General features: G+C 42.6%; 3 protein-coding genes and 1 long non-coding RNA gene across 6 annotated transcripts in view; 1 reads left to right on the top strand and 3 right to left on the bottom strand.

Moving 5' to 3' along the window:
* LOC310781407 (transforming protein RhoA) overlaps nucleotides 1-1,668 on the bottom strand; it is a 14,086-nt gene extending 12,418 nt beyond the window's left edge. Inside the window, exon 1 of the mRNA XM_083642029.1 lies at nucleotides 1,583-1,668. The gene's annotated coding sequence lies outside the window, so the exon portion shown is untranslated. The remainder of the gene's footprint in view (nucleotides 1-1,582) is intronic.
* Nucleotides 1,669-8,317: 6,649 nt separating this feature from the next.
* LOC310781392 (transmembrane protein 115-like) lies at nucleotides 8,318-14,704 on the bottom strand. The gene is made up of 3 exons (XM_083642013.1): nucleotides 13,708-14,704; nucleotides 10,277-10,641; nucleotides 8,318-8,913 (listed from the first exon to the last, which is right to left on the bottom strand). Exons 1-3 carry the CDS (start codon nucleotides 14,197-14,199, stop codon nucleotides 8,634-8,636), a joined length of 1,137 nt encoding a protein of 378 aa, XP_083498139.1. The 5' UTR covers nucleotides 14,200-14,704; the 3' UTR covers nucleotides 8,318-8,633.
* A 4,939-nt stretch (nucleotides 14,705-19,643) lies between these two features.
* LOC310781383 (acetyl-coenzyme A synthetase, cytoplasmic-like) lies at nucleotides 19,644-48,854 on the top strand (the record flags this gene model as incomplete). 3 transcript variants are annotated; one of them, XM_083642001.1, is made up of 19 exons in its annotated part: nucleotides 19,644-19,770; nucleotides 22,506-22,701; nucleotides 24,941-25,032; nucleotides 26,321-26,424; nucleotides 27,313-27,385; nucleotides 30,113-30,188; nucleotides 30,896-31,007; nucleotides 33,056-33,103; nucleotides 36,143-36,280; nucleotides 37,184-37,354; nucleotides 38,564-38,697; nucleotides 40,724-40,856; nucleotides 41,817-41,873; nucleotides 44,023-44,103; nucleotides 44,662-44,770; nucleotides 45,019-45,087; nucleotides 45,510-45,686; nucleotides 46,405-46,479; nucleotides 46,769-48,854. In XM_083642001.1, the coding sequence occupies 19 exons, from the start codon at nucleotides 19,644-19,646 to the stop codon at nucleotides 46,894-46,896; spliced, it is 2,100 nt and encodes a 699-aa protein (XP_083498127.1). In that variant the 3' UTR covers nucleotides 46,897-48,854. The 3 variants fall into 3 exon arrangements, with proteins under 3 accessions (XP_083498127.1, XP_083498128.1, XP_083498129.1); XM_083642002.1 differs by having other exon boundaries at nucleotides 33,059-33,103; XM_083642003.1 differs by lacking the exon at nucleotides 33,056-33,103.
* An 11,177-nt stretch (nucleotides 48,855-60,031) lies between these two features.
* Nucleotides 60,032-61,434, bottom strand: LOC310781418. Its single transcript, XR_014552970.1, has 3 exons — nucleotides 61,338-61,434; nucleotides 60,391-60,525; nucleotides 60,032-60,145 (listed from the first exon to the last, which is right to left on the bottom strand). It is a non-coding gene; the product is annotated as an uncharacterized lncRNA (long non-coding RNA).
* Nucleotides 61,435-72,089: the final 10,655 nt, after the last annotated feature.

Consider the following 72,089-nt stretch of genomic DNA (forward strand, 5'->3'; position numbering starts at 1 on the left):
ATTTATTTAATTTGATCTATCTATTTATTTGAGGGACAATGCACAGTCATGAACATCTATCTTCTATATATATACTGTGTATATATACTGTTTAAATATACATAAATAAATAAAAGGGAGCAAGTGGGCAATGTTTGTCTGTCTGTTTCAATTTTTGTCCCACTGATAATGTCACAATGTCTATGACATCATCAGTGATGTAATCAGTGACATAATTATTGACGAAAATCACCTTATGACATCATAGACACTGATGATGTCATAGCCATTCTGACATCAGTGATGTCACCAGTGACATTATTATTGACCAAAATCATCTTATGACATCACTGATAGGCATTGTGACATCATCAGTGACAGTGATGTCATTGTTTATACGAAGTTGAGCAAATGTGCGCTGAGCAGGCGATAGGTGCGCTGCGCATGCCAATAGGGCAGGCGAGGGCACGCAGAGGGTGCGGCGAGCCCGCGCAGTGGGTGAGCCTAGGGTTTCGGCCCCCGAGTTACTGTAAATCCACCAGTGTTAGCAAGATGGCAAAATTTCACCTGCTGTCACTTGGGACTCCTAGTTAGAAGTACATCACACACACTGACACACCTCAACTCGTATTTGGATGTAATATTATATAGATGGAGGTGGCTGGTTAAATTCAGGGCTAAAAAAAGTTGAGTGTCCTGTCTGTCTGTGAGAGCTCCAGTGTTTGGTGTTTTTAACCAGCTGGCCACTGGGTGGGTCAGCAGAAACATGGCGTCATCACAGAGGCAACAGATGGCCAGTGTGTCCGCAGTGGAAGAATGGCTGGGTGGCCAGGCTCCAAAATAAACAGCAAGCTAGACTACACATAATGTACAGCACTCACACAGGCAGGAAGGCTTAAGTTAACGCCTAATAATATTAACGCTACAGACAATTAGCTACAATTTCAAATCCACCAGCATCTGAGACGTGTGTAGCCTACTGCCTGGTTATCTGTTCTCGCCCTGACATATAACATTACTCTAGTCTAGCCCAACAGATGGACTAAAATGCACTTTTGCAGTTGAAAAGCATTCAGTCCAGCGTTTGTTTTAACATGTGAAGTATCCGCTTTTGTTTGTTAGCCAGCTTTGTCAATGTAACGTCTATCATTAGTGGCCAACTGGCGATCCAGCTGCCTTCATAAAGTAAGGTTGATGTTGGGTTGAAGCTGCTCAGCCGAGGCAAGGGAGGAAAAGAGCCTCATTGTTTGGCTGCTGGCTCGCCAATCTAGGCCAATCTTAGCCGTTTAGTTTAGGAGCATTACTCAACTTATAGTTGTTTAACAATACAAAACACACCCTTTCACACCCGTTTCACTCGGGTTACTATACACAGGAGCCCATACACTCAGAATACAGCCGTTTTCTTACCAGCACAAGTGTGGAAAGTGCGGAAGCGGCACTGAAATTGTTCTCGGAAAGGCTAAGCTAATCTCGCTAGCTTTTTAGCTTTGCTAGGATGCCCATGGACAACTTTAAAAGCAAGCCTCTGTACCCTTAAACTAAGCAAGTGTGTGAAATATGACATTTTCACCACTGTCAAGTGTTTCAGAAAATAGTTTACCTGTAGTTTACGTCGGTTTTCCCCGGAGCTGAGTTGCTTTGCCGATCAGTCAACTCGCTGCTCGCTCGCTCCCGTCTCAAATCCGATACAATGAATGACTTCACGGGCGCGCGCAGGCTGGGTTTGTAGCTGGGGGAGGGGTGACGACGGGATCGAGCCTGAGCCACACCTGCGCGGGCACGTCGTGTACGAGTTGAGTGAATGGGTCTACTGGTTTGTCAACTGTCTGTATGGAAAAGGAAATCTGTACTATTACGTCGAGTCATAAACACCGTCTATTTTTAGACATGGCGTTTTATTGTGTTGCTTCAAGGCGTTGTCAGATTGATAACGCAGGAAGGATTTGAGCGGCCAGGGATGATAATTAATCAAGGGATGATAATTAATCTAGACCTATATCAGTGTTTTTATGGAGGACTGGGATCCGATCTTAGTCGTTGGCCTGTTTCATTAGAATTGCTGCTGGTGTTCATCAGCCTACTCTGGACCCAGGGGAAGTCTAGTGAATTAGGTCCCTGACTTGATGGTTACTGATTGTGAACAGACTGTGTATAACTGTTCAGAACAGTTATACTCCAGTTCACACTGTACAAATATCAAATACATGCTACAGTTGCTATACTTGCTGTTATATATATGTCTCTTTTAGATCAATCTCTCGCTTCACTCTCTCCACACTCTGATCCACTCGCCTTGAGAGTTGCGATCATTCATTTAAAGCTTTGCCAACGGAGCTGAAACGTTATTTTGTCTGTACTTACGGCGCCATCTGGCGGCCAGTTTAGGTGACACCAAATTCAGAGAACTACCAAGGAAAAGCAGTTCTCATCTGTGGACTAATTTCAGATGAACCATTTCAACCTTTATTTCCACCAATTGCAATTGACTCAGGATGGTGTGTTTCAAGGGTCAAAGAGTAGAAGCACTGTCTATTCTCATTGTTCACGCATACTTAAAAAAAAAAGGGAACGATAGATAGGCTACTTGAATTGAAATAACACATTTTGTTTCTTGGAATATCACAGAGGCAAAAATATACATGTAGCTACAAAGACATCAGAGTTAGGGTGCAGGGTCGAACCTGTGACCATTGTGTTACAGGACAGGCTCTTTAACCATCTGTTCACCATGTGGCTCACCCGGTACCACACACGTACCACAGAGGCTTGGTCCTTCGCGCGGCTGACACGGGTTCGAATCCGACCCGAGGTCCTTTGCCGCATGTCATCCCCTCTCTGTCTGCCTACTGTTCTGTCTAATAAAGGCAAAATGCCCCACCGAAAATCTATATGTCTATTTAAGAAACACACCAGTCCACCATCCATGTAATGCAACAGATTGTTCAAATCTTTTACTGGAATGGCTTTTTATAACCTTTGACTTCTATTCGTTTTTCAACCCTGCTGCCTTGCCTGTTATTTTATACCATTTGTTGTGATACCCATTTCTGGAACTGTTTACCTTACCTTTCGCTTGGTTTATTGTAAAAAACAGTCAATCTGTCCTTTGCTCTTTTATACTTTTATCTCTTGTTTGTGAAGAGCACTTTTGTTTTGAAAAGTGCTACATTATTGATGTCAGGGAAAATGTCTTGAAAATTAATTTGGTTGAATATCTGCTCATCATACTTCTTGTCACATTTGTGCAAATGACCCTCTGACGATGGCTTTCTTCCTGACAATGCTCATAACATCCCTTTTATGAATTTCATGAAGTAGGGTTTCAGTAACTGTTTGAGGAACACGGCAGCCATGACACTTACAGCACAACCTCACGAGCATCACTGACAATATCCCAACAGCAACATAGACTCAAAAGACTGTCCGTTTCATACAATCGTCTTTTATTTCATATAGAGATAAAGAAATAGATCTGAAAACTAAAACAGTAGTCTGTGTGCAACAGCAGCCACAGTACAGAGAGAAACAGACTGTCAATTAGTGTGAACACGATTTGTTGGTGCAAACGTAGGGAAAGAGGAGAACAATTTAAGTATGCGAGTGAAAACTATAAAAAAAAAAAACTTGTGAATTGCCACATTTACGAACAGAATAAACAACAACACATTCTCGCTCTGAACTCGTCTCAGGGCCGTGCTTAATCAAGCACCTTGAACAACGTCCTTAACGCTTTGGGAGGTCCTCCAGGACGATTTGGGAAATCTGGTAGCATCACCCAGGGGGATGATAGTACCCTCTCAATAATGACCACATGAGTTGTACACAGCCAAACTGCAGTGAGAGAGCTTGTCTGTTGACTAAAACAGTTAATAGTTTTAGGCCACTGCACCTTTACAATTGACATCATTCACTAATCTCGCCTGCAACTGTTCTTACTTTGTCCACACCTGCTGTACATCAGCATTATTCATGTTTTCAATAGATTTTAAAGAGTGCATTTTTTCCCCGACAACATTCAGAGACAAGATACAGAACCAAAACGTCGGTGAGAAAGGAGAGAGGAGGAAAAACCCCAGATGGAGAGCAGAGGATGTGAGAGGGAGGGAGGGAGAGAGTTTGGCTGAACGAGTGTCTGCTCTGGCTGTAGCCTCAATCTGAAACCACACCCTGCCTACTTACAAGGATCCTACGCATGATGTCCGCCCATCAAATCCCACAACTTCACCATGACACGCAGAATTTCCAAAAACCAGCTCAGTGTTTCCCCCCGAACTCTGACTTAAATGCACAGTGCAAGCAGATTTGGACCAGCAGCAAAGCGTGTTGGGGTCTCAACACATTGAAATGAAAATGCAACGAAACGTCTTTGTTTTGTCCAGAAGAAATGTCAGAAAAATTATCCAAGTGCATGCCAGACCATAGAGCTGCAATAACATCCTTGTTCACTACAGCATTATGTACAGTACAGGTATGAGGTTGATTTTGTCTCTCCATTTCTGTCAATTTTTCAATGGAAGAATGCAGTTTGAGATTTTTAGATGTTCCACCACACCTCAACTCAGCTCTACTCTGTTCAGATATGACAAGAACAACTTTGTACAAAACAGAATAGTGTCAAAACCTCTCTCTTTCATGTACACACTCATCCACCGAAATAAAGAATAGCTCCACTCATCCACACACCACCTCTGCTTGCAGTGAACACAGAGAGAGACGCAGGACAGGACAGACGCAGCAGACAGCGCTTCATCCTTCTAATATATGGCTATCATTTCCCGTCTATGCCTTTCCATAAACAGACCCGAGTAGTCAGGACAGATTTCAGCTCAACGATGATGGAGACTCTGCGGCTCTACGGTCGTTTTTCCGCAGGGGACAACTGCTGTCGGACTAAAGCATGAATTTAGGATGATTTGAAGATAATAATAATAATAATAATAAAGCCATTGAAAATTTTACTCTTGGAAATGTGATCCTTTTGAATCTTACAGGTAATGTGAATGTTTTCCTTGGAGCGTACGCTACTAAAATGGCAAAAATGTAGAAAGCTGGATATTTATATGCAGGGTTCATATATCATATTCCATGACTTGCATACATCACATAGCACACATTCTGTGGCCAGTAAGGCCAGTTCTGACGGGCCATTTCCAATTCTTCCACCGAGTGTTGGACGATGAAATGTGTCAGGCAAGTCCATGAGTGTAACTCCAGACACGGAGACAGAACCTCTCAAAGAGAAAACATGCTGATCAGGGAAAGCAGCATTCTTCTTAGCGTGTTATGATATATTATTACTCTTCGAATTTGAACCGTGACTTTAATTATTTTAGCCAATTACAGGCCACTATCATTGGGTGGCGGCTGTCACCTGACAGCGGGGAGCTTCACCGGTAGGACGTAGCACGTGGGAGGATCACGCTATTCCCACCAAGTTCCCTTCCGCTGCGACCAGGCGCCCCGACCGACCACAGAGACGCTAGTGCAGCGACCAGGACAAATACCCTCAATCCAGCTTCCCACCCGCAGACACAGCCAATCGTGCCTGTATGGACACCCGACCAAGCCGGAGGTAACACGGGGGTGCTAACCTGCGACCCTTATGTTGGCATGGAATCTACCGCTACACTGAAGATTGCCATTCCTACAGGTTCTTGATAGAGGGCAATACAAATCATAAATTGCTTAAAAGGATAATTTTGGTATTTTTCAACCTCGACCCTATTTTCTTAGTTTGTTATGCTCAAGTAACTCATGTGAGCAGACATTTTTGAAATTGCTCCAGTATTGACCAAGATCGCACGCATTCAACCCCTTCAAATTCATAACTATATTTGATTTGGAAGATTTTGGCCGGTTTTGAATGATGTATGCGGACAGTGGCTAGGAAATAAAATGGTCAGCAAGGGGAGTATATCTGTATATATCTCAAGATTATTCTTCACAAGGACATTTAATGTAAAATGACACATGACGACAGATCAGATTCCTCACACGGTGGCTTAAAGCTTTACACGGTGAAACTTTCAGGCAACTAGTTGCAGGTTGCAAATTGAATGAAACCTAATTTTCATGCAACTTGACATTTACACAAAGCAATTAAAAAATAATCAAGTCTCATGCAACATGGTAGCTTGTTTCACTAAAACAAGCTAGATTGGTAATGTTTTATCGGTCATATTGTTTTTCCTTTTGTCTCTCTTGCTACAGTAGATTATACTGTATCAAGTGACTGTGGGGAGTGTCATTAATTAATTGTAGCTTGCATCTTTGTATCTTATTTTGTATCGTTTTCTAGCTGCACATAATATCAATTCAGACGTGTTGTATCAGGTTTTCTTGTGACGCTGGCTGGCTATTGTCTTTCATTATGGCCGTCCCGGAGAATAGACCGTTTTCACGGGGGCGATTTTACTTCCAATCATGGAAGTTGGAAACCGTCATTAGGGGTTTTGCTTGCACCTGTGTTTACCCTGCCTTTTTGACAGAAAATGGCCCCCGTGAAAAGGGTCTATTGGAAGAGAGCAATCAGTGCATGAATAGCCTACTTATCACCGTTTTGATTGATTGTTGCATGAAACTAGTTTCACAAATGTGAGAGTTTTGAAACTGTTGCAGTGCAGTTTCAGTGCGTTGCAGAGGGCTTTAGACCATGCAAATCATTTGGAACTTAGTTTCACCTCAGTTTCAACCATCTAAAGCTGCGTGAAAGTTTCACCGTGTGAAGCCAGCGTAAGATGCTTTCTGAATACAAGGCAGTCTGTCCACATACACAACAATCCACTAGCATCATTATGCTGACTTCCCAGAAAGACTCGCACAGCAGGGAAACTTGACGGGAGGATGAAATGGGATGGCGCCCCCTTCAGACTACAAATGATTCACTTCATGTAAACCACGTACCTCTTTGTTTACTGTATGCAACAAAAGTGCACGGCTCACTTTTCAGAATGTTAACATTACTTAAGAGTGGCTCGCTGAAGTTTGATTAGAAACTTGGGTCGTAATCATGAAAAACACTCACTGCTGTGACAAAATGTGGGAAATAAGAATTCAAGGATTTGAGGGCGATGTCTTCCGTTATGATCGTGAAGCACTCACTTTTTGGTCTGCATAGAACTTAGGGGAAATCAGGTAAAACAATTTCCCGATTCACCATCCTCGTAAAACACCCCATCACCCCCTGCTTAGAACCAGGCTTTTTCAAATGGATCAAAGATCCAAAGGATACCATGAGGCGATATTTCATCCTGGAAATACCTGCACAGAGCGTGTGCAGATCCAACATGGCCAGCCTCTGCCCTTCTCCACAAAGTGTCCACTTGTTCACTCCACCGCCACGCTTGGATTCATCCCAAAGACCTCAGCTGAAGTTTGGGTCTAATGCAACCATGACAGACATTCTCCACTACTCTTCTCAATACATGATCATAATTTAATAACTACTGTTGCTTCTCACATTAGTCCATTTCCTTTTAGGGGGGAAGTGGACAGGAAGTGGACAGGGGTGCAGGATGAGGCTGCAGCAATTAGCCTTTGAATTGATCTAAAAAAAAAAAAAAAAGTTCATCACTCATGAAACGAGAAAAGAAAAATAAACACATCATCATCATCATCATCACCCACAGATCTGTGTGAGTTGGACAGAAGAACATGTCCCCAATAGGAAATGTTAGCACACAGAACACCTATGCTGCTAACAATCAAAACGAAATATAACATCCTGTTCTTAATCTTGACACCTGTGTTCTCCGCTGAACGATAACTCGGGAGAAAAAAAGACACAAATATATCACTGGGGACACGGACCATTCCTCTGCCTCACTGAAGATAAGAGACAAAACAACAGAGTGCAAGCAACTCTGGTCCTCCAGTCCAAAATCTTCTTTCCACCTGGCAACTTCTTCAAACCTTGAAGTCATGTACCTCAGTCTATCGGATGCAGGGAGCAGGACAGACTTGCACCAGCGTCCGTCCTGTGGCCCAGCAGTTTAGTTCTGTAAGGGTGCTTTCATCCTTGGTCCGTCACACACCCGGTCACTTATTCAGAACCGCTGACCCACACATGCTAATCTCGCTGCAACCCCAAACCCGAGCGCTTGGAGACGGCCTTTCGTTCTGTATGTATCTCGCGAATCGAGAAGAACTCTGCACGCGTGTTGTCGTGAAGAGACGTCTTATGGCGTGGCCCGGCGAAAAAGTTTTACAAAAAGAATATTGTACACCCATTTTGCCATTTAATTAAGAGAGCATGAGAGAAACACACACACACGGAGCCGTGTACACAGCTCTGCAAGTCGGTACATTGGGGTTCAGTCCGGAGAAGACTTTGGGTCACACGCGGGGAGGAGAAGAAGACTGACGTGTCTGTGATGTCCAAATACATCAATATATTTGAACTGAAATCATTGGGCCACCTTAGAGATAAACACAGTTCCTATCCCTATGGCCTCCACGATGAAACTGATAGTGTGTTTGTGTGTATGAACTGGTTGTACGTGTGTATGCCAGGAGGTGGTGCTAACGAGTGTGAACCTAATCATTGTCACTGAACATATTAGTGTACTAGCCAATGACACGGATTGCACTAGTACACCTGCCAGCGACACTGAATAGAGTGTGTGTGTGTCTGTATATGTGTGTTTTATGTGTTACGATCTCGACGGCGCGTCCTCGAAGCTGATAATGCTGGACTCTGGGTGCTCCGCCCCTCCGCTCTGCGACGCCGAAGAGGAGGCGGTGGAGGAGAGGAGGAGGGCGCCCCCTGCTGTGGGGGGGGAGGAGGAGCGGTCGCGACCCCCCGGGAGCAGCGGCTGCATGTCGGTTCGGACTTCGTCGTCCTCGTCGTCGTCCTCGTCGTCCATGCTGGGCCAGGCCGACTGGTCCTCCACGCGCTTCAGCCGCTCGTTCAGCGCCTTCAGAGCCAGTTGTCTGGAGAGGGAGGATGGAGAAGGAGAGATGAGATGAGAGAGAGAGGGAGAGAGGGAGGAAGAACAAGAGAGAGGGAGGAGATGAGATTATAGTTAGAGAATTTTAGCAAAATGCTTGGACCATCTGTGAAAAAATTTACTACCAATAGCTTTCTTCACCAATGTGTTCTTATAGGTGTCTAGAATCACCTCTCAATTAGTGCAAACCCAAATCCTTGTGGAAAATCCTGGAGAGCCAATCAAAGTTAAGGTGCCCCGAGGGCTTGGGTGAAAAATATGATAAAAATTAAAAGTCTAAAATGAACTTGTGGGGTGTCTAACTAGGGGTTTTCAGGGGTGCTGAATCCATTCCAAACATTATTTTTGAGTAAAAATGTCTCCCTGACCATATGATATTGGTATATTGGTTATTGTTATGTAAAGCACAGTGTATAATCACAATCATTTTCCACGAGGATTTGGGTTTGCACTAATTGAGAGGTGATTCTAGACACCTATAAGAACACATTGGTGAAGAAAGCTATTGGTAGTAAATTTTTTCACAGATGGTCCAAGCATTTTGCTAAAATTCTCTAACTATTAAGAGACATTCTTCATTAACAGTGGAGATTGCGTTGTGGTGAGGGTAGGAAATGAGCAGCAGCTTCTGAGTGCAGTCTGTGTACTCTGCCAGTCACTTTGGCAGCTTTCCACCTATTGTGTTGAGGTCAGGGTTCCCACACCACTTCCATGGCTTTTCCATCATCTCCCAGGACTGAAAACAAAGCCTTTCCATGACTGGGGGGGGAAAAACGAAACGGTATTCCTTCCTAGTTTCTGAATGTTCCTCAGCTCTGGAAAATGATCAAGGAGTAAACAGCCCACTGCACTGGGCTTTGCGGGCGAGAAAAAGAGCTGAAAATCAGCATCTAATGACGGAACAAATGTTTGAAACAAGTTCTTTAAAGTGAACCATTTGTCAAAGTCCCTTCCCCACAGAATTGATCATAAATTCCGTGATATTCTAGAGATTCAATGAGCAGTGGAAAACCTATGAGGTTCTTTTCTGTTTGATTCACAAAATGACAGCCTGCTAAATTGTGGAAACCATTGACAATTACCAAAACGTAAAAAATAAAATCTGATTTAAAGAAAATCTATGTCGTTTTTTTAAATTGTGGTATGAGTGAAATGTTCTATGGTCTCTCCCGATGCTAAATATAGCTGAACCGTTTGGTTTGACCAAGTAAAACTATTTTTTATAAGCATTTTACGAAATGTCTATGGGAAAATAAATGGCGGATAGAAATCTCTGGTACAGTGCTGAAGCAGGAAGTAGGCGGTCACTTTGCCTCTCTACTCCGGTTTCCCTCCATCCTCCTCACCTCCTCCTCTCGGCGTCCTGTGGGTCGGTCCCTGGCAGGCTGATGGTGATGGAGGATGGGGCTCCCACGTCGTACCTCTTCACCATCTTCCTGCAGACCTTCACCTTCACCAGGCAGGCGTGCAGCAGGCCGGCCAGCAGCCCCACGGCCGGCTGCAGCGCCTCGGGGAAGAAGCTGGCGAAGGCGAAGTGGTCCGACATGTCGCCGCGCCCTCTGCTGTGCCGCTGGTAGAAGCGCAGGTAGACCCAGCCGGACAGGGCGCCGTAGCTGTAGGCCGCCAGGGGGGCGGCGCTCTCCAGCAGCCCGGACAGGCGCAGTACGGCCAGGAGGAGGAGGACCAATGCCGGCGCTGCTTTTAGTCTCACCTAAGATGTGAGGGGGAGAAAGATTTCAGTGGCTGTGATCTAGAGATGAAAGGGTATGAACATTTCATATCACAATTATAGTGACCAAAATGACATGGTTACTAGTATTATTGCAGTATTGTTAACTTGAATGAAATGTGCTGAAAATGTTCAAAAGGTACTGATAAAAATCAGCACAAACAGTGCAGCTGCTCTTTGGTTGGAAGTACACCTGTATATGATTCGTAGGGATGAGCAATATGGCCAAAATATGATATCATGATAATAGTATTTGACACTGTATTTTTTGCTTTTCCAATAGGTGGCTGCGCATGAAAAGTACATACAGGAACAGGACTCTACATTATCATATCATCCAATGAGTTCACACAGGTCAAAATAAATAACGGTGATTGTGAACTAGGATCTGCAGGAAAACAATAACAGAACACCAATCAGAGAAGGCTAGTGTAAAAAAAACCTGTGTAGATTCAAGCCTAATCCAAAAGGGTTCATTGTGTCTATATTTCGACGGTACCACTTCCGTCTTCATCATCACTAGATGGTGTGAGCCCAGAAGATGATGAACCGGGACGAGGGGGCTTTCATGCTTTGCTTTCCAACACCTGGAGCGCCGTTCTCAAACAGCGAACTGACAGCGGGGGGCGTGGTCGTCCTGTCAAATCTGACAGGACGACCACGCCTCAGTAAACACCTCAGCTGTTAAGACACGTCACACACAGTCTAGTGACGCCTCTGATGAAGACGGAAGTGATACCGTCGAAACATGTCAGGTAGGAATGACAAGTCTGTGTCTGATACTGTATATAAGAAAAATCAAATTTCTAAGATTAAAGCCTAGCATAAAATAAGGGGTAATACGTACCTCCAAGCCCAGTTCATTCATTCACCAAAATAAAACTGCAACTTTATGCCTGTGTAGGTTCATTTTCAAAACATCCAGGTGATAGAACGTTTAAAAGAAGGATTTATTTTTCAAAACACTGGACATAAAGTCCAAAGTTAGCAAGATGTTTCTGTGTTCATCCAAACAACCAATCAAGTTGTACTGAGTGCAACAGGAAGTAACTCATTGTGTACACACAAGCAAAGTCACATGAGCACATGGCATGAAGTCACATGTCTTGTTGAGATGTAGCCTACTCCCTAGTGTGTTTGACAGAGAAGATGCGTTCCCAACAGCTTACGGTGGTGCTTGTGAGGTGGAGCAAGTTAGTTTCTCCATAAAGCGCTGAGGAACCGTTTTTAACCTGTTGCACTCATTATTACAACTGATGATGGTGTCTGGATGAACACCGAGACGTCTTGTTTGTACTTTTCTTTAGTCCAGTGATTTTAAAAATAAATCATTTTTTAAACCAACATCTTCTTTAATACATCATAGGTGTCCTGCAGAAACATATCACCAGTTCTGCCTTTTTTTTATTTTATTTTTTGTGACTGAGCAGCAGTCGACATCCTCCCCAGGCAAACGTCAGTTTTTATAAACCTGGGACAAGGTCTTAGTCACCCTATAGACCTTATTCGATTGACGTCACTCACGTACGGGCACGCCCACCGCCGCCATGTTCTGTGTTTATAGGAAGCTAGCCGCCGTTAGCGTTACCTGTATCGTTCCTGTTGTGTTCGGATGGTGACCTGCGTTACACACGGCTGTAGTAATGACAGCAATAAATTCCCTGTGGTTTGTTTCTATCTCTACCGTCCACAGACGTGAAGGGAGCGAGACTGAGGATACGTCAGCAGCACAGGAGATGTGTGGATAGTTAGGAGAGACAGGTGAAACTTTCTGACAGCTCCTCACAGCAAAGTCTGTTCACCTTATTTTTTCTTTTGTTTATTATTACAGGCATTAACGGCAGCATACAAACAACAACTCTGGGTTTTTTATTGCTGTCATCACTATCGCTATTTTGTAATGGAACACAAACGACAATAAGGCCATTACTATAGTTGTCCGCTGCAGGACGGTATGTCAACAATATGGCGCTGTCCGGGGTTAGCGAATAAGGTCTATAGATGAGCACTGTAAAAATGCATACTTTGCATAGGTGTCAAACACCACATTAACCAGCTTTTCCCCATTCCTGTAAAGCTGACAATGAGGCCATGCAAAATGTCTACAGAATGCCGATGGTATGAACACATGATCTGTAGAGTTCCAAGGCTTATAGCATTATATATTATATTACATTTCCCACCAGCACACACTGCACATTTTGAGCCACTTTTGCAAAAACCTCCCCCAAATTGTGGACTATTCAATAACAATAATCTGCTCAACAGCAAACTTCAGACTTCACAAACTCTGCCTCAGGAAATATGTCTGCTGCTAAAAATTTGTTGGTGGAGTTTATTCTATTCAGCAGAAGTGCCTCATTGTAAAGTGCTGGACTGGCACTGGGCACTCACTACATTTCCTTTAGAGGTGTACGCCTTGCTGGTAGGATGCACACGGATACAAACGCTTTCATGAGTACTTTAGAGTGACATGTTTTGTGAATGAAGTGATTGTGATTCTCTTTCTATGGTCCCTTATTTACACCCTGGAAAGTGATGCGTGGCCCACAGTCTGCTAGAGGCTTGCTCACCTACACAACTTGATTTTTGGGATGTGCCTGCCTGCTGCTGTGGCTGGCATACACAAATAGTTACATTTCCTGTGTCTATTTATATTCTTGTTATGGCAGATTCTCACTTGCAGTCCTACAGTCGCCCTGAGGCGCAATTCTATCAGCTTGCTTAACGGCTCACTGCAAAAGCAAAATTGTGGGAATCCCATGTCAGGCATTAATATATATATATATATATATATATATATATATATATATATATATATATATATATATATATATTATATCTGCATTCTGAAGGCTTCCGTAGGGTCAGATGGAACAAACTTAAGTTAACGGTTATTGTTTTAAAAGACACAGTGGCTGTCTTATTTCTTCTTCTACATGCCTTTTAAGCTGTCGCCACAGCCCCCGGCCATAGAAGAAGAAATAAGGAGCTGGAGTGTCCCCGCAGGGTTACTTGAAATGTCTTTCGTCTCTTTCTCAGTCTCACCTGTGGCACTCTGAGCACGGTAGTATCCCCCATGGTCTGCTTCAGCGCCACCAGGACACCTCCGAGGAACCCGGCCGCTCCGTGGACACGCACGGCGAACAGGAAGTCCAGGTCAAAGGTGGCCACATAGGTGAGGAGGTAGGAGAGGCCGGCCAGGACGCCCGCGGACACGTTCACCACTGCAAAGAAGATCAGGAGCTCCAGAGCGCCCCACAGAGGCTCCAGCAGGCGCCCGCAGGCCATCACCGTGCCCACATTCGCTGCCACGCCCCAGACGTGCTCCTCCACCACCCCCTGGGTCACCAGCGTCCACACCCAGAAGTTAGGGGGGAAGAGGTAGCCCGGCGTCACCCCCAGGGCGTACGGGGTGTCAACGGCCCAGGACAACAGGTAGAGGAGAAGCACCACGGCGCTTATGGACTTCACCACCACACTGGTGCTGGCCAGGGCGGCCAGGAAGTGCTGCCGCGCCACAGGCAGGTAGCGGTTCATGGTGGCTCGTCTTTAAGAGGATCTCTGTTGAGCAACAGCGGGTCTGCTGCTTGCGTTGTGGCAGAGGGGACGATGCTGGCGTGTGATGATCAACAGTGCCAAGCAGAGCAGAGGAAAACTGTGACTCCTGACAGTGGCACAATCCACGCTCCTCTGTGGGCCTTCATCCGGGATCTGTCTATCAGGTGGTCAAACACAGCTTGAATGATCAGCTCAGTCTGAGTCTCGCCCTTCTGTTCAAGTCAAGTCAACTACTCACTAGAAATCAATGGCAATTTCACAACTTTCAGGGGTCAATAGCGGTTTGTAAGATCCAAAAATCAAAGACAGTGGAAGAAACAAGCCACTAACCGTTAGCTGGTGACAACGATCCAACTTGACAAGGCAAGAACTAGGCAGCAGCAGATAAGCGTAAAGCAGTGATAACCTTAGCTACAGTATGAGACCTTTTGATCTACGTTAGCTGTCTAACGTTAGCTTTCGACCTTCAGTCAACGTTAACATACCACCAACAGCAGGCAGGTGGTAACAAGCAGATACGCAAATCCCAAAGGAAAGACATGTAACGTTAACGTACAACAACACCAAACTTCAGCGGATCCTCCTGGCTGTGTTAGCTTGTAAACATGAGCTAGCTGACATTAGCTAGCTGTCAAGCTAGGAGCCTCTTCTGACAGTTCCGCTGTTTCATGTCCGCCATTAAAGAGCACAAGAGGCTTGGTTTGATTAATGGACAGACGGGCAATAAAACCCGATCGATAACAAGCAGCCAAAGACACTCCTGACTGATCCTCTGCGCTCTCTCGGCCCGAAGTCCACCAGGCTAGCCCGAGGATTTCACCTAGCTACAGTAGCAACAGGCCTTCAAAACAATGTTACCGATGCTTCAACACGACCGTCCATTCGCGTCCAGTTCACGGTCTCTCTTCATGTTACCAACACACTCCCTCCATGTACTTTATCGCTCTTCCGCCTTTTGATAACAGGTAACCAGAGGGAATTGTGTTATCTTTAGAGCACCCCTCCTCTCTCTGTACCACTCAGCAGCAACTGACCTGCGCTGCCTGCCACCGTCATCAACAACCCGTCAAAAAAAGAGAAAAGAAACGTCAAGTCACGTTACACCACAGTATGATGGGAAACCGAGTTCTACAGCAACTAACGTCAGCAAGAGACTTCAAAAATGACAGAAATCACTACAGGGATCTGGACTTCAGTGTGTCAGTTGAGTTCCCAAAGTGGGGTCCAGGGACCCCCAGGGGTCGTTGAGGGGGTTCCAGCAAAGGGGTCCCTAGCAAAAAGGATATATATATATATATATATATATATATTTTTTTTTTTTATATATATATATTTATATATTATATATATTATATTATAATAATAATAATAATAATAATAATAATAATAATAATATAATATATTTATATATATATATATATATATATATATATATATATATATATATATATATATATATATATATATATATATATATATTTTTTAATATATAAAATCCATACTCTCAAAAATATATCTTGATTGATTGTTTTAGCTTAGGGCCTTCTTGTCCTAAAGGGTCTTGAGAAGTGAGTCAGGTGTAGCATTACTATTGTGGAGCTACATTTACCCCGCTCGCCGGACGCTTCTGGCTCATACTGAGCGCATTAGCGCCCGGCGAATGCAACCCATTTCACATATTAAATTTTGCCATTTTCACGTCTGGGTCTAAAATCCCGGCTCCTACCTGAGTCTTCACGTGAAGTGAAGACGCTATCCGATGTCAAACATCCTCTTCTTTTAATGACACCTAGTTGTTGCATCCAAAATGTTGCATAAAATCCACTTTTCTGTCGCTCAAAAACCGAAAACCATGTATCTGGAGCACCGCCCCTTCTTCTTCTCTGATCTGAAGCAACCCGGAACAATGACTTCCGGGTTGCTCGAGGTGCTCCAAATAAATGCTTTTCGGTTTTTGAGCGACAGAAAAGTGGATTTTATGCAACATTTTGGATGCAACAACTAGGTGTCATTAAAAGAAGAGGATGTTTGACATCGGATAGCGTCTTCACTTCACGTGAAGACTCAGGTAGGAGCCGGGATTTTAGACCCAGACGTGAAAATGGCAAAATTTAATATGTGAAATGGGTTGCATTCGCCGGGCGCTAATGCGCTCAGTATGAGCCAGAAGCGTCCGGCGAGCGGGGTAAGAGCTACATGTGAGCGGCTGTTACGCAATAGGAAGATTCTGATCGCGTTTAATAATCATTTTGCGTTCGACAGGGTAAGTAGCCCTACCACGGCGGGCCAGGCTATCCAAAAATTTTCTGTAAATAAATCTTATTTACTTTGAACTTGTAATAAACACTAACGTAAGGGACGGACGGAGGGATTCACTCAGCTACTATTCTCATGGACGGTGCAACTACCTGGTGCTTTGTTGTGTCTTATTTTATTATTTCGTTAAACACGCATTACTGTTTATACCATTTTAGGACTCTATATTATCATGATATCATGATTTGTTCTCAAATAGGCTATTAAAGTATCACGCGCAGTGCACGATGGGTAATGGGGACTGAACAGACTTGGTGGATGTTGTTTTTTTGCCTCTACATTCTGCAGAGAGATCACATAACCCGTGTTTAACGCAATAATGAAATAAAGACGTAAAAAAGCACCAGTTTAGTTGCACCGGCGTGAATGAGAATATAGCTGGACTCTCTCCGTGGTGTCACCATCCACTCTACAAACAGTTCTTTTCTCTCTGTTCTGCTAGCAGCAGAGATGGAAGGGGTCTGACGTCAGCGCTAAAACACCGCCACCTGCTGTTAAGATCGAAAATGAAGGAACATGTTTTACAATCTACAGTCTACAATGTAGTTAGTTTTACCTGATCCAACTCCAATTGTTCTAATCGTGTTCGTGTAATTTGCTTATCCTTTGCTGTATTTGATCCTTTGGCAACTCTAGTAGGCCTACTTGATGAATGCCACTAAATCTTTCTCTGAATTTGACTGCAGATATTCTCTTCTTTGGTGATGTGCAGATACAGAGCTCAGAAAGTCTATCAAGAAAATTCTGTCAAATTGTCATCAATCAATTTGCCTATCAAGGAAACCATCATGAGGTTATTAGAAAACTAAGTTAAACACACAGTTCATGCATAATGAAAACTCTGGTCCCCAATTCACCATCAGTGTTACTTTCTTTTCACATGAATATAGGGGGAGAGCGCGAACGCAGTCCCCCACTACCACAAATTATGCAGTTGAGATTCCCACATTTGGGGAATTCATTCGGGTCAGCACAGCCGAAAGTGCAATGGCTGAGCCTCGCCAAAGGTGAACCACCTTCTTGATCATGGTGTCTCCCCTGCCAGGTAAGTATGAGTTGTACACGTCAGACACAGAGGCGTCACTCACACACAGGCACATCTGTAAGACGGTGCCCGCAAATTAACTGGACTCAATGAACTGGGCTGGACACACAATATTTACATCAACCTACCAATATCATGAAGGCGTACCGTATACTACAAGATTTAAAATCAAAGTCAGTTTTATTTGGCTCGATAATGTATAATTCTACTTTCCCATCATGCATTGCCATGCTATGCGGGTAGTTTGGAGTGTCACGTGATCTGACCACGTGACTCGTGACGTAAGAGTGAAGATGACAGAAGAGCCGTTTGTATAATTGCGGTGCTGATCCACTTATTCCTCAGTCATAATCATTTTACTTATAGTATAACATATTCCTCCGTCCTCATGAACACAGTATGCCTACTCTTATCGTGATGGCCCACTGACAGATGCAGACATAAATATAATGCTTTTCATGTAATGTCAATGTACACATTCACTGGGGAAAGTAAGAAAACTACTTCCAACTTAGGCCTATGTAAACATGCCATATTTTTTCACTTGCATTTTATTAGAATTTTCAGTTCAACAGAAGACAAACAGCCAAACAAACAGAACATAAAAGAAAAACACACGTTGCCAGCCATAATCACATCATTAAATCTTCAGAGGAGGACACTTGTGTTGGGTTTGCACGTATTGACAGTGAATAAACCCAGTAGATCGATCGATCAGATATCTATCTATCAATCTATCAATCTATCTATCTATCTATCTATCTATCTATCTATCTATCTATCTATCTATCTATCTATCTATCTATCTATCTATCTATCTATCTATCTATCTATCTATCTATCTATCTTTATTAATATCTAAGTGTGATACAAGCTATTGTCCATCGGAGGCAGTGGTGGACAACACTGAAAGAAGCATGCCACAGATTATCTTGAACACGTTGGACTCAGTCGTAAATCTACTTTAAACTGAGGCAAATGGCTGAGGCTCAAAATTCTGATTTTCCTATGAATGAACGCATGTACCTGAGAGCAAGGTTTGCGTTCTACTTTCTGCAGGGTTGAATTTACATCTTTCTGTCGAGTTCACTTATGTATGTATTGTTAACCTGACGGGTCCACACAGTTACTTTCAAATGATTCAAAAGTATTTGACTGTCGACTTCCATAAACACTCGAATTAACCTACGGGTCGTATTTGACCACTTTAGTGGCATATAGATGACGGAATATAATCCATCGTCTCTGGTAGTGGGAATTTACCAGAGGCTTCCCACTGGGAAATAGGAGTTTACTAGGAGCACATGAAGGTAGCATGAGATCTGATTGGCTGCTGGTCAGGGCCAAACAGAGTTCAGCACTACACGCTCGCTCTCCTTGTCAAAAGAAAGGACTGAGAACGCAGCCGACCGTCACAGCTGCCTGCCTGCTTGGGATAAAACAGCTCTGCATGCCCGAGTGGGGTTATTGACTGAAACCAAGTCTTCATTCTGAATGGAAAAGACGCAAAGTCTCTGGTACTGGAGAGAAGGCCCTCGTCTCTGCGCGCAAGTGCATCTCGCTCGTTGGTTTTCCCACTCTATTGAATGACCCAGCTAGCTTAGCCTGCTAGCTGTGCTAAAATATCCACTCACTGCGTGTCCTGTCCTGTCCTGTGCAAGACTTTTCTAAAAGAGATCCACTCGGAGGAGCAACAAAACCCAACTTAACGTCCCTTTCTAAACGCATCTGCATTTGAAGCGTCCAAACACGATTGTTTTTGTGTGCACCGTTTTAAAGAAGAGCTGAAGAACGCGTCTTCCAAACAAGGAAGTCTGAATTAACTTTGCTGCTAGCTTGCCAGCTAGCACGTAGCTAGCCAAATAGCTGCATTCACTGTGTTGTTGCTGCTGCAGCTGAAGGTTTGTGCAGTCTCACCATCTGCATCTGAGCATCTAGTCGATTAGATTGCTATCTAACGACGCACGTCCAATAGTCTTCTTACTTCACGTATCACTCACGCCTCTTACGTTGTGGTACTACAAATACTAAGTCAGTAATAACTCAAGCAAACGTTTCAAAAATGATTCCCGACAAGGTACCGAAGGAAGACGTTTTCCATGGAGCGGGAGACATGAAGAAGGAGGCTCATATCCCAAACTTTGAGAAATACAAAGAGCTCTATGTGAAATCCATAGAGAACCCCGATGGTAAGTCTGTCAAATCAGTCAATTCAAATGACTTAAAAAACTCGAGTGAATCTGGACAAGACCTGCAAGAGTAACGTTAAGCCATCACTGTTATACACCTGTCGCATCTAAACACAAACTACTTTATAGCGTTAGCTGCACAAAATCCACATCCGTGTACCAGCCGGAATATCCGCATTGGAATTGTGTTGCTGCTTGTGAAATGGTTTCCAGGAAGCAAGTGTTATGAAATAGCAATGCCACCCAGTCAGGCCTTTGGGCGCGACATGCCTTAACTAAACGTTCTAGGCTGTGTGTTTCTGGCTGTTTATCATACATATGCTCTGCAGATGTAACAGTTATTTACAAAATAGCCCGATCATTTGTTTGAAAAAGAGCAGATAGTAGTAGATGTGTAATGAATGAGTTATGCAATCAAATAAGTTTCTCTGGCATGAGGAAGCTGCCTGCAGGCAACAGTGTCAGTAGTCCAGTTAGCCCCATAACGTGACGCTGCTACTGTACTCCGAGATATTCTCGTACAGCAGTCAGCGTCACACAGCGTTCAAATCCTCAATTGGTGGAAAACGCTGTTAAGAAAGCTCTCCTACCCGTATCCGACCTCCGATTGCAGATCCGAAGATATGATAGTCCGCCTAGTGAAGCCAGTAATTTAGCCGGCGCTGTTAAAATGATACTGCTTGCGTGAAACAGTCTTTGCACAGCCTGTTGCGTATTGAGGACAGGAGAAGCTTCCCAGTGCCGACAGGAAGCTTGGGAGTTTGAGTATTTCATGACATGTTTTGCTTCCCAGCTGCGCTGGATTTGCGTTGATCACTGACATCCGCCGTCTCCGTGTGACTGCATGGGTTGTTTGCTCGCCGCATGCAAGCGGTGCACCATGATATTGAGATCAAACACACCCTGCTGTAAATTCAGCGCAGGCTGTGCAAAGACTGCTTCTAAACGGTTGTTTCACGCAAGCAGTATCATTTTAACAGTGCCGGCTAAATTACTGGCTTCACTAGGCGGACTATCGTATCTTCGGATCTGCAATCGGAGGTCGGATACGGGTAGGAGAGCTTTTTTAACAGCGTTTTCCACCTATTGTGGATTCGAACGCTGTGTGACGCTGACTGCTGTACGAGAATATCTCGGAGTACAGTAGCAGCGTCACGTTATGGGGCTATAGTCCAGTAGATCTCAGTAGGCAGTGGCTTCTTAGCCAATGGCTTTATCGTCTTTCAATAGAGTAATATTGTGATGAAGTAATGTTAGTCTAAATGACATTAAAAAACAAAGACCAATTCTCTAAAATGAAAATTGAAACAAATTAGGCAATGTAAATATGTACACAAAGAAATGCAAACATAGCAGGAACAGGGAGAAAAGGTATCCACCAAAAGAGAATGGTCATATTAGTTAGACTACAAATGCATGAAAAAATTGCAAAAACAATGTATGTACGTATGTGTTTATTTTGGTTGTGGCTTAAACAGAAGGTAGTTAGCAACTGGCATTTCCTCGGGTCAAGTCAAGTTTATTTGTATAGCCCTAATGTCTAGCTAAATCTAGCTGACTTCTGACCTTGACGAAGATCCAATGTAGGATCGGAACGTTCTCCTTTTTCATGAGACTATGTGGCATGGACTAAGTGTGCAGGCTCTACCTTCTCTTCGTTTATACAGCTTTTGCTGCTAGGCTAGCCTTGCACCTGTGTGATGTGCATATATCATTTCATCCCTTCAACTTGAGAGAGGGGGGGACATGAGGGAGGCCGGAAAGAACTGCGGGAGAGGAAAAAAGCATGTTGAGAGCATTGTATGTTGGATATATAAAGGGCATCTCTGACACTGTTGTAATTGTTCTGTGCCTCTGTTGATAAAGACTCTGTTGTTTGATGCTGATGCATCTCATGAGGTCCCCCCCCCCCACTACATTGCAATGGCAACAACGTACACAGACGGCTATACTGTAGCACCGCAGGAAGCAAGGCTATTTCACACATGCTGCATGTATATTTAGCCTTGGGGTTCAGCAGTATACAAGTTATAGGCCTGTTTGGATGTTGTGTTTTTGTTGTGTTCAGACTTATCTTTCAGTTACTGAGTCAAGCTTGCAAGCGGTGAACTTGGATGCAACCAATTTCTCCAAGCATTGTTTTTGAGACAATTATTGACGTTTTTCAAATAAAAGCTGTAGAGAACTGAGAAGCTGTGAATAGCTGTAATCAACTTCTCGTCCATTCTATGCTTGTTGCCAGGCAGATCAAAATGAAATGTCAGTAGGGGAAGCGAGGAAGCACAGAAGTCTGATTGACTGTTGACAACCGCTGATGGCCCAAAAATCTGCCCTGTCTTTTTTCTTGGGAGGCAGGCTTGTTGAGCTTCCACACATCAGTTCCGTTTCTCTGCTCACTCAGATCTATAGGAAACGAGTGGACTTCAGATCTACTATAGGAAACAAGTGGACTTCACTGACTTGTTTGATCTATAGGAAAAGAGTGGACTTCAGTGACTTGTTTGGTGTATTACTCGCAGATAGTGGGATCACAGGGTCATAGTAGATCCGAACCTAGTCCGTTTACGAGCCCTGCTTTGCAAATGTAAAAATGCAGCAAAAGATCATTTTCGTTGACCACTTTCAGACCTTTTTTTTTGATTGATCAGTTACTAGAAGAAGCCTGGTGTCTGCGAATCTATTCGTTATTTCACAACAAGAAAAAGACGTTTATCGGGTCCCTTCCTCTCTTCCAGAGTTCTGGGGTGACATCGCCAAAGACTTCTTCTGGAAGACCAAGCACACGGGCCAGTTCCTCGACTACAACTTTGACGTGACCAAAGGAGAAATCTTCATCAAGTGCATGGAGGGAGCCTCCACCAACATCTGCTACAACCTCCTGGACCGCAACGTCCATGACCGGAAACTAGGCGACAAAGTGGCCTTCTACTGGTTAGTGTGTGTGTGTTTTGAGGGGCCACTGAGGTAGTCACCCTCCCCCCTCTGTCTCTGGTTGGTCCATTAGCTGTGGCTCGATGCTATGTGGGGGGGGGGGGGTGCCTCAGTGGAACAATAGGGTTGAATCCCAACAGAGGCTTCAGATGGTGTGAATGGAGCTACAGTCATGCTCGCTCCTTTGTCTCTCTGTTCGCTCATCTTTCCTCCTTCTTTCCATCAGCTCAGTTTCCATCTCTCTCCCTCTTTCTATTTCAACAATCCCATTGAAATAAATGTCCTGTGCGTCTTCAAGAAAGGCTTTTGCCGATTTGCAACCCGCTTTGTATCATTACAATGTCGGCAATATATGCAGATGGAAAGTGTTGACCTCTCTTCACTTTTTTCCTGTAGCCAAAGCTCTGCAGTTGATTCCAGGTACTTCCGTCTCAGAGGTGAACACTAGCAGATGTTCTGCTCGAGGTTCATCTGTTCCAACACCAGATAGTTTATTTGTATTTGTCCTGTATACACGCATCCACGGAGAATCGCATCGAGAGCCTTAACGAGCACGACCCGTACCAGCTGCCGGGGGGCGGAGTTTCTGCAAGCAGAGACGAACAGGGATTTCTCAGCGCAGAAAACCTATAGAGAAGGTAAACACTGTCCATCTGCTTATTAGGGCTGTCCCCGATGCGTCGATTAGTCTACGACATAATCGACTAGGTAAATGCGTCGGCTTGCATAACGTTGACGCGTCGGAATTAAGTGAATAAAAGATAATAATTAGTACACTAGATAGCTCTAGATAGCTGGTCCATCTCTTTCCATTTTCCTCCCTGTTTCACTTTCTTTCATAAACGCACTCCCCCCATGCAATTGTGCTCCTGTGTGTCCCGGAGCGCACTCTCTCACACACATCCGTGTCCCATCATCTTCCTTTCTTCTAGTCTTTCACTCCCCCACTTTCCTCTTCTTCTCTCAGCACTCCACTGTGGCTCTGTCTGAGCCAGTGCCTCCCCCCCAGCCTTCACTCCACTGTGGCTCTGTCTGAGCCAGTGCCTCCGCCCCAGCCTTCCTCCACTGTGGCTCTGTCTGAGCCAGTGCCTCCCCCCCAGCCTTCCTTGTCTCTTTAGCTCTCTCTCGTGTCAAACGCCTCGGGGCATCAATGTGTCCTGATGTGAAAAGTGAACCCACAGAGAAGGAAGGCCCGCTTGTCACTCGTGCTTTTCACTTTGTAGACTGTGATGCTGAGACACCGGCTAGACGACGCTCACTTAAGATTGTAGCTGTATTTAATCATAGAGGCATCGCTGTCACAACTCATTTACCTTACTGTCTCTTCTTGAGGCATTGTTATTCGTCCACTAGGCTTACCCATATAATTTGTGTGTGTGTGTGTGTGTGTGTGTGTGTGTGTGTGTGTGTGTGTGTGTGTGTGTGTGTGTGTGTGTGTGTGTGTGTGTGTGTGTGTGTGTGTGTGTGTGTGTGTGTGTGTAGAGAAAATTGTAGAAAGTTCGCACACTGCACGGGCTCCAATTAAGGTTTTCTATTGCAACACCAGTGGGTAACGTTTCGGGCAGCACCCTGCCCTTCTTCAGACAGTTTGACAACAGAGAAACGCCATCTTAAATACCCACCTGACTCAGTCACATGACCTGGTCAGGTGGGACACCTCGATCAAGTGAACATCAAAAAATATATAAAGTTAAAATATGTACAAATAAATCTAAACACAGAGGGCCCCGTAAATGTGTATGGTACAGAGAGAGAGAAAAAAGCAGTTAGGATAACAGTCATGTTGAAATTGATCCTGCACACTAACAACTGTTAGTGTGTGTGTCTTTAAATGTCCAGGCTTATTTTCAGTTGTGAAAAGGGGAAAGTTGAGATAATTTGACTTTCACAACTGGGCTAAAGTTCCACTAAAGGGCGGAGCAGACACAAAGTGGAATAGGATTTGTTTTGTCGTCTGTTGGCCGGTATAACATGAAGCTGCTCTTTTGTGATTGCCTGTGGTTGTGTTGTGTGGTAAAAGTGAAAAAAAGCTTTTGAAGTGAGACTTTGTGCGTGCGGGCGTGCGTGGACATGGTTTCAGGTGGAAGAAAACTAGCCTGGTTTTGCAAGTCCCTTGCAGACATGTTGCTATTGTTGATCTGACAGCTGGTAAGAAGCCAGGAGTGGAGATGAGGCTTATCAAAAGAGAATATGGTTTTGTTAATAAGGGCTCTTGTCTGTTGTTGAATGTTGATTTCAGGGAAGGTAACGAGCCCGGAGATGAGATGACAGTGACCTACAGAGAGCTGCTGCAGAGGGTCTGTCAGTTCGCCAATGTGCTCAAGTCCCAAGGTACGTCTCAAAGCCTACACACATATTTGTACATGAATTAGATTGTGGTTTGTGGTTCTCCCAGCTGCTGTTGCAGGTAACCAACCGTCATTTCATGGCTACAATATGCAGCTTTTTCACCTTGTTGCAGCAAAGTGTTTTGTTTAGTCCTGTCCCGCCCAGATGGTCAATTTCCCAACCAAAAACTTGCCAATCATCTCGATGAGCTGTCATCTAGGGTGGGCGATAATTCAGTATTATTATCGCTTATCATCTTTCAATAGGATCGAGTCTTTTTATTCGCTTTTTGGTGATACAAAAAATAGGTCACTCAGTTTATAAGTGATGCACAATTCTCTTGTCTAAATGAATGATAAAGCAGCTACTAGTTAAAATCCCACAAAATGGGATCTGAAACAAATTATGCAATATTTGAAAATGACCAGTTTCTTTAGGATTATCTTTATTATATTTTGATCCATATTGCCCAGCCCTACTGTCGTCTCTCCAGAGGCTGCATAAAGTCTCCACAGGTGCTGAAGAAGAAGGCGGTGAAAGTAGGCAGTCTGCAATTTAAAAAGAAGAAGAAGAAAAAAGTGTTTAAACATAAACACGTTTATGAATGGACTATGACTTCCTTCTGCTGCTGCTGTTAACCTCACCTCCATAGATACAACCCAGCTCACTGCTGGCCACGCCCATATAACATGCCCACAGGAAGTAGTACTCATTCCCATGTTCATTTACTTCATTCATTCAAACACATAGACTGGGCAGCGCCTCTTCTGGTCAGGCGGGGGCGCCTGTTTGGGGCAGAAGGGAACTGGTGGGAATAGCATGATCCTCCCACGTGCTACGTCCTGTCAATTCAATTCAATTCAATTCAATTCAATTCAATTCAATTCAATTCAATTCAAAACTTTATTCAGGACACAGCTCAGGGGGGTCCATAGTCAGTGGAGCGCCCCGCTGTCAGGGGAATAGAAGCGGTTGGCAACTGCGCAAGTGTCGAAGGAAGCATGGTGCTAGTCTATGGCTCTCTCCAAGATCAGCAGAGGCGGTGCAGCGACTGGGGCAGCAGGGGGTAATTGGCCAATTACAATTAGGGAGAAAATGGGGGGGGGAACTGAAGAAAAAACCCCACACACACATAAACTGGGCATTTTCCATACATTATTATTATTATTATTATTATTATTATTATTATTATTATTATTATTATTATTATATTTAGTGTACTGTATGACAGTGTCAAAACAATGGAAATATCTTTGTCTCTTCCCCTAACCTCAGTAACCTGTGTCTCCAGGAGTGAAGAAAGGCGACCGTCTGTCCATCTACATGCCCATGGTGGTGGAGCTGGTGGTAGCCATGTTGGCCTGTGTCCGCATCGGAGCTGTGCACTCCATAGTGGTGAGTTAGAATTATTTCATAAAATAAAGATTATCATCATCTGGCGTATATTCTATATCCTTATCGGAGAACTGCTCTTGATATGGTAAATGTATTGTATTTATAGAGCACATTTGATATACCGTAAATTTCGGACTATAAGACGCGGCTTTTTCCCCGTTTTTTGGCCCTGCGGCTTATATAACGGTGCGGCTTATCTATGGATTTTTTCGAGAAAAAAAAGAAAAAAAAAATCTCTCTTTTTTAGCACTCTTTCTAACTATAAATCCACTTCTGTTTTAATTTCCTCTCTTGCCCTCTTTTCACCACACCGCGGACACTGTGTGCACTGTAAAAAAAAAAACAGGTGGTGTTGTGTTATGTTGTTTTGTTGAAATGTTAATAAATGGGAGCTTCCTCAAACAGCCATCTCTTTCCCGACAATCCCCTCTGTGCATGAACCCTTACATATGGTACCGTAATTAAACATTAAAACACAAAAAAAAAAAAAAAAAAAACATTAAAACACCTGCGGCTTATAGTCCGGTGCGGCTTATATATGTAACAAACAGGCAATTTTGCTGCTGCGGCTTATACTCCGGTGCGGCTTATAGTGCGGAAATTACGGTAGTCTATTGACTACCCAAAGCGCTTTTACATGAATACCTCACATTCACACTCACGGCGTCTGCAGCCATGCAGGGCGCCAACTGCGCATCGGGACCAGTTTAGGGGTTCAGTGTCTTGCTCAATTACACTTCGACACACTACCGGGAGGAGTCAGCCTCAAACCGGGGACCTTCCGATGCCCAGGCGACCGCTCTACCTCCTGAGCTATATGTATCTTTCTCCCCAACATGTCATCACATGTGACTATATTTCTCTGATTTGATCTGTTGTTGTTTCCAGTTTGCAGGTTTCTCTGCGGAGTCTCTGTGTGAGCGGATCCTGGACTCACAGTGTTCACTGCTCATCACAGCAGGTGAGTCGCAGGGGGGGAAAAACACCTGGAATACCTGGAAGGCCTTTTGGCATTTATGATACATAGCATACATGAGCCATTGTGATATGTATCCATATTTGTATCCAATAATCGCCATGATTTTTTTTTTTTTTTTTTTTCATATTTTAAATTTAGGTCCTTTTAAACAAGACAAAACAGACAAACAGGCTCAGACACAGGGGAAAGAAAGGAAAAACAAAACAAAACAATATAATCAACATTACAAAGTGGTGCCGCCAGCCACCTAAGGTGCTTATGTTCTTGTAAACGATATACCGTACTTGGGATTTCACTCAAGGGGTCTATGAGAAGCCAGCCGGGCGAGTCACCTGTCACCCCTAGCCTCGTTGAGGTAGACCAAAAACGGGTCCCAGATAGTCACAAACTTTCTAAGTGCATTGGTTCTCAGGAACCTAAGTCTCTCCATGCGTATAACAGAGGTCATGTCCGTCAACCACAATTGGAAAGAGGGTGGAGAGGGAGATTTCCATTCCTTCAGAATTTGTTTTTTGGCAACAGTTGTCCCCAGTGTCAGAGATTGTTGCACAGCTGTAGGAAAGTTCAGAGAGGACTCTGAGCAGGCGAAGAGGGCGAGTTCTGCCTCCGGCTGAAGGGCCACCCCATAGGCCTTAGAGTACCAGTCAAATATTCTGGCCCAGAATCCCGTCAGTGAAGGGCAGAACCAGAAGGCATGAGACAGTGTGCCCTCTGACACTTGACAAAAAATCGTCATGATTAACGTGATATTGATTTCAACCATATCACTCAGCCCCTTTTGATATGGACATTGGACAGTGCATATTGATGAATGAACATTTAAAACCACATGTAAATATACCAGATTTAGCCACATTTCAGATTCAGATTCATTTATTAAGGAGAATAAGGACTGCACAACAAAGTCGGCAGAATTTGCTTTCCATCTGTTGTCCCATGGCAGGTTGATGTCACAGTAAAAAAAAAGTCAGTTTAATGAATCTGCATAAAATAATTAGAGTGTAACATCGTAAAAAAGGTTCGATGGGAAGCGAGGAAGGAATAGAAGGTGAAAAAAAATCAACACCAATCATTACCACTCAAATTAGTACTCCATATAGATATATAGAGAGCAACACATAACATACAGACAACAGTGACAGCCAGAGCTTTTTATGATGAATCTTAAATTAGGCTTTTAATGTAAATATATGTAGACGACTGTATTGACCTGAACGGTTCAAACAAGCAGCTAGACGAGCCCATAGCTGAGACGAGGCGCCAAGGTGTGAGCAGTAATAAAAGTCTTTATTAGCTGGATTACAGCGTCTGGGGACATGGCCCGTTAATCTACTGGATTACTGCCCTGAGTGTGGAGACCCTCTGTAGACCCCCTGTAACACACACACACACACACACACACACACACACACACACACACACACACACACACACACAGCTCCTGTAAGCGGATCATAGAGTGTCTATGCGGAGCCTTTTCGGTGTGACTGACTATGTTGTCAGAGTGTTTAGTTGCCATGTAATGAGGGTTACAGGAGGACTGTTTGCTGGGTCTCATTCAGTTTGACTGCATAGAGGACAGGTGTGTAGAGTCTATTCACTGGAGGAGTAGAGGACATTCACTGTTTACGTAGTCATAGAAGAACATATTCTGTGGGTCTTGGAAGATTAGTGAAAATGATCAGAAACGCTGGCGGTGGCTGGCGACTTTCCCTTTGAAACTCTGGCAGGGATTGAGTTAATGTCCTGCCATAATCACCATGTTATACCGAACATAACCTGTTACGCTAATGAGATGATTCATTAAGGTATTGATTTGCAGATATTTCTATGTCAACACGCTTATCTTATCATGTAAGACGTGGGTGGTGTTAATATTAACGTATCTTAAAAGTGAAACAAAAGGATCTGGAGCGCACACGGTCAAAGTTCGGCAATTTTAATAGGTGCAAACACGGAAGACTGACGTTTCGACACACACAGGTGTCTCCTTCAGAGTCAAAACCAGAGACGTATCTTAAAAAGTGTTAAGGAGTTATAGTCAAAATGTTAAATTAATATGCAAATGTATGCAGCAGTTTGCTCCGAAATCTAATCCGATTGGCTAGGGGTGTTACTGTGCTCTGAAGAATATGTCTGTCTACGCACAGAGAGATGCCGACTTCAAAATAAAATGTAAAGAAGGGAAAGAACTTCTGCAGCCATCTTGCTTCCAAGACATTTGATATCCCTCTTAGTGCTTGATTCAGCATTAGTCTGATTCAATGATGTTTGATTCAGGGATGCAAAATGGGGCGGCATACTGTATACAAACTATAGGTGACTCTGAACGGAAATGTACTGTATGCAGTGCTGCTGTGTCCACGGGTCACTGCACTTTCCATTCAGCCACCTAGTGGCACAATAGTGTGTGGCTCCCCTCCCAGTGAAAGTCCATTCAAAAGAGTTGATTGTGAGTTGATGTCGTACTGAATTGAAAAGCCCAATGCAATTTGGCCTTCTGCCTTCAACAGGGATTTATGTCTGTGGAAAAATATCAAGCATTGTATCAAGCATTCTCCCTCTCCTTCCTCCTTTACTTTCTCAATCCTCTTCCATTCTTAATGTTTCTTTTCTTTCCTTTCTCTCTCTCTCTCCCACTCCATCTCTCCGCCTCTCTCATCCTCTCTGTGTCTCTTCTCCATCTCTGCCTTCATGTCGTTCTCTCAGATGGCTTCTATCGAGGAGATAAGCTGATCAACCTGAAGCTGATCGCTGACGAAGCATTGCAGAAATGCAGGGACAAGTAAGCTCTCTCGCCCCACACACACACGCACGCACGCACGCACGCACACATGCACACACACACACACACACACACACTCACTCGCACACAGTCACACACCACACACACACAGTCACACACGCGCGCGTGCACACACGCACGCGCGCACACACACAGTCACACACACACACACACACACACACACACTCCACATACTGTGGAACTGCAGTCAGAATAAAGCTCTCCACGTGCACGAGCCACTTGCATTACCGAAATGTATTAAAAGTAGTAATCCCCACATTTTGATTTAAATTAATATCTGTTCGGACTCCTTATGGCCGTATATCCCTATATCCAGTTCATACGGCTTTTCCACTGTCTGTTCTAGTGTTTGGTAGTTTGTCTGTTCTAGTGTTTGGTAGTTTGTCTGTTCTAGTGTTTGGTAGTTTGTCTGTTCTAGTGTTTGGTACTGTAGCTCTTTCCTGGGAAAATCATCTGATGCACAGGAAGTGATGCGTTTTACAAACAAGGAACACAATTTAAAAATGGTGTTGATAAAATTCTTCACACTACAAACTGTCTTTAAGTTTGATCTGAAAAGAAAATGTCTGTCTAATGTCTAGTGTGTGTGTGTGTGTGTGCATGTGTGTGTGTGTGTGTGTGTGTGTGTGTGTGTGTGTGTGTGTGTGTGTGTGTGCGCACTTGTGCGTGTGTGTGTGCGTGTCTAGGAGTTTCCCAGTGAAGAAGTGTATAATGCTGAAACATTTGTCGAAAGAAGCAGAAGAGACTCCTTTGGGCTCTCAGTCTCCCCCAGCCAAACGATCCTGTCCTGACCTGCAGGTAAACAAACGCTCCTGCCCTGACCTGCAGGTAAACAAACCACAAATACAATCTGGGCCATTCCAGACCAGGCCGGGCCATGCAAATTAAACTCCAATCATTTCCCGTGTTAATTGACAAGTCAAATGTCAAACCATGCCACACCAGGCTAAAGTAGACTGCCTTTGATTTGCCACTTGCTCCCTGTCCTGATTTACAGACAAGATAAAGCCATGCTAGATGATTCTAGGTAGGCCAAACAGTGGTACGCTAAATGAAACTAGCCTAAATGAAACTAGATGGCTAAACTAGGCTAAATGAAACTAGATGGCTAAACTAGGCTAAATGAAACTAGATGGCTAAACTAGGCTAAATGAAACTAGATGGCTAAACTAGGCTAAATGAAACTAGATGGCTAAACTAGGCTAAATGAAACTAGATGTATACATTTGAAAATGTATCTATTTCTCAGTTTTGGCCTTCCATCCACCGATAATGGAGCTTTGCGAAAACGCTCCCAAGTAGATCGGAGGGGGAAACGTGACCTTTCGGAAACACTAGCACACAACGTTTGACACAAAAACACTATTTTCATATTGATCCACATTAGTCAAAGCAGACAAGGATAAACCAGAGCCGTGTAGATAGAAGAGTCCCGACATCTCCATTCACTCCAATGGACCAGTTTTTTACTCTCAAGAGTTCCAGGAAGTAAGCTCCTGGATTAAGCAGCACTGCCGAGTTGCAGCAAAATAGACAGTTTGTGTTGTACTCTGAAAGGGTTTCCCCCCCCCCTTGAATCAAATTGTACATTATCAGCTTTATTTTAGCATGCAAAAGTAGCGCGAGACCCATTCCTGGCTGTTCATTGGCTAATGAGTCTCGCATTTTGGTCCTCCGCTGACGCCACTCTCTCTCTAGAAGACACTAGGATAAACCATTTAGCAGCCAGGTAACCTGCTGTGTTTATACAAAAGCCCATCTAACGTTAGGTCAATGTTCTATGTGACATTAGACTATTGAAATGTTCTATGTCTACTGTATGTCTGGCCCTATTCCAAGAAACATTCAAAATGGGATGTTGGAAGCTCCTCTCCATGGTGACCAGCAGATACAACTTTAGTTGTTCCTGCCCTGTTTGTGATAACATCCCATCATCATGTAACCCTTAAATGTGACCTATTTTAAGTAGGGGTGCACCGATCGATCGGCAAGCAATCTGTATCGGCCGATTTTGACCTCAAATATGAGATCGGCTGATTGCCGATATTTCGGCTGATTGCCGATATTTTTTTATATTATTTTTTATTTTATTTTATTTTTTTAATAAAAAAAAGCCCTATCACTAATCAGGCTTTCCAACGATATAAAATACAATGCCAATTGGTATTATTAAAGGGGAGAAATAATCGACCGGAATAACGGTGATCGGGTTTGGCAGATATTTCCCATAGGCGATCGGCGATCGGTGGCAAAAAACGTGATCGGTGCACCCCTACTTTTAAGTTCAATTTTCTCCCAAAGAACACACAACATTTTGTCTCTCCCCTCAAGCTGCTGTTTGTCGGTTAAAACACGACGGGCTCAGTTGGGATTCCACCACAGTTTCAAAATGATTTGATTTCATATATTCACCAGTCATTTCAATCCTATTGGAGATGGCTAGATTCCTCTATATTGCGGCGAGATGGAGTATTAAGCCACGCTTCAAAAGGCAGGTGGCCCCAAATAGGATTGGCCTTGATTTGTCTAACCCGCCTGACTGTGGTCATCATAGTCATAGTCTACAGTCTCTGCTTTGGAGCGGACTGTCAGGCGAGTACAAGGCTGAGTCCTTTTCTGTGAAACTGGTCCCTCAGCCTCTTAACAGTTCATACATAATCAGTCCCTCTGCCAAGCTCCTAAAAAGCTGTCTCTCCTGTGTCATGCTTTCAGGTGACATTGTGGAACCCGCTCCTTTACCTTTGCATTCTTTACTTTGGGGTTTTTAAAGTCACCATTTCCCCTCATTAACGCCTCCCTCCTCCTCCTCCTCCTCCTCCTCCTCCTCCTCCTCCCATCCCTCCTAGCAGGACAAACAGACAGGGAGAGTAAAGAAAACACGTCCTGTTCCCCAGGTATTTTCCTTCCCTCCTGCCTATGAAAAGCCCCATCATAACATCTTGGTTTTGTTTTGTTCAAAGGAGAAATTCATCCTGAAGCAGAATTTGCATATTGCAGCTGCGGGGTAAAAACTGAATTAAATGTATTGATGATTACATCTAGTTGCAATTGTGTCTTTTTTTCCTGAACTGCGTTGACATTTTCCACGGTCAATCTGGTGCTGAGTTTCATGCCCTGTAGGCCCTTGAAACCTGTTAAAAAAACAGCTGTACAATCTTTAGAAGTCATTGTTTTTACCCAGCAACAGCAACTTGTTATTCCTGCAATCATTGACAGTTCAGTCTAGATTTGTGAATATTGGAAAAAAAACTCTCCCAAATCTAGAGACATTGTAACTGTGGTAATTTTGCGAGGATGTGAACACTGGATCATACCGCCCCTTACCACAAAAATCAAATGCTGTCAAATTTATTCAGCAGTACATAATCCACACCTTTTTACAGCGAATTTGAAATATTAATCATTAAAAAAATTAGAAGTGATACATGTCCAGGGCTTTGAATTGACCTCTAATGACTTATTAGTTATCAATATGAAGATTGAGATTTGACTAATTGACTGATTTACAAGCCTTTTGTGCTGCAACCTGCACAAGAATCAAAACCAGGACCGGATTTTGGACAACCATGGAACTACAGTCTGAGAGTTATTCCTGTTCCAAAATATTGACTGGACTGTCTACGATCACTGGAATAACATGTGAATTCTATTAATGGTGGAATTTTGATTAACACTGATCTCTCTTTTTGTGTGTCTTCTGTTAACACACTCTTTGTGTTGTGGCTGTATACTCTTCTACCGACCACTCCTCAGCGGAGTTGACCGTCTTCTAGGCGTGTTTGTTTTCCACCTGTGCTCGTGCCAGCTGTCAAATGATGCACACGATGTAACACAGACTACTGTCAACTGCTGTCTGTCTGTCTTTCAAGGGCTGTTGTGTGTTTTTCTTACTAACGTATCTGTTCAGCTCTCTCCTTTTACACACACACCACTAGTCGCGAGGAATCGCCGGTTCTGTTATCTTGTCTCGGCTTGCTAGGATTTGACTCCCCGTCTGCATGAATGACCCATTTCTAGGTTGTGTGATTATATCCAATCCTCAAAGCTCAGTTGCTCTTGAGGCATGGCTTCAGTTACTGTTTGTGCTATAGTAAAGCCCCAAACGCACAGAGAGCATCAGACGCTCGCGTTTTGAAGTCCACCCATTGTTTTAAACGGCCGAACATGCACCAAGAGCGTTCTGACGCGCGTCAAACTGCCTTGACGCCCGTACTCCCAACCTGTTTCCATTTTGGAGCGTCAAATGAGGTTCCAGCAGCTGCGACCAAAGCGCTCTGAGCTCCCCACTCCCCCCTCCCTCTCTGCCCATTTTCATCCCCGTCTGTCTCGATATGCTCCTCAAACAAATCTCATGGCAGTTTAAATACAGCAAGCATTAATATGCTACACTATAGCAAGACTACAAAGTGAGAATGATGTTCTAAACACATCGTCTAGCAAAATATAGCCTATCCCTGGATGTCATGATGAGATTAGAATAGATTGGTGAAAGTTTGGACCGAATGATTGCATCATTTTCTCGCGCAGCGCTGCCTTTTTTTCTCCCCCTCTGCACGGCAGACAGGTAGGATGATCCAACAGCCTCTGAATGCCAGGGGCTCAAAACTATGCTGTAACAACTTTTTTTCATCGGTCATTGTGCCTGCCTACATATAAATTAGTGGCCTTTTCCCCAAAATACTGATGGTTCTGTTCTATGGTGTATATTAGGGCTGTGAAACTTCACTGGCCTCACGATTCGATTACGATTCAGAGGGCTACGATTCGATTTGATTCCGATTATCGATGCATCTCGATGCATCTTCAATCGATGCATCACTTTTTTCCCCAATACATGATTTATTTTTTCTCAATTTCTTTTTTCTCACTGTGTGGCTACTTTTAAAATAAAAGTGCATTTGGAATTGCATTGTATTATGATCCAAATACACAACTGCATGTACTTCCATTATATTTTATTCGATTATTTAAAAAAGAAAATATATATATATATATATAGTTTTTTAATAATCGATTTTGACATTTGTGAATCGATGCAGAATCGTGCACGTCCGCATCGCGATGCATCTTATAATCATTTATTTTTGACACCCTTAGTGTATATACCTTTCAGATCTGATGCTTGTGGTGCGCTTATAGGGGCAGAAATTGACGCACGTCAAGTTTCGCTCCCTGTGCATTTTGGGCTTTAGTGTCGTGAGAATTTTACTTTACCCTTAAATAACTTCAATCATCATTATTATCATGATTATTATTATAGGTGCAACATTTTTCATTGTCCACATGTTGATTCTTCATGTAGTAACAGAGCTTGACCCTTTTCCATTGGGCTGAGTGTTGTTTTATTGCTGTAACACGTACAGTTTAACACAGTTTACTCATTAATCCTAATTTCTCTGACCTTTTCTCCATTATTCCTTAATGTATCGATTTGTTTTCTGTTAATCACGTCCGGTTAACTGACCCAGTTCTGATTGACGCACACAGAAACGGTTACAACAACCTTACATGTTTGTAACTTTCCTAACTCTTATTGCTTATTCACTCTCACTCTGATCAACTCTTTTCACCTGTTTGTTTTGTTCTCTTCTAGCTAGTTTGAGAGGCATGTTTTTGTCAAACTAACTGTCACGTTTGCTTTGTGTTTTAGAACGTAGAGCCGTTTGTTGTTTTGACTTTCTGAATGCTTCTTTGCGTACGTTATGATGATGCCTCTTATTGTTTTACTGATTTTATTCCTAACTTGGGTTATTGTGTTTCGTTTTTTGTGTGTGTGTATGAATTTGTGTGTTCACTCATGTCTCTGTTAATTTCTATGTCCGTGTGTGTGTGTGTGCGTGCGTGTCCGTGTCCGTGTGTGTGTGTGTGTGTGTGTGCGTGTGTGTGTGTGCGTGTGTGTGTGTGCGTGTGTGTGTGTGTGTTCTCCATACCAGGTCCCATGGAACCCAGAGGTGGACCTGTGTTGGTTTACTCTGTTGCACGGAGTGTCAGACGAGTGTGAACCAGAGTGGTGTGACTCTGAAGACCCTCTCTTCATCCTGTATACCAGTGGCTCAACTGGCAAACCAAAGGTAGAGAATGCACACACTGACTAGAGCCATTTCTAAACATGTGATTTACTCCAATTTATGTGTATTTATTTACGTCTGTTGCCTTTCCAGCTTTCACGGCACAACAATCGTGGTGTTGTGCGAGCCTATTTCAGCTTAGCCTGGCTTGTAGCTAGTGACAAGCTTTTTACTAAGAGTCTGGACTAGGGATATCCGATATTGGCTTTTTTGCTGATATCCGATATGCCGATATTGTCCAACTCTTTCCGATTCCGATATCAACCGATACCGATATATGCGGGATTTTTTTCACCCAAACTAATTTCAGGTAACAACACCACATATCTCCTGTCGTGGAATTAACACATTATGCCTACTTTTATTGTGATGTCCCACTGGATGCATTCATAAATGCATCAAGGATTTCTAAATGTAAACATTCTCTGTGCAAAATAAGAAAACTACTCCAAACAAACATTCATATCTCAAAAACAAAACATCAACGCTTATATTTTGAGCAGAAGTAGCTCAAGAGTTTGATGTGCATGTCGTGTTAAAGTTGTGTGTCATTATTGGCATAAAAACCGATACCGATATTTTCCGATATTACATTTTTACGCGAATATCGGCCGATAATATTGCTAGTCTGGACCAACTCTGCAGTGGAGAACTGGCCAACATAACACACTCACTTCCTACTACGTCACCCACATGATTACCCACAAGGCCACCTTCTTAAGGGGGCAAGGCTTGATAGAGCTATTCAAGTCATTTGGTGGAAATTTCTGTATTTTTTCATATCGAATATATATTACGGGGGTGTTGGAGGATTGCAATGTAAGTTCTTTCCAATATTTTGCAGCCCTGACACTAACTCTCCCTCTCTCTCCTTCTTCTAACCTTCCACCTGTGTCTCTTCGTCAGGGAGTCCTTCATACAGTCAGTGGCTATATGCTGTACGCTGCCTGCACCTTCAAGCTGGTGTTTGACTACCAGCCTGACGATGTGTACTGGTGCACGGCAGACATCGGCTGGATCACCGGTCACTCCTACATCACCTACGGCCCGCTGGCCAACGGGGCCACCAGCGTCCTGGTGAGTGGAGTCTTACTGCTTGTGCACAATGTGAGCTTGTGCCAGTCTGCTTATTTCTATGAGACATCCAATTAACATAGCTTGCTGCTGACAATCACTAATTAGGTAGCATTAATCTAAGATCAACTGAAAAACATGGATAAAAAAACATTTCGAGCTTTTTTCCTTTCCTTTGTGAAAGACACTCGGCTACCGTTTCCCCCTCTGCATGGAGATGACCAACTTGAGCTGCTGTTCTTGTATATATGACGCTAGCCTAGGTAAACCCAGCCCCCACGTGACCTGCTCTCTCAGTTCCCAGTCACTAGTGACTGTAAGCAGGGTGAGCCTGAGAGCAGGTCACTGGGGGCTGGGTTCACCCAGGCTAATATGATGCTACCTCACGCTACCAGAACAGGAGATCAACTACTGCCCTATCAGCCGTCCACAGCTCATAAACCTCCGCCTTTTTACAGTGTTAATGTCTCACTTTTACTGCTGTGACATCAGCTGTCCCCGGCTCAAGCTGTTGAGTCACCGGCGATTATAGTCTATTTCCTAGACATGCACTAAGATCATGATTTGTTGGCATCAGTTTGAGGTCAAATAATCAGTAAAATAGTAAATTGAGTGAGCCTGGGAACAGCTGAGAGACCAGTTTGTGTTTAGAGACAGCAGTGACTTAAACTTCTAATCCTCTAGCTAAAATAGAAAGGAAAGTCTTACAATTAGGATGATGGCAATAAACATAGTGTTCCGGTTCAACTGTAGATAACAGATGGCAGGAAATTCACTTTTCTTTTTTTGCCCTTTTGAAATATGTTTCCGGGGCATTTTGGATAATTTCCAATTTGATCAAATGTGGGAAATACGTTTGTTTTTCTACTTTGCATGACAGATATATTCAATATCCAATATTCAATGACTCTTACCCTAGCCTATTTTATTTCCAATTTCTAAAAGTTCATAAACAATCACAGTTAAAAAGCCATCATTTCCTATCATCTCAACCACACTGTTGATTGTCTTGCTGACGACAGACTTTCATTCAAATCGAAAATCTGTCTTGAGAAATGAGTTCTTTTCACTAATGCCACGTTGAGTTCTCATGTTTGTTGTGCCACCTACAGTACCCACTTCTTGCTCTGTGTGTGTGTGTGTGTGTGTGTGTGTGTGTGTGTGTGTGTGTGTGTGTGTGTGTGTGCGCGTGCGTGCGTGCATGTGTGTCAGTTTGAGGGCCTGCCTACCTACCCGGATGTGAGCCGTATGTGGGAGATCGTAGATAAATACCACGTGTCCAAGTTCTACACGGCTCCCACCGCCATCAGAATGCTGATGAAGTACGGCAGCGACCCAGTACAGAAGTGAGTCTCTCTCTCTCTCTCTATCTACTAGGGGTGGGGGGAAAAATCGATTCACCTAAGTATCGCGATTTTTAATGTCACGATTTTTTGGATCGATCTTTTATTCCAGAATCGATAATCGCAAATTTAATTTTTTTTTTTTTTTTTTTTTTTTTTTTTTTTTTGGGTGCTTGCAGTCAGGCCACTCACTGAACAGCAGGCCAGGCGCCGCCTACTGGTTTACTAGTGGTTTTATTACTTTATTAGTTAGTCTGAAGTAATAATTACACTTCAGGGTTAAAGTGGGTGCATCTCATTGTAAAATTGGACTTCAAACGGCCCAAATCTGGCTTCAAACGGCCCAAATTTCACGCGCGTTGGCCCATATCGGCCTGGCCTGCTTGGTATCTAATGCCCGGCCTGAATTATGATCCCAGTCCGCCCCTGTTTTTAACTATATCGCCCAGCCCTACTCATGATATATAATATACAGTCTCTAGTGTATGATTCAACTTTTCCCATGTTCTAATCTAGTGTAAAAAAGCAAACAAACTGAAAAAAGAAAAGAAAAAAATAAACAAAAATCGCAATAAATCGTAATATCGAATCGCAATAATCGTAGAATCGCAATACTTAAGAATCGCAATATAAATCGAATCGGCACCCAAGAATCGTGATAGTATCGAATCGGGAGATAAGTGAATCGCCACAGCCCTACTATCTACACTATCTATCCATCTTCTCTCTCTCTTTCATGTTTTTCATGTTTATCTCTGACCACAGCTTATTTTAATTACACACAAATCCTTTCTTTATTCTGTTAATCCCATAGAGATATACTTCAATCATGAGAGGCCAGTTGGTAGGATTTAACGAACTTTATTTAGCAATCGGCATACATGGCAAATACTTTGGCGCATGACTCCATTAGCCAGTGGCGCTGCTCTTGAGGCAAGAGGGCGCATGACTCCATTAGCCAGTGGCGCTGCTCGGCGCATGACTCCATTAGCCAGTGGCGCTGCTCTTGAGGCAAGAGGGCATCTGCATAGGCTAGGAGATCCCCCCCCAGTGGGGGATCAGGAGTCACGACTCGTTGGTGGCGGACTGGGGAGGTGGGTGGGGCAAAACAACGCTTCGGAGGACGGCTCAGGGGAGATGGACTGCCGTGAAGCTGCTGCTGCTATGATCGGCCAGAGAGAGAGAGGTGACGTAGAACCCTTGCTATATATATGAGAATTAACTGACGTCATATCTGACGTCATTACGGACGTCATACTAAGACTTTGACTGACCACGTCATACTAGAACTTGACTGACGTCAGGGGGTGATCGGATTAGATTATGCACGAATGGCCTTCAGCTTGAAATATGGTCTAGAGACCTCACCAGTCTATTCTATTAGAGTGTTGACCCAGAAACAAGCAGGTCAGATCTCTCACTCCTCATTTATAATTTAATCAACTAGAAATCTCAGAAACTCTGAAATATGGGCCGTCTGCCCCAGAGTCTTATTAGACGTCAGACTGAGAGACTCTGGCTGCCCAGACTGGTGTTGACCTTAATGAAGACAACATGCACGCACACAGATCTAAACTAACATCTACACCACCTGTCAGTCACTCCTGTTGTGCTTGTTCAGTGTGAAGACATCTGAGCCCAAATCCATACAGAGCTGGACCAAGACCACTGCTATTTATCTAGGCTCCACATGAAAGCTTTATACTTTCTACCCCCCCCCTCTCTCTCTCTCCTACTCTCTCTCTCTCCCCCCCTGCTCTCTCTCCCCCGCTGCTCTCTCTCCCCCCCCCCTGCTCTCTCTCCCCCTGCTCTCTCTCCCCCCTGCTCTCTCTCCCCCGCTGCTCTCTCTCCCCCCCTGCTCTCTCTCCCCCCCCTGCTCTCTCTCCCCCCCTGCTCTCTCTCCCCCCTGCTCTCTCTCCCCCCCTGCTCTCTCTCCCCCCTGCTCTCTCTCCCCCCCTGCTCTCTCCCCCCCCCTGCTCTCCCCCCCCCCCCCTGCTCTCTCTCCCCCCCCTGCTCTCTCTCCCCCCAGGTATAAGCGAGATTCTCTGAAGGTGTTGGGGACAGTGGGAGAGCCCATCAACCCTGAGGCCTGGCAGTGGTACTACGCCGTGGTGGGAGAGAAGAGATGTCCCATTGTCGACACATTCTGGCAGACAGAAACTGTCAGTTATGTTTACCATCCACCCATCTTTACGCTGACATCTCAATATATATACACTGTGTGTGTGTGTGTGTGTGTGTGTGTGTGTGTGGTTTGTGTGTGTGCAGATCTGCAGGCATGTGTGTGTACTGTAAACGGTTTCAAGGTGTGTGTGTGTGTGTGTGTGTGTGTGTGTGTGTGAGAGAGAGAGAGTGTAGATTACCAATTTCACAAAGTTATTAATGTCAAGTCTAAATGTAGAACAGTCGGAACAAATCAAGAGTCCAGTATCAATTTAATATTCAGTGATGCAAACTAGTCACCTTTAGGTGACAGTCACCCTTTTGATCCCAAAATAGGGCACTTAAGTGTACGATTTTGACTGGTTTTCTGTCAGCCCTGGTATCATTCGCCTTTTTCACTCTCCATATCTTAAAGAAAACTAACTAGGTATTTTCAATCCAATATGGTTTTAATGGGATACAAACTTGTTCGGAGCATCATGAGGGTAATCAGTTTCAACTTGAATAAATGCAATCATTCCATACAAATTGAGAAAACAGAATTTAAATTCAGTCGTTTGCTGGAACAAATCTAATCAAATCTGATGTTCAGGTGTGTGACTCAAGTCCCCAATCCCTCCTCTATAGTTATTATTTTGAAATGCCTTGTTCAGGCAACAGGGCCACCGGCTTTGTCGCCCCCCTGTGGACAAGCAGTTTATAGCCTCAGACAGGCTCAGCGAAGCAGGTTGCTGTGTGTAATATGCGTGCGGAGATCTTGTGTATGTTGAGAACTTAGCGTATGTGTACCCTGTGTTTACTGCAGACTGCGTAATGCGTATGTGTAACCTGTGTTTACTGCAGACTGCGTAATGCGTATGTGTACCCTGTGTTTACTGCAGACTGCCTCCATCTTTGCTGCTTTTCACTTTCTGTTGTACTCACCTACGTTTCCCCACTGCTTGTTGTCTTGTCTTCAGGGTGGACATGTGTTGACTCCTCTGCCCGCCGCCACACCCATGAAACCTGGATCTGCTGTGAGTGTGCTCCTCTAGAAGAATTACGTGTTGATCGAGGAATAAATAACAGAATTTCGCAGAGGATTTTGACTGACAGTGTTGATGCTCCTCCCATTGAGCTAGAATTGAGCTCGCCAGTTTTTCTTTTGCGTCAAAGACTCGCCACCTCAGCTAGTCATGCTAGTTCCAGTTCCAAAGTCTAAAAGTCACTTGGGATTTTGGTATGGGGATTTTGGTTAAATGCATGAAATAAGGTTGGTGGTTAACAAACCTTTATGAAGCAGCGAACTTCATGTTCAGAAAGATAACCTTCACAAATGACGACCACTTTTCTGACCTTTGAAGCGTTTTCTGAAAATTGTGATTAAAAAAAACAACGCATTTACGATTAGAATATCATAAAAGTGGTCCTCAAAGTTCGCTGTTTTATAGACTTGTTAAACACCAACCTTATTTCAAGCATTTAACCAAAATCGGCATGCAAAAATCCCAATTGGCTTTTAGACGAGGAACCGGAAGTGCTAACATTCAGGTCTTCCGCACTCATTCCTGCGGTACTCTGTAGGCAGTGGTTCTCAAACTTGTTCATGTCAAGGACCCCTAAACTGACACAAATTAGACCACACGGACCTCCATTTGATATTTTTTGCTTTTGTGACGACCCTTCCACTCTACTGGCCATGTTTTGCAGGAGGCTGGTGTTGGGGTCGTTGATAGGGTGCATCTGGGCCTGTGCACTCATGGGTTAAAGTGTGAGAGTCGTCACACTTAGATCTTTTATTACAGAATGTGTATGAACAACCCATGACCAAAATAGTCATAGATTCTGTTAGTATGTTACTTATGGTTGGCATTCTAATAAATGATTACCCTTTTTTGCTGGGGTCCCCCTGGAACCCCATCAAGGACCCCCTGCTCTATTCACCTTATGTAGCCACGCCCATTTGACCCGGTTGTGTGGTCGTGTGACGACTTCCGGCTAAAAAATAAATAAATAAAATGGCTGGCTGCTCCAATATAATCTAACTCTGAATTAACTAATAATTTTGCCAATTGTATGTAACATACCAAATAAAAGCAAACGGCAATGTCTAAGAATGCAATGCCATGTAACTGGCTCGTTAATTCTCGTATTCCAGGGAATTACATTAACGTTTGCGTGTCTTATAGACGTAAATGGCTCGCGCTGAGCTCGGAGGAGAGAAAACCATCTGAAGCTTTCTTTGTTGGAGTCCAGGTATGTTTTACAAGAAAGTGCTCGTCATCGTCGACGATAACGTTATCTGACCTGGCTAACAGTGGATACTCCGCTTGCTTGCTGTGTACCGAGCTCAAAGTAGTAGGCTGTTTTACCCCCTGCACTGTCCGCTACAAACTCTCTTCTTCATGACGTTCATTTGTATTTCGCGCCGTGACCGCCGGAAGTGTTAACCCGACCCGGAAGAATTTGGCCCACTGCTGCGTCTGAACATAAGGTGAATAGGGCGCCCCGGTGTCTCAACCGGTAGAATGTACCATTACGGTAATTGGAGCGGCATGGGTTTGAATCTGGCCCAGATCTTTTTGCTGCACGTCATCGCCTCTCTGCCAGTGTTGCCAGATACAGCTGACTAGTTTCCAGCCAAAAGACTGTTCAAACACAGCCAAAACACACACAAGAGCGCCCAAACACCTGCAGGTCTATGGAAACAATCCACCCGCCCAAGCCCATTCGGGGGGAATACATGGCAACCCAAAACAGCCCAATTGGCAGAAAAACTGCCCAATCTGGCAACAATGCTCTCTGCACTTTCTTTCAGGTCTCTCTCAGCTGGGACTCACCAATAAAGCAGAAATGACAATAATAAATGTATCTTATTGTTATGTTGTTATTTGATACAGATTTAGATACATTTCTAAACTGTTGGTGGGCGGTCAAAACCCAAGAGTCATTCTCATTGTAGACAACCTATATGAAATTGGGTCAGACACTCTTGAATACATTCACTCATTGTGTTAAGTTCAAGGAAGTTAACACTTAGTTAAATTACAACTGTTCCTCATTCTTCTGGGGAAATCCCTAAATCCGAATGTCACACATAACACTTCTCATTAAAATATATTTTGAATTCTTTAATGCAAAAAATGAATCAACTGTTTGCCACTTATCGTCCTCCAAACCCTCCAGACGTTCCCGTTCTTTGGAGTGGTGCCGGCCATCTTGAACGAGTCAGGAGAGGAGCTGGAGGGGCCAAGTGAAGGATATCTGGTGAGGAAGCAATCAGCTTTACTTCACCTCATTTACATTATGCAGCTTTACTTCACCTCATTTACATATGCAGGGAGTTACTTCACCTCATTTACATATGGAAGTATGCAATATTACTATGTAAGGTATTTGATGTAAACCTCCCTAGTATATAATAGTACTAAAATGCCTTCATTAAAACTGTTGTTGCATTGTTGTCAGTACATTATGTATTGGGGAGATTTCCCACACCATAATATTGAGTATGTACTGTACATACATCATCAGTATTAATTTCAAGTCTTGTATGTAAAATCACTACAGCTGGGTATTTCTATGAACCTTGTGACACAGCACAGATTATGATGACATACTCATATGATAGTAGTGCAACTCTTTCCTCAGAAGTGTGTGTGTATATATATATATATATATATATATATATATATATATATATATATATATATATATATATATATATCTATATGGGGCAGTGGGTCTTTTGCCATTTGACCAGTGGAAAGAGAAGTTACTCATCTCCTTGTCCACTGATCCTTTTTCGTCATCTGTCTCTTGCAGGTGTTCAAACAGCCATGGCCCGGCGTGATGAGGACCGTGTATGGGAACCACCAGAGGTTTGAAACCACCTACTTCAAGCAATTCCCCGGATACTACGTCACGGGAGATGGTAAGAGTCGTTCTTGTTTCCATATACAAGAATATGTTTAAAGCTTTTCCTTAACTTAAATTGGAAGAATGCACACCTAGCGAGCTGCACACATGAGCTTTTGTAAAACTCCCATTTGTTAGTTTTGTGATTTTACTTGTTTGGCTGGCTGCCAGGCATGGGGTTTATTTTGCCAGTTTTTTGGTTTTCAGTATTTCTTTACTTGAATGAAAGTATTTTTCAACGTGATGACTTTGTTTACCACGTAGGTTGCCGTAGAGACAAAGACGGCTACTATTGGATCACCGGGAGGATAGACGACATGCTGAACGTCTCGGGTAAGACTTCTTATTGGTCAGTGTGAACACAAGCTAAATTATGATTAAACTGTGTGCTTTACGACATGTTCATGTCTCAGTCTGCATCCTTCTGTCCATGTCCGAGGACAAGGAACAGGTAAAGATACTGGAAGTTTACTTGATAGCCAACCTCCATCCAGCCTTGGATGGAGACTTGGCTGATTTTTAAAACAAATGGGGAAAATCTCAAGATTCATTGTGATACCAACGCATCACATCCAACCAGTGTTTTAGTCTACAGTACAGATGGGGGAAATCAGCTGGGAAAATGAACTCAGCCTATCTCAAACTATAAAGATGCTTCTCTGTTCTCTCCATACAACTTGGGACGATCAATCTCCACAAGGGCACGAGTCTCGACTTGGGCTTTTGACTATTCCTCCATTTTCCCCCACTTCCAGGTCACTTGTTGAGCACAGCGGAGGTGGAGTCGGCTCTGGTGGAGCACGAGGCGGTGGTGGAGGCTGCAGTGGTGGGCAGGCCTCACCCAGTCAAAGGAGAAAGCCTGTACTGCTTCGTAACGCTCACTGATGGAGTGACGTACAACCGCACCCTGGAGGCCCAACTCAAAAAACAAGGTGGGTCCAGAGTTAAGCTCCACCCATATTCAGTCAGGGTAGAAGCCTCTGAAACAGTGTTCAGACCCATCATGGCACACTAACGCTAACGCCATTGAAACTAGGGATGCAGGCGACTAGTCAGTTAAACGTTGAAACGTCTGCTACCCTCGCTAGTCGGCACCAAAATGCTAGTCGGTTAAACTAATAATTAAATTATCATAATAATAAACAATGCCGGTGGTAACTGTTGCGTCTTTATGCAGCTACCAGCCACTACGGTAGCCCCCTCCTCATGCCCGGATGTAAACACAGCAGCATGTGTTTGTGGGAGTGGATCATTGGCTGTAACGTTAGTAGTCAAAGGAGCGGAAGGGAGATGACATCTCGTAAAAATAGCGCAGTTTGGTATTATTTTGATCCAGTAAATGAAATTAGGGTTGTATGTAGGCTGTGTCAGATAAAACTGGCATATAACGTTAACCACTCGACCAACATTCAGCACAGGCATGTGGACGCAAGGACAGCAGGAGAAAATGTAGGGTACATTCGCTGTTCACTATAAATCGCAGTGCATTGTGGGTATCTTATAGTGGACTATATAATGAATCAAATTAACAGTTAAGAATTCGGACACTATATATAGTCCACCATTTCTGTAATAGGGACCGGTTTCAAACAGGGCTATTGTCTTGGAAATGGGTGTGTGACATGGTGTGTGTGTATGTGCCGTTAACAGTGAGGGAGAAGATCGGCGCCATCGCTACACCAGACTACATCCAGAACGCACCGGGACTCCCCAAGACCAGATCCGGTAACGTGAATAATCAGCGATTGGTTATATCACTGACTGATGTATTTCTCTTGGCTTGTTGGTCATCTGAAGCTCATTGTACTGCTGCACTCTGTAAGTTGCTCTGCATTCAGGGTTTGAAATTTCCTCCCGCTAAGCACCAAATATGCCGGTAAAATCTGTCTTTGGAAAAATCAGTAAGAATCACCCACCACGCTGGGCAGACGAAATCTGAGGCAGCGAGACACCTGAATTGGACATTTCAAAATGTAACCTCATTTCTATATTCTCACTCTTTCCTTCTCTCCAGGTAAGATAATGCGGCGGGTGCTCCGTAAGATCGCCCGTAACGAGCGGGACCTGGGCGACGTCTCCACGCTGGCCGACTCCTCGGTCATCGAGCAGCTCTTCCAGAACCGATGCTGTGCCGCCGTGTGACGGCCTCGCCCATGCCCGCAGGGGGGGGGGGCGCCGCGCAGAGCCCCTCCGACCGAAGCCGCACGTCAGCGGCCACATACACAAAACAGGGAAGAAGGAGGAAGGAGAGGGAATCCCCAAGATGAACGATAGCTGGAGTTGAGGAGGTCTTGGTCTTGTCCAGTATACAACCCTTAGCTCCTGATGAGGGCGGTTGGTGTGTAGCAGAGTCCTGTATTTAAAAGAGTTCCCCAATGTCTCCTAACACTATACTGTAGGCCTCAGTGACTGGTGCATCACAACATTCACCAGCCATGTTTGCTATTTTACCAGCTAATATCATTTGTACAAAGGTAGCTGGTATAGATAATAATGGAATTACTAACGTCACAGCAGGCTTGAAAAGGAAATGCCCAGAAGCAGACCGTGTTGCAGCTCTTCAAATACAAGGCGCTGGTGTGCATCAGACGGGACGAGCCGCCAGTTGTTTCTGGGTAACATCTTCCTAAAGTGGAGGTCAACCAACCTGTGAGGGAGAAGTACAGCTGGGTAGCAACAGTTCACTCGCTTCTATTGCAGTGTTTTAACCCGTGGTAAAGTATTGTAGGTACACAGAGGTACTTCATGAAAATGTAAATTTTGTACTTTGCATTCCGCTTTTACATCCCACAAAGTACATTATGTCAGGGGGATTTTCAAGTTCTTATTGTGTTTTTACAATATTTTTTCTATGTTAATACACTGGAATAAGGCCTCTGTAAATTAGCAGCTGTACCTGCCCTATAAGCTACCTGCTCCCCTCTCTCGATGCCATAGTACTCTTATGTGCACTGATAATTAGCTAGACCTGAGAAAGTAACACTTCTAGTTTTAATTTCTACTTCTTCTTTTTAATGTGTAAGTTTTTGTCACTTTTGCTTTTATTTAAATTCATCTTTGACATAAAATCTGCTGGGAATGTCTGTCGGCACGCTTGTATGTTTTTAGTTGCTGAAAAGTGATGAGGCTCTCTGTCGGTCAGGTGGAAACTGAGAGGGAGTTAACTGTTGGTGTCCCAGCAACGTTTAGCGGAATGCTTTCCCTAAAGCCGCGAAGCAATTGCTAGATCTGATGTACCCACTGTGACCCAGATCCAATCTGTCCATATCTGATGTACCATTGCATCGCAGCCTTGGAATCACAGGTCAGATCTGCATCTTTGTATATGGTTACAACTATAAAACCAAGGATGTATTTCCATGTAAATCAAGGCTAAGTCAGCAAGAATAGGAAGTTGTCAGTGTCTCAGTTCCTTGCTGAATGTAATGCTGCTCAGATTCATCTTCCTGTTAACTGTGTTTTATGAGGGCAAGGAGAACACAACATCTGGGCATTGTTAACCTTTATTTATCTGTGGAGCATTGACTTTTTCCAGAAACACCCCGCTTATCATTGTTAGACAAATTCAAACAGGAGACTGCCCAGCACAACTGTAGTCTTAGTTACTTTCTAGGTTACTCTTCCCACTCGGATGTTCAACATCAGTGTGGATTTGAATCCACGGCCTTCCAAACACAAGCCCGCTTCACTGAGCGGCTGTCTGTGCTCCAGTGTGCGCCATGTTAACCTGTGACCAAACACATGCCTGCTTCAATGCGCGTGCTGTGTGCTCCAGTGTGACCTGGCAGTTGATTTGGTGGCTTGGAGCCGTTCCTAGTCTTCGTTTAGTTTCCTTAGACAATTGTGAGAATGAATTGATTGTACCTTCATCAGATGGAGACGAACCAGAAGCAGGACCTCGTATAGATGTATCATTATTGTAGCCTTTCATTATTTTATTTTTTATATTATTCTTTGCTGTTTGTGTGTGTGTGTGTGCCGACCTAAGTAACGATGGGAACTGGTTGTACTAAGCTTATAATCGTGTCTGATGTATAAAAACATATGTATTTGATTTAAAAAGCTTTTCTGTCTTCTTTTCAGTTTTGTGTTTTTTCGTTGCCCCCTTTGTATCAAAGTGTATGCAATGACAGTAAAGGGACATGACTACTGCCTCTAGTCCTGTGTCACTGGTTTCTCCTTTGGAATATGTTGAAGTGTTTTGGGTTTGCAGAACCCTTGTTTATCTTTAAAGGTCCAGAGTCCTTCTGGAGAACACCTGTGTGAAGGGTCCAATGGCATGGATTGGAAAACAAGGACAATTGGGGCCCCTGTACCCTGCAGCCTTCATCCGCCTTCCAGACCACTGTGGTGGCTCCTCACTCTGACCACCCACCATCTTCTGCCAGCTCGGCTTGGTTGAATCGTGCCTCGTCGTAAACCCTCCCCCTCAACCTTACCGCTATGGGTGCCCCTTCCACACCCTAGGTGACCCTACCAGGGCATAGCTCCAGATGGGATCACTCTCCCATGGGTGGATTTATACTTTTATACTTGGTGTATATGGTCACTGTGAAGGACGGAGCTTACATGGTACACACTCAAGCTACTGGCATGCCTCTTCTGACCTTAATTTTAAAGTGATTACTTCAACGGCCAATCATTAACAATCGTCCAAGTGTAGTGGCTATTTGTCCCTTTGTCCAATAAAGTTCAAAAACCCACTGATGAGCCAGTCAAAGCAGTAGTAGATGACTCAAGCAAGAAAAATTATTCCAATGTCCAGTCCAGGGTTTTGAGTATAAAGCAAAAAAAAGATTTATTTTCCATTGTTCAAGAGCAAACATACAAGCAGCCTCTCTCTTGCTAGGTAAAAAACCATATGCCCTTCCTGGCTGCATACCCGCCCCCACACCCCTGTCCCACTAAATTCCTGTAGTGTAGGTGCTCTCTACTGCCCCCTAGATAGTTAATCTGTTACATAGATAATACACCAATTTGGACAATGAAATATTCAAAATAAACAAATAGCTCCGACAGGTAGGCCTATGGGTTTGTCTGTGTGGCTGAGTGGTCAGTGCAGTCGTCTGTGTTCTGGTAGACCAGGGGTCAAAACCTGCTGTGGGAACTGGGAACCCTCCTTTGCAGTATAGTTTATTGGAGAACATTCATTTAACACTTTTATATCTTCAATTAATTAGAAGTGTAATAAAAACAAAAAATGGGTCGTTACTGTATGCCTATTGCCACTTTTATCTAAAGTATTTTTGCTACCCAAAGATGTGTGCCCATCCCAGGTTTGAACTCACAAGCCTTACCTCAGTAGGCAGCTGATATACAAAGTTTTCCACCAAGGCACTGCCACTGCTGTTGTGTTTCTCCTCTGTTGTTGGGCAATTTGAGCAAGGTGCGTGGTGGCCACATCTCCTTATCCTTCCTGACTGATTCTTCTCTAGTTTTGTGCTAGTGTCCTTCTCACTACTGGCAGCATGAGGCGGTACCTGCAGCCCAATGAGGTCACACAGGTAGTCCAGCTCCTCCAGGATGGCAGCCATACGACCATACGTGCTGTGGCAAGAAGGTTTGCCATGTCTCCAGCACAGTCTCAAGAGCATGGAGGAGATAAGGAGACACAAGGAGAGTTGGACAAGGCCGTAGACGAGCATGAACCAGCAACAGGACCGCCATCTGCTCCTTTGTGCGAGGAGGAGCACTAGAGACCTCCAAAATGACCTCCAGCAGGCTACTGGTGTGCATGTTTCTGACCAAACTGTCAGAAACAGACTGCATGAGGGAGGCATGAGGGCCCGATGTCCTCACAGCTCAGCACCGTGCAGCTCGATTGGCATTCACCAGAGAACACCAGAATTGGCAGGTCCAGCATTGGTGCTACCTACGTTCTCTTCACAGATGAGGTTCACACTGAGCACATGTGACAGGCGGGAAAGAGTCTGGAGACGCCGTGGTGAACGTTATGCTGCCTGAAACATCATCCAACATGACCGGTTCGGTGGTGGGTCAGTGATGGTCTGGGGAGGCTTATCCTTAGAGGGTCACACAGACAGACCTCATGTTCACCTTCATTTTTGGGAGCAGTGTGTTGATCGTATAGGTGAAAAATGCTTGCTTTGCATGACTGTTGCACACTGTACAAAGTGATGTGATTTTGCAATCTGAAAATATATATTGTTAAAAAAAAAAACGAACAAGGATGGGGACGTTTAAATTTCCCAACTGGCTGGTGTGTCCTGACACTGTGGCATATAGTTCCTAAAACATAGAAAACAACCACCTTGTGACCCAGAGGCATCCCATCAAGACAGTTTAAAGAACCGCTGCGATAAATAGGAATGAGCCACTCAAATGTGAGGGCTAATTCTGTCGGTCCAGTTTCCTCCCTTTGGCTTTGGATGAACGTTACAAACTTGGCTCAGGCTTGTACCAAATGACTAAATGTATTCAACTGAAAAGAGTAACATGAGCCTGAGGCTTTGGAGAACCACCAATGCATTGTGGATGAATGATAGTGGAATATACACCAGATGATGTTTTAATCTTTTATTGATGATTATTTATAATTCAAGTGTCCCCATTCTGTTGACATGTGTATCAAGGTTCTGACAGACATGATGTAACAAGGACCGACATCTTCATGGTCTAAAATGATATCGTTATGTTGGTGTCCTGGGCACACACAAAAGCTAGTGTTTCGTCGCAGTCCACGTCATTCCAACGCTTTTTCTTTTCTGTAGTCGGGGGTTAAAACACAGCAAAATATTAAGCACTTTAGAGGCATGCAAGTATTTCAAGACTTGTTCCACGAGATTACAATGTATAGCCGCCTTTTCCCATTTTCATGAAAGAATATAAGTAAATAAATAACACACCATCTACAATTATAAAAGGAAAATATGTAATTTTTAATATTGTTGAGAAGTGATTTGTAGGTATCCTCATTGCTTCCCACTAAAAATCACAAGTCAAGAAATAATCATTTTGTACCTTTGGAGTACAACGAAACACAGTCTTCTCCGAACCAGTCGTTTGGTTCCCCAGTATTCCAGTATGTATAGTCAAACTTGGTGCCATCACTCCACAGCCACTTTTTCGCCGCTTCTTTTTCTCCATAGGTTGCTGACTCCTGGACGAAGCATACAGATGACTGATTTCTCTGTTCCACTTACTTTTTCCCACCGTTTTGAACATAATGCAGCAGTGATACGCAACCCGAAGCTCTAGTCTAGAGCCACATGCGGCTCCTTTATGGGTAGTTGTGGCTCTTTTAAGTCCTACTTAAAACAAATGTATTATAAAAAAGAAAAAAAGGGGGGGGGGGGGACTTTCTGGATTGTGGCTCTTGCAAAGGTTTTTTTTTCTGGGTCAATGTGGCTCCTCCTGATTAGGGGTTGTGTACCACTGATATACAGCATATAGATCAGCCTGATTAGGGGTTGTGTACCACTGATATACAGCATATAGATCAGCCTGATTAGGGGTTGTGTACCACTGATATACAGCATATAGATCAGCCACGGATGACCGAGTAATGCAGGGTTGACATTTTTGTAGGCCAACCCAGAAGTTAGCATTGCACTGTCTGGGGAAGTCAATAGGATTTTTGCATGGGGATTTTGGTTAGATGCCTGAAATAAGGTCTGTGGTTAACAAGAGATTATGAAGACCTTTGAGTTTAGCAAGATCTTCTTCACAAATTAACACCATTGTTATGATTTTTGAAGCGTAAGCAATCACCAAAAACTTGTTAATTTGTGAAGATTATCAGATTTGTTATCAAAATAGTGATTTTAGTACAGTAGTTTTGTGGCATTTATCAGACTTTCCCAGAGTCAGAAACTAATAAATGCATTCAGACAGACCCTTTATGCATTTGGTGTAGTTTGAAGTATGTCAAACAGCAATATAATATCAGGCTATCTTGCCACAATTGTTGAGTGTCTATGGGATCAAATAATCATAATCCTATAAGCATCCAGGAATTGAGGGAGGAGGATGCCTTTTTTGCAAGCATCATCTTGCTTGAGATGCCCACAGGCTCATAAGGCAGAATGTTGCTTTAGATCCTGTGTATTGGTAAATACCTCACCTTTATCCCATCATGGCCGCCAATCCAGGTTCTAGGAATGGAGTCAGTTTTGTTTTCAACCAGCTCTTTGAGGAAGTTCTGCTGTTCCTCACTGTGGACCGAGGCCAAATTCCCACCTTGGGAAATGCAGTATTGCTAATGGAGGAGAAGCAAAGATATAAAGGAGAAGATTGAGGTAGGGAGATAAAATGACAAGTCACATGACACCAAAATGCAGAGATAAGGACGAGTTGGACGTTTGTCGGCTGAATGGCAATACACGATATCAGTGAATGTCACGTCATCTTGAAGTATAAGTTGCCTTCAAGATCAATATGCATAATTAAATGTCTGTATTGCAGTTTATGAAGACTTGAAATAGTTGTGCTTTTTCCCCCCCATTTTCTTTTTTACTAAAGTACTTGTTTAGGAACAAACTGTTTTAGAGCATTACCAAAAATACAGCATGATAGAGCAATTTAGAGAGTGGCGTCAGCGGAGGACCAAAATGCGAGACTCATTAGCCAGGAAGGGGTCTCGTGCTACTTTTGAATGCTAAAACAAAGCTGATAATGTACAATTTGATACAAAAAAAAACTTTCAAAGTACAACACAAACTGTCCATTTTGTGCAACTCGACAGTGCTGCTTAATCCAGGACCTTACTTAAAAAACTGGTCCATTGGAGTGAATGGAGATGTCGCGACTCTTCTATATACACGACTCTGGATAGGAGTAACTTATTGTTCCATCAATACCTCTGCATCAAACCAATCCTTTGGACCGTCATGGAAGATGAAACAGCGATGAAACCGCTGGGTCCAACCAGAAGGACAGTGATGTTCACCACATGGTACTATGTTAGGGGAAAAAAAGATAAAGATTGGAGTCTTTGATTACAAATACTAAGTGGACAGTGTGAAATGTTGATTTTTAGATCATGTAACTTGCGTTTAAATTATACAAATTGTTATGAAAAGGTCGTTTCAGGCACGCCACCCGTTTTGTCTGTGTAGCTGGCCAATATAACACCTTCAAATATCAAATCCTAGTAACTCAAATTGTATATTAACAAATTAAATTCATTGCCAGCATCTAGACTAGGTTTAACTATTGACATCAAAATGACTAGTTAGGGGATATATCGCCATCTGCTGACCAGAAGCGGGAACTGAATGAGCACCAAAAATGAATGACCATTGTTACCAAAATAGTCATCGTCACAGACAAACGACACCTATAGAAGCGGTCCACCATTTTAGTCTGGAGTCACAAACTGCCAAGTACTGTACTTTGTGTATTTCCTCTGTCACATATGGATGTTAAGAGTTATTGTTTGTTACAAAACAGTTTAATTCCCCATGGCCCCACAAGAGGGGTTACAAATTACAGAACACAAAATACATAATGTAAAAATGTTCTGTTGCATTTGAGAAGGCCATCAAGCTAATGACAGAACATGAGACAAACAAATGAATACAACTAAAACAATTCAAGAGCAAATAGAAGTACAAACCCTGGTGGCGCGCCTCCTGTGAACACACAAAGAATCCATTGTCAGTAATGAAATCTAGTTTGACTTTGCTTTTCTTGGATTATTTTAACTCAGTCTTATTAATGCAGTACATATAGTAATGAAACAAACAATAGTTTATACTGTATGGATGTAGCCAGTATGGATGAGCGAGTAGGCACCATTGTAGAAGTTAACTCATTGTGCATCTACCTGTGTCTCAACATGGAGTGTAAATACTGTGCCACAAAAAAGAGAAATGTGATAATGAACATGAAATGGTATTTATTTTTGCTTTTAATTTAAAATATATTACATATCGTCAGGAAAGCCTTTATGGGACCAATTTTAAATAAAGATATAAACTGTAAAAAATGACAATATTTCTGTAGATTTCACTTACAGTGTATCCAATAACCAATGCGCTGGTCAAACAGAGGAGCATAGCAAAATGAAAAACTGATTCCATCTGTGGAAAAATATTTTCAAAATGGTAAATACATTGTATGGTCTAGCTTACAATGAATGTATGTAAACTTGAATGCGTTAAAGGGGAATTTGACTTTTAGGAATTCAACTTTTAGTTAGAATTGTATAAAAGACATTTTCCTAAAATAAAAAATCAAAGCTTCTGTTCTGTAAAGATATTCATGCTTGGTTTCTTTTTTCAATGTATTCGCTCTAACTTCTGTGTTCTTGTCAGTCTCATCAAGAATCAGACCTTAAAATAGTTGCATTTTCTAGGCCCAAATTTTCTAGGCCCAAGGTTTAGTAAAGGTAAAGTAAAGAATGGATGGATTGAAAATGGTGAGGTGGATTCAGGGGGCCTATACTAACCTTTGACTATGGGTATGAAATCACAGTGTATCGGATAGGTAAGTGAAAGATCTATCAGTCATTTCTGAGTGCATGTATTGAAAACAGATTTTCTCTTCAGATTTCTAAATTTTGAATAAATGCACACAAAAAGACCTGAAAATACCATGTCCTTTATAGAGAAATCCCAATGCAATTATGTGATATCTAAGGATGAATCAAAAAGAAAAATATGTAGCCTATACTTGTATGGAATGGCATAAAAGTAGATTTTGGTTGAATTTGAAGTGAACACTGACTATAGGCTAAAAATAAATTATAAATCAAGAATCTTTACTGTTGGAATGCATACAAATAATTGACGATTATGATGCCAGGTGACAAGTATCCCTTTAAAAAAGATGGTAGGCTACCTTTGTTCTGATGACTGTTGATTCCATGAGGTTGGATTTGCAGCAACAGGTAGCAGGTTGTCTTGAAAAGGAAACAAGTCATTATACCTTCAGTTCTCTGGGTGCTTTGCCTAACTAGAAGTGCACACTCTTATTTCTTAAGTTAAAGCACACACAAAACCATAAGTTAGTTTAAATCACTCTTGAGTTGCAGGTCCAAACATTGTTTAATTGTTTGTTCTGTTCTTTCTTACCAATTGTTTGTTCCTTTGTTCAGATGCACGTCACCATGCGGTACTCAGTTTGGGGAGGGGCCCACATGCAGCACTTCCTCCACTTTTTATGGTGTTGGTGATGTCATGACATCACCGGGCCAAACCAAGTGCAAGGTTTTCTTTCCTGGAGAAATGTTTATTTTTGTTCATTTGATGCTGGTTTAGAGTAACTGTAGGATTATTTGCCTTTGTAGACCATTTAGCTGTGTGAATGAGCTCGCAAATGAGTCCTAGCATGTTACTTGATGCCTTTGTATCAAGGTGACTGTTTTAGTTTAACCTTCAATGCAATGGTGTAGACTGATGGTGTTGACTGATGGTGTTAATTGAACACCCTATAAGGCCAGTTGGGGTTTGCTCCTCTGGGAGACAGGCTGTGCATGCCTTTATTTTGCTTTTGTATTTCAATCATGAGAGACCAGTGGGTAAAATTGGACAAGCAAGCTTTATTCACAAATAGCATGGCAACTAATTTTGGCGTAATGCCTCCGTGGTAAGATGACCCTCTTCTTGTGGTGAGAGAGGAGTGCATCTGCTCAGTCTAGGATAGAGAATCCCCAAGATGATCGGCCCAGGTACAGCCACCACTAAGGTGAATGGCCAGGCAGAGGCTGATGACGCGCTGACCATGGCTATATATAATGCCACGTCATAGGCTCAGCAGCGACATCATAGTGGACGTCATATTGACAGGGGCTGATTGGCTATTGAGGATGGGGTGATGAGTCACGAGACACACATCATAACATATGTCACATGGGATTATCTATCCTAGACTGAGCAGATGCCGTCCTCTCTCACCACAAGAAGAGGGTCATCTTACCACAGAGTCATTACGCCAAAATTAGTTGCCATGCTACTCGTGAATAAAGCTTGCTTGTCAAATTTTACCCACTGGTCTCTCATGATTGAAATGTTGGTCTCGACCGAGTTTCAAGATGGAGACCAGTCACGTTGCCTCATATCACAATAGCAATCAGCTCTCAACATAGGAGGGCATCTGCTCAGTCTAGGATAGAGAATATCCCCCCGTAGGGAATTCTTCAGGAGTCAAGACGTTGGTGGTGGACTGGGGAGGTGGGTGGGGCGAAACACAGCTCCAGAGAAGACGATCGGCCTAGGTACAGGCACCATTAAGGTGAACGGCCAGGCAGAGGCTGATGACGCGCTGACCATGGCTATATATACTGCCATGTCATAGTAGGCTCAGCAGCGACATCATAGCGGCCCTCATATTGACAGGGGCTGATTGGCTATTGAGGATGATGAGTCACGAGACGCACGTCATAACAGATGTCACACTTGACTTAGGTTGAGAGCTGATTGCTATTGTGATATGAGGCAACGTGACTGGTCTCCATCTTGAAACTCAGTCGAAACCAACATTAGTTAACTTGGTGAGTAATTTTCTTTGTGTTTTGTCTATTTGAGTCTGTGTTCACCTGCAACTGAAAGTCCTGTCAAAAAGTTAATGGAATGGTGTGACGTTTTTGGAACAAAATTAATCTCATAAGATATATTATCTATTATTCATCGATTATACACAGTAATACAATTTTTTTAATGGCGATATTGGATGTTATTGCCATGAGTCTGGTAACTATTATAAACCAACCTCCTTTCACAAACCCGTTTGTCCCATGGTTTAATTTTAAAACGAGGTGGCCATGCCGAAAAACAAAAAACGACAAATGCAGAACAGACAGAGATTTTATATATATATATATATATATATATATATATATATATATATGCTGAAGCTTTTCAATAGCTTTGTAAATACTGTTCTAAAGAAAGCCTCAGTCTCCCACCCCTCATGTGACTTACCTTACTCAATGATGGGAAATGGGGGTCTGTTGATCATTCATCCAGCACACTTCAGCTCTTAAGTTTCAGTTTCTTTCACTTTCAGCTCTTAAGTTTCAGTTTCTTTCACTCAGTTGATTTTTACAGCAAAGGACATTAAATTAAAATGCTGTATATTTTAAAAAGATTCTCCCAGATTGCATTGCGGCTTACATCATGAGCCCGTATGACATTATACAGTCTAATGCTGTTCAGATTTGAGTGTAAATTTACATCTGTTTAACTGTATATTATATATATATATATATACACACACACACACACACACACACACACACACACACACACATAAGCAGTGTATAATGTGCTGAGCTCATAGTTTGATCAAGTCAAGTCGTACTTTATTGTCCACAAGGGAAATTCACTTTGTTAAGGTCAGTACAGCGAAACAAGACAATATATAAAAAAGTGTTTAGGATCACAGCATACAAAATATCACACACAAAAAAAAATACATATGACTCTAAAAGTTCTAAAAGTTCTGTGCACCTGTATGCCTACCTAAAAAAAGGGGGGGGGGGGGGGAGGGTAGCACACAACAGGGCCAGGTTTTCCTGATGGAGGGGGGCGGGGGGGTTAGCGGGGGCTATGTTTGTTAAGGAGCCTAATAGCAGAGGGGTAAAGCAGGTGTAACTAATACAATTAATGATGCTTCCATTCTGTTTAGGTGTTCCAGTGAGTCTGATAAATATCAGACAACAAAAAACAGAGTTCGGACCAGACAATAATACTTAGTCTTTTATTGATTATAGTTGATTGGTAATCAAGAAATGTGTGAAAACAGAATGTGGTCAGCAGTGCAAACAGTACAGATAAAATGTAGCAGATAGACATTTTGTAATACAGTAATGGAGGCCAGCTAGTCACTGGTTAGACTGCCAAATACCAACAGGGCAGAAATAATGTGGGTATAGTTTTCATGAAGTTCTGTTTATGTTATTGGCTTAGTATTTTAACAGTCGGACCAGTGAGAAATGTTGGTAAGATCTGTAGCCTACAGACTTACAACTGACATTGGATGGACATGGGGCCCCATCTTCGTACACGCAATATTTGCTTTTTGCACTTGCAAAATGCGTGTTATGCTATCGTCCCCACGTCTAATGCAATCATTTGCCTCGCGCAGGTGTCAAATTTGTGCGCCGGCCATGATAGCATCCAGTTTTGTGCCGGGGTGTGTCAACACAGAGAGCTGAGTGATGCTGCTCTTTCAAGTTCAAGTTCCACCAGGAGAAATATTGTTTATCAGCTTTTAATTTCTATTGATTTATTTACACAATCCGACAGGTTTAGTTCAACAATTCATTACAGAATTGTATTTTTTTCTGCCAGCATTCGTCATTTTCCCCCTTCTCATCAATGCCCGCAGCTCCAATTATTTTCGTCAAGCCAATGTCCCCGTGGCAAACCAGTCAACCAAAGAACAGGAATGGACCCATTTCACAGCAACCGTTTTGAGGTGGTAAAAGCAGGAGGTAAAGCAGGTGTAACTAATACAATTAATGATGCTTACATTCCGTTTAGGTGTTCCAGTGCCAGGGCCCTCGTTAATTCTAATGATTACACCTGTGTTACTTCCTGCTTTACCACCTCAAAAGGTTGCTGTGTAATGAGCCCATTGCATCAATTAAGCTGCAAATCATGGATGTTTTAACAGTGTTGTTGGTACATGGTGTTGAGATGTCCAAGTTACACATGGAGATTGCAGCATGCATTGCGCAAACTGTATTAAAGGGAATGGAATACGTCACTCTGGTTTGATTGATGCAACGCCCAGCCAGCGCATGGCCACACCTGTTAATAATTCTTGCTTTAAGTATGCCCATTTACTGCTTTAGCACAGAGCGCACAGGCATTTTGCGGTGCATGGAGAATAGCAGAGCGCTAGACCAGGCCTCCAAATTGAGAAGATAGGGCCCATAGTCTGCATCAGTTTTGATGGATTATTTATTTCTGTTGATTTGGAAGGGAATCAAAATTGTCAATATGAGCTTCCAGCAATGATGTCATCGAAGACTGACAGCATGGTGCAAGTGACATCGTCATGGTGCAAGTGACATTGTGATGGCATTCATGCCATCATGATGATGGCCAGGGATGTTCTTGGCGCACACATAAGAATATTTCCTGGTACACTTCACATCATTCCAAAGGTTTTCTGTAGTCAGAGAGGTGAAAACAACACAACAAAACAAAATATTAAGCACTTTAGAGGCCTTCACCACAAGCATTCCAAGACTTTCTTCACTAGATTATAAAAACTAAAGACAAACTAAAGATAATAAATAAGAAAGTAAGAATACAGGAAATTATAATCTTCAGTGCTTCACAATAAAGTAATGAAATAATTTTTTGTTACCTCTGAAGTTCATCGTCGCACAGTTTTCTCCTCCCAGGTTGTTTGGTTCTCCATCATGCCAGTTTGTGTAGTTATTCTTGGTGCCATCACTCCACTGCCACACTCCCTCCTGGATGAAGAAGTGTACACACATTACTGGCTTCTCTAATAAAGTTATAGACATTAGTTTGAATCCAAATCCTAAATATTGCCATTTTAGCATTTTCTGAGGTTGAAATTTGGATCGTGACTTAATGACTAAGGAAAATGGGTCATTGGAATAGACCTTCTGCTGTAGGGTATGGATATAGACATTTATTCTTCCTTGGTGCTCACTCCCATAGCACAAATCTGTGTATCAGTTAAATGTCTCACCTTATTCACATCCTGGCCTCCAATCCAGGTTACTTTGTAGGCGTCAGTCACTTTGTTAATCATCCCTCTGAGGAAGTTGTGCTCGTCTAAACTGTGGATTGAGGCCAGATTCCCACCTTGGGAAATGCAGTCGAGCTAATGGACGAGAAGCAAAGATATAAAGAGAGGAGTGAGTGGAGGAGACAGAAATGCAGAGAACAAGGAAGCGTTGGACAGAGGGGGACAAACAAATAGGACCCTATCTTCGCAAAAGCATTAATTAGAGCTTGCAGGGCTTTTAATGTGTGGCGCAATTTGGAGGCGTGACCAAGCGCTCTGCTATTCTCCCTGCACCACAAAATGCCTGTGCGCTCGCCGCAAAAGGATATAATGGGCGTGCTTATAACAAGAATTATGTAGGCCACACTGAGGGGTCTGATTGATGTAATGCCCAGACTCTGGGCGTTACATCAATCAAACAAATCAGATTCACGGTCTCAGTAGCCGTTCGCGGGTGTGGAGAACCTACATTTTCACATAAATCACCCAAATAATGTTATTTTTTAAATGTGCACGGGAAGGGAATATCAAACAGGTATTGTCTATTTCTATTCATTTTAAGAATGGCATTTAACCGTTTCTGCAAAGGAATTTGCCGAAACTGTGTTTTTCAGTACAGTAATTGTTGCTTGCAGCTGCCTGAGAAGAGGGGAACTGACAAATGCTCGCAGAATTATTTTTTTTATACAATTCTCGAATGAATTGTTGAACCAAACATGTCGGATTTAGTGTCAATAAATTAGTAAAAACAAATAAAAAAGCATATAAGCATAAAAATAAAAATTTTTAATTTGCGCTGGTGGAATGAATTTCCACTTTTCCTGATGATCGTGTTAGCAACACGCTGTATTAGAGCATTGGCAGAAACACAGCATGATAGCAATAACCATGATTATTCCATCAGGTACCTCTGCATCCACCCAAGTCTTTGCACTGTGAGTGTAGCTGAAACAGCGAGCACCAAGCTGGGTCCACCCAGAAGGACAGCAAGCTATCTCTTCTGCTCCAATGTGAGAAAGAAGATAAAAAAAGGATTATAGAGTCTTCGATAACAAATACTTGAGTCCACATAAAACGTGAAATATTCATTTGTAGTGTTGGTAAAGATTTTGTTAAAATTATTGTGAAAGAGTGAAAACTAGCTAGTTTCAAGTTCAAAACATGTTTGTGAAGCTGACCAATAAAACACCTTTAAGTAGGCTATCCAATCCAAGTAATTTATTTCAATTATACAAATTCCAGTAATTCCCAATGTGAGTTCACATGACTGGCTGGTTTACCAGGCTAGTAATTCCCAGCATCTTGGCTAAACTGTTGACATTACAAGAAAAATACATATTCATGATTTGAGTCAGAGGACATACTATGATCCACTTCCAGTTCTTTCTTGCCGCCCCCCCCCCATGATTTTTAGATCATGTAACTTGCGTTTAAATTATACAAATTATGAAAAGTTAGTTTCAGGCTCGCCACCCGTTTTGTCTGTGTAGCTGCCCAATATAACACCTTCAAAATCCTCGCCATCTGCTGACCAGAAGAGGGAACTGAATGAGCAACAAAAATTAACTCTATGGTCATAGTTACAAAAACATCTTCAGACAAACCAACACCTATAGAAGCTGTCCACCATTTTAGTCTGTATTTCACCTCTGTCACATATGGACGTTAAGAGTTATTGTTTGTTACAATTGTTTGTTTAATTCCCCATGGCCCCACAAGAGGGGTTACAAACTAACACAAAATACATAATGTAAAAATGTTCTGTTGCATTTGAGAAGGCCATCAAGCTAATGACTGAGAACATGAGACAAACAAATAAATACAACTAAAACAATTCAAGAGCAAATAGAAGTACAAACCCTGGTGGCGCGCCTCCTGTGAACACACAAAGAATCCATTGTCAGTAATGAAATCTAGTTTGACTTTGCTTTTCTTGGATTATTTTAACTCAGTCTTATTAATGCAGTACATATAGTAATGAAACAAACAATAGTTTATACTGTATGGATGTAGCCAGTAGGGATGAGCGAGAAGGCACCATTGTAGAAGTTAACTCATTGTGCATCTACCTGTGTCTCAACATGGAGTGTAAATACTGTGCCACAAAAAAGAGAAATATTATAATGAACATGAAATGGTATTTATTTTGCTTTTAATTTAATTTAATATAAAAATATTACATATCGTCAGGAAAGCCTTTATGGGACCAAGTTTAAATAAAGATATAAACTGTTAAAAATGACAATATTTCTGTAGATTTCACTTACAGTGTATCCAATAACCAATGCGCTGGTCAAACAGAGGAGCATAGCAAAATGAAAAACTGATTCCATCTGTGGAAAAATATTTTCAAAATGGTAAATACATTGTATCGTCTAGCTTACAATGAATGTATGTAAACTTGAATGCGTTAAGGGGAATTTGCCTTTTAGGAATTCAACTTTTAGTTAGAATTGTGTAAAAGACATTTTCCTAAAATAAAAAATCAAAGCTTCTGTTCTGTAAAGATATTCATGCTTGGTTTCTTTTTTCAATGTATTCGCTCCAACTTCTGTGTTCTTGTCAGTCTTATCATGAATCAGACCTTAAATAGTTGCATTTTCTAGGCCCAAATTTTCTACGCCCAAGGTTTAGTAAAGGTAAAGTAAAGAATGGATGGATTGAAAATGGTGAGGTGGATTCAGGGGGCCTATACTAACCTTTGACTATGGGTATGAAATCACAATGTATCGGATCGGTAAGTGAAAGATCTATCAGTCATTTCTGAGTGCATGTATTTAAAACAGATTTTCTCTTCAGATTTCTAAATTTTGAATAAATGCACACAAAAAGACCTGAAAATACCATGTCCTTTATAGAGAAATCCCAATGCAATTATGTGATATCTAAGGATGAATCAAAAAGAAAAATATGTAGCCTATACTTGTATGGAATGGCATAAAAGTAGATTTTGGTTGAATTTGAAGTGAACACTGACTATAGGCTAAAAATCAATTATAAATCAAGAATCTTTACTGTAGGAATGCATACAAATAATTGATTATGATGCCAGGTGACAAGTATCCCTTTAAAAAAGATTGTAGGCTACCTTTGTTCTGATGACTGTTGATTCCATGAGGTTGGATTTGCAGCAACAGGTAGCAGGTTGTCTTGAAAAGGAAACAAGTCTTTATACCTTCTCTGGGTGCTTTGCCTAACTAGAAGTGCACTCTTATTTCTTAAGTTATAGCACACACAAAACCATAAGTTAGTTTAAATCACTCTTGAGTTGCAGGTCCAAACATTGTTTAATTGTTTGTTCTGTTCTTTCTTACCAATTGTTTGTTCCTTTGTTCAGATGCACGTCACCATGCGGTACTCAGTTTGGGGAGGGGCCCACATGCAGCACTTCCTCCACTTTTTATGGTGTTGGTGATGTCATGACATCACCAGGCCAAACCAAGTGCAAGGTTTTCTTTCCTGACATCACCAGGCCAAACCAAGTGCAAGGTTTTCTTTCCTGACATCACCGGGCCAAACCAAGTGCAAGGTTTTCTTTCCTGGAGAAATGTTTCTTTTTGTTCATTTGATGCTGGTTTAGAGTAACTGTAGGATTATTACCTTTGTAGACCATTTAGCTGTGTGAATGAGCTCACAAATGAGTCCTAGCATGTTACGTGATGCCTTTGTATTAAGTTTCATTTTCATTTTCTTTCACTTGTCAATTGATTTTTACAGCAAAGGATTAAAATGCTGTATATTTACTTTTTTTCTCCCAGATTGCATTGCGGCTTACATCATGAGCCTGTATGACATTATACAGCCTAATGCTGCTCAGATTTGAGTGTACATTTACATGTGTGTTTAACAGTGTGTGTATATATACACTGTGTGTATCTCGCTCAATTTTCAATTCAATTCAATTCAATTCAAAAGGCTTTATTGGCAAGTAATAAGTTTACATTGCCAAAGCAAGTGTGCAACAAAACAAAAGTAACACAATTATAACCGATAAACTATAATAGTAACAATAATAACAATAATATAAACTATAATGTTAGCCTGTTATAATACAGAGATATGTAAACATTTCGGTCTTGCAAACAAAATAGGATAAAAGGAGTTGAAGATATCTGTACAGTATGTGTCTATGTACAAGATGTGCAGAGGGCGGACCCTAAGCTTTAGAGTGGTTGTGTCCCATTTATCCTTTTCCTGTCACAACAGCTCACAAACCTTGCTGCTGTGTTAGCGCCCTGTTGTAATTCGCCCAGCAGATATGGAAGTTTTTTGTTATCACTCGTGTTCTCAAAGTCCTTATGAGTGTTTGTTATGTTGTGTATCTCTCTCTCTCTCTCTCTCTCTCTCTCTCTCTCTCTCTCTCTCTCTCTCTCTCTCTCTCTCTCTATATATATATATACACAGTATATTGCTGCAAATCCAACCTCATGGAATCAACAGTCATCAGAACAAAGGTAGCCTACAATCTTTTTTAAAGGGATACTTGTCACCTGGCATCATAATGTCAACTATTTGTATGCATTGCTACAGTAAAGATTCTTGATCTATTATTGATGTTTAGCCTATAGTCAGTGTTCACTTCAACTTTAAAAAAAAATCTACTTTTATGCCATTCCATACAAATACGTTACATTTTATTTTTTTTGATTCATCCTTAGATATCACCAAATTGCATTGGGATTACTCTATAAAGGACATTGTATTTTCAGGACTGATGACTGATATATCTTTCACTTAGCGATCCGATACACTGTGATTTCATACTGTGACAGAGTCTGGCTCTCAAAATAGAATTAAGCTCGTGTCTAGTCCATCCAAACCTGCCACAATAACACAGAACGTCGGTAACACTTTACAATAACGTACACAAATACTATAGTAGTTACTAGTAAACTAACCATTAACTAATAGCCAGTTAATGAGTAGCTAATGAAAAATTTGGCATTAGTCAATCACTAGTTAATCATAGTTAATGAGTAGGTAGTCATTAGTTAATGATTAGTATCTAATTTCCTGAGTAGAGAAGTTAATCATTACCTAATGATTACTAAATGTCAGCTCGTGAATAGAGTAGTTAATCATTACTTAATGATTCCACAATGTCAGTGCGTGAATGTATTAGTTAATCATTAGTTAATCATTAGTTAATCTTTTTGTGTACCCTATTGTAAAGTGGTGCATCATACTCAGTAGTTTATGAATACTGAATCATTACCTGTCCATTAGTTACTCTTTTCGCACCCTAATATAAAGTGAAAGATATCCTTATCAAATAAACACTTGCTCCAGGTGAGATTCGAACCTGAGCCCCAAGATTGTTAAATTGTAAGTCTGGTTCTCTACCATCTGAGCTAACCAGCCTGTTAGTTGGTAGAGCCATACTATAGGTCTGTAGCGTCAGAGACTAAGTATTATGGCCTATCCACATACTACTTTCTGTTCAAGTACTTTTTTAGTTTTTAAGATATATTCCACCCAAATACGGTACTACCTTCTCTCCAAATACTTATAGTTTTAAAGGTATATTCCATCCAAATACTACTTCATGTCCAAGTACTTAGGTATGTTTCAGCCAAATACTACTATGTCTAAGTACTTGTAAGTACTTGGACAAAAAGTAGTATTTGGGTGGAATATACCTTTAAACTATAATACTTGGTCTCAGGCTCTACATTTGATAGTATGGCTCTAACAAGCAACAGGCTGGTTAGCTCAGATGGTAGAGAACCAGACTTACAATTTAACAATCTTGGGGTTCAGGGTTCAAATCTCACCTGGAGCGAGTGTTAATTTGATAAGGATATCTTTCACTTTATATTAGGGTAAATGGTAAATGGTCTGCATTTATATAGCGCTTTTATCCAAAGCGCCTTACAATGAGTAGATAGTCTACATTCACCCATTCATACACCAATGGCGGCAGGCTGCCGCGCAGGGTGCCTACACACCATCGGGAGCAAGGAGGGTTAAGTGTCTTGCCCAAGGACACAGCGACGGCAGCTGGGAGGGAGCGGGGATCGAACCGCCAACCCTTGCGTCATTGGCCGACCCGCTCTACCTCCTGAGCTAAAGCCGCCCCCGCAGGGTGCGAAAAGAGTAACTAATGGACAGGTAATGATTCAGTATTCATAAACTACTGAGTATGATGCACCACTTTACAATAGGGTACACAAAAAGATTAACTAATGATTAACTAATGATTAACTAATACATTCACGCACTGACATTGTGGAATCATTAAGTAATGATTAACTACTATATTCACGAGCTGACATTTAGTAATCATTAGGTAATGATTAACTTCTCTACTCAGGAAATTAGATACTAATCATTAACTAATGACTACCTACTCATTAACTATGATTAACTAGTGATTGACTAATGCCAAATGTTTCATTAGCTACTCATTAACTGGCTATTAGTTAATGGTTAGTTTACTAGTAACTACTATAGTATTTGTGTACGTTATTGTAAAGTGTTACCCAGAACGTCTTTGCACAGAAATATCAAACAAGAAGTCACCAATATGGTCGAGAGCAGCTTATCTTCTAGCAGGTCGGGGCGTTGACACCTAGACAGCCCAACTTGTATTGCCAGCCCAGTCGGTAGTGTGGAGGCCAGATTCAGGCAGCCTCTGCTCATAAGACGCTTAGAAAATAAAAGTCTCACACACACACACACACACACACACACACTAACACGTGAAAACAGAGGGAAAACTACGAGGGAACAGGGGCTCCAGAGAATCCATGGCTCGGCTTCAATCAATGGCAGAGAGGAGCTGCGCACCTGAAATGCCATGGCTATAAACTCTAAGCCACTCCCACTTCATGTTTGACTCTCTGGGCAAAGACGTAAATGACAATATCATAAATAAACAAGGGGGTCCCTGACAATCACATGTCAATCATATATCACCCTGTAACACATACCCATAGTCAAAGGTTAGTAGTATGCCCCCTGAATCCACCTCACCCTTTTCAATCCATCCATTCTCTACTTTTCCTTGTTTGGGCCTAGAAAATGCAAGTATTCAAGGTCTGATGATTCATGATAAGACTGACAAGAACACGGAAGCAGGGGCGTATCTACGGGTGGGCCTGGGTAGGCACAGGCCCACCCACTTCTTGCCCTGGCCCACCCCAATTTTTTTTTTTTTTTTAATTGGTTGTTTTCTAGAGGCAAACTTGCTGCTGCATTGCTAGCCAATGGTGTTGTTACTTTTGTAAAAACGCAGGGCACATCATCTCCAGAGTCTAATGCATGACAACTTCATGACATCTAGGAATTTTGTTCTCTCTGTGGATAAATAAACCAGAGGGCGTCTTGTTCACACTTGAAGCAGCCTCAGTGTTGTTATTTTTTAAACTCACAGCAGTATATGGATCAGTGGTTCTAATTTCTGTATAAGGTAACAGTATACACACAAGTATAAGCATTCATGTATGCAACATTTGGCACCTATATGTAACCTTTTAAGGTTGAGATAATTGTATTATCATTATATGGTCCAAATATTTCAGTAAAGCACTTGAAACACTTGAAATATTCTTGCTTGGGTGGTATCATTCTACTTGAAATGATGGTCAAATGCATTATTTTTAGTAAAATAACACGTCAAATTTTTCGGGCGGCCGGCCTTTGGCCGGGCATCTGCACCCCTTCCTATCCAGGCCCACCCAATTTGATCCAGGCCCACCTATAATTCAATTTCTGCATACGCCCCTGCACGGAAGAACACAGAAGTTAGAGAGAGTACATTGAAAAAAGAAACCACGCATGAATATCTTTACAGAACAGAAGCTTGGATGTTTTAATTTTAGGAAAATGTCTTACACAATGACCAACTAAGTTGAATTCCTAAAAGTCAAATTCCCCTTTAACTCATTCAAGTTTACATACATTCATTGTAAGCTAGACCATACAATGTATTTACCATTTTGAAAATATCTTTCCAGAGATGGCATCAGTTTTTCGTTTTGCTATGCTCCTCTGTTTGACCAGCAGATTGGTTATTGGATATACTGTAAGTGAAATCTACAGAAATCATGTGTTTTTTAACAGTTTATATCCAGTTTAACAGTTTATGTTGCACAAAGGTAAATACTAAGTAAGTTGTGCCAATGTGCACAGTCCTTGGTGTTATTTTTATTAAAAGTTCCATCTCAGTGTTGAATTCTCACATACTTTGTCTTCCCACTGAGGACGTGTTTGTGCACAAATAGTAGGTCTTGTGTCTTTTGAGGATGATTACTACATATAGATATCCGACAGAATGAGGGGTGCTGTGGGTCTGTTGTTGCTGCAGTGTGCTCTGTATGGTTTAAAAATGTATTTGAAATTCTATTTAATGGATATAGCCCCTTGGTTCATGGCCTCTGGAGGAGACTCGGGACACGGCCAATCTGACAAATTCACCTGGCCAAGTTTTGGCTCAGATGGACCAGCTCAAAGTCATACTGGACAACATCATGAGAAGAGTAGAGCGACTGGAGAAGAACTTAATGTACCGTACCATCACTGTGAGAAAAGTACAGCAGATGATGAACATAAAAGTGATAGACATAAATGATTGACATTTCGACAGCAGTGTCTTCTTCAGAGAAGAAGTCTCTGAAGAAGAAACGTCAGTGACTTGTTGATCTGCACCAATTAAAGACTTAAAGACGACCACCCGTGTGCTCCAGTGCTCTCCTGTTTGATGCTGCATGTGTTCCTGACCTGTGAGCACCGGTCCTCAACTTCCGAACTGGTTTAGCGCGTGAACTCTCTCAAGTTTATGATTTTTGGTCCATATTGCCCAGCCCTATTCCAGACACATGATGAGGGGTGGAACTCCCCTCAGGCCTGCCCCAAGCAGAGGAGGAGGGACGCATACAAGACATGAAGACTATTCAGCAGCTTAACTCATTCACCGCCAAAGACGTCTTTGACGTCTTATCAGAAATAGCCATCCACGCCAAAGACGTGTTTGACGTGTTTTTGTTTTTATGAGTGCAGCGCGTAGTTGAAACACTTACCCAGCCTCTGACATGTCATCTGGTCCCTATCCTCAAAGGGTAGCCGACAGCACGTTATCAAACACATACCGCAGCTGTTGTTTGAAACGAGGAAGAAGGAGGAAAAGAGGAAAAACAGAGAAACGCGCTTCCTTGTACAGAGGAAAAAACGCCATTGAAACGCCTCTCGGCGCGCTGCACTGCTGCCTTGCTGCAGGGCGAACCTGGATTGCCTAGTCAAACCCGTGACGAACATGATCGATCCGGTTCCAGCAGCGCCTGGTCCCAAAGCCAAGCCGCGGACCCGTTCCTGTGTCGTGTGACTCGTGTCGCAGCATTCGTCCCACTCCCAGCCCGAACGAGAGGAGGAAAACGAGCAGCAGAGGAGGCAAAACGCTGATGGGGAAGGAGGGGGAAGGAGGTGCGATCTAGCTGCAGGCAGCTGTGGACAGAACTCTCTCTCTCTGTGTGTGTGTGTGTGTGTGTGTGTGTGTGTGTGTGTGTGTGTGTGTCTGTGTCTGTGTGTCTGTCTGTCTGTCTGTCTGTCTGTCTGTCTGTCTGTCTGTCTGTCTGTCTGTACACTCACTCACACTGAGCAAACTGTATTGTTGAATGTAAAAAAAGCACTTCATATATATATATATATATATATATATATATATATATATTTTTTTTTTGTCATTTGTGTCATAATGAATAATATTTACATGTCTGATGTCAATACAGTTCAAAATAAAAGAATTGAGAGCGAGTTCTGCATGATATTGTGTGCTGTACATAAATGCCATTTTCTGCAATTTCTTTTCTCAGAGAGACATTTTGGGTGAAAACAGGGTGTATATAAATGGCTATAAGTAGAGTACAGAACATGCTAAAAGCTCACTTTTTTTTCCTGGTGAACCCAGAGACGTACATCTTCATTTTGAGGTATTGCAAATCACTCTGGTGCTAATAGATAATTTACTGTGGGTCTTGAAAGATGACCAACAATTATGAAAATCTTTGGCCTGTGCTAAATATTGGCAGTCCTAAACTGGCGGTGAATGAGTTAAGGGGCTATTTGAGCTACCTCCAGGATGCTGGATATAGCTAGCACTATGGCTACTGTACTTTCCCCTTTGTCTCTCCTTAGTTACAGTGGCCTCAGTCTTTACTGTTTACATCATCCTCATACACACAATCCCTTACAGAAAAAAACACATGAGGTTCACATGTTTTACCCCATGTGTCCACATGTGGTGAACATGTGGACATGTTAAATTTCACATGTGAAAACATGTGAAACACATGTCTGAAACGCATGGGAAGCGTGTGGTTTTGGAACATTTTCACATGTGGAAAAACATGTTATAACATGTGATAACATGTTTTGCCACATGTTGTATAGCAACATGTTTTCCACATGTGGAGAACAACATTTACATGGGTTTCACATGTAATCACATGGGAATTTACATGGGTTTCACACATTTCACATGTGAAAATGTTCCAAAACCACACGCTTCCCATGGACAAAGCACATGTTCCACATGTGTTCCACATGTGATCGCATGTGATCACATGTGATGTGATTTTGCACGTATGAAGTTCATGTGTTTTTTTCTGTAAGGGATGTGTCACACAGCTTCAATCAATCATATTACTGTTTACTTTTAAAAACTAATTTCGGTAACACTTTACAATACTGGTGCAAACATGTGCATGAATGCATGGTTAACTCATGATGAATTAAGCCATTTATGGCTCATTTCCACCACATTTTACTGCCCTGCACAGCTCGTCACCACTCTGCCGCGGATCATCTGCCCCCACCCACCCCCGCCCCTGCATATCTGTCCTTCGCTTATAGCCGAAGTAGGCTATAACATAACGTTACAATTAAATCCATCCACAGAACTTTTAAACTGTTTATGAAATACTGGTGCCTCTAAATGACCTACAGTGTACATGGGCGAATGTGACAATCGGCCAGGAGAATGGATATCACTTTGTAGTTAGTCAAACTCAGGCATGCGCTGCGCTGCGCGCGGACGGAAGAGGCGCAACAGAGTGAAGCCTGCCCTGTACCCCGCGGCCTCTCACCAGGCAAGACCGCGGCTTCACCAAACACCCGCTGCGGCCTAGCGGAGCGCTGCAGCTCAACTAACTACAGGAGCTTGCTGAGCAGTGGACTTTTTTCACTCTGAAAACAATTGAAACCACCGCCACGACTTTATTTCACCAGAGGCGAAGGCAGCAACACAAAATACTGATGGAAATAACATAACAGAAGAGAAGGTAAGCCCACTAAACTGGTATGCAGCGCATTGACAGTCAGTAGATAGAGTAAACACGATTCTGCCTGGCCAATCAGTCGTCTACAATGTTTTCACGTCACCGTATGAACCCGGGTTCACAGAATAGAACCTCGATGAAGCAGGTACGAAAAGTAGCACGACTCGACCCCAATACAACCCGGGCTGGGACAGTTTAAACCGGTGGGATGAGACAATTTATCGAGTCGAGCGGAGCGGGATCGCGCTACTACCTGCGGTGGAAATGAGCCATTATTGATGCTTACCGCATCATCAACTAATGAAAGGTATGTTTGATGAACACACTGAGTCATATATGAATTACTATTAATTAAGTAGCCTATGCCTATATCATCATGGATTAATT

The sequence above is a fragment of the Poromitra crassiceps genome (genome assembly GCF_964638095.1).
Source record: "Poromitra crassiceps genome assembly, chromosome: 8".
NCBI lineage: Eukaryota > Metazoa > Chordata > Actinopteri > Beryciformes > Melamphaidae > Poromitra > Poromitra crassiceps.

Coding starts and splice junctions, on each gene's coding strand:
- LOC310781392 (XM_083642013.1), bottom strand. CDS start 14,199: ATGAACCGCTACCTGCCTGTGGCGCGGCAGCACTTCCTGGCCGCCCTG. Junction 10,642..13,707: donor CCGTGCTCAGAGTGCCACAG/GTGAGACTGAGA, acceptor CTCACATCTTAG/GTGAGACTAAAAGCAGCGCC. Junction 8,914..10,276: donor CAGGACGCCGAGAGGAGGAG/GTGAGGAGGATG, acceptor CTCCCTCTCCAG/ACAACTGGCTCTGAAGGCGC.